This window comes from Rutidosis leptorrhynchoides, chromosome 10, assembly GCF_046630445.1.
Source record: "Rutidosis leptorrhynchoides isolate AG116_Rl617_1_P2 chromosome 10, CSIRO_AGI_Rlap_v1, whole genome shotgun sequence".
In the NCBI taxonomy this organism is placed as follows: Eukaryota; Viridiplantae; Streptophyta; class Magnoliopsida; order Asterales; family Asteraceae; genus Rutidosis; species Rutidosis leptorrhynchoides.
Genome location: NC_092342.1, coordinates 83,350,295 through 83,422,383, shown reverse-complemented (window position 1 = coordinate 83,422,383; position 72,089 = coordinate 83,350,295). Strand labels below are relative to the sequence as shown.

Sequence of the window (72,089 nt, the reverse complement as noted above, 5' to 3'; positions counted from 1 at the left end):
CACACGAAGTCTTTTTTCTTTAAACAATTCTTCAAAGTATTGAAGAATGGCAATTGTCGCTATGCGGCCTTCGACAAAAACCGCGTGATCGCCGCAAGCTTCCCGTTTAGACTCTGCACGTCTTTCTTTGTCTTCGGAGATGGTAAACTATCAATGGCTTCAATCTTTTTGGGATTTGCCTTGATTCCCTACGCTGTAACCACATGACCTAGAAACTTGCCTTCCTCTTCCCCAAAACTAAACTTGAGCGGGTTAAGCTTCATGTTTATCCTGCGTAGAGACGCAAACGTTTCTAGGATGTCCGTGAGCATTTCTTCTTCAGTGTTGCTCTTAAGTACCAGGTCGTCAACGTACGCTTCAAGATTCCTACCAATTTGGTGTTTGAACGCCGCATCAATTACGCGCTGATAGGTTGCACCTGTGTTTTTTAATCCGAAGGGCATCTTCGTATAACAGTAAATACCTTGCGGCGTATGGAAAGCAGTCTTGTCCTCATCATCCGCAGCCATTAAGATTTGGTGATAACCCTTGTACGCGTCTAGAAAACACTTGTACCTGAACCCTGACAGTGATTCCACCTTCCAATCTATTTCCGGGAGAGGGTAGTTGTCCTTAGGACACGCTTTATTAATGTCTTTAAAATCAAAACACATCCGCCAATTACCATCAGCCTTTTTGACTAACACAGGATTAGCAACACATGTCTGATACCGCACCTCCCGTAGGATGTTTGCTTTAACAAGATTATCTACTTCTGCGCATAGCCAATCACTGCGCTCAAGAGCCATATGACGCTTCTTTTGTCAAACGGGCGTGAGTGATGGGTTAACATTCAATTTATGTTCCGCAATGTCTCGCGGTACCTCGGTCATGTCTGATTCATGCCACACAAAAACATCTGCGTTAGCGATCAATATTCCGTGCAATTTGGACTTTGTTTCGGCTGACAAGCCTGCACCGATTTTAATCCGCTTATTCGAATGTAAACGGTTTGTTATGACCGTACTGCTTGCGAGTTGTTCTCCTACGCTGGGAATGTTTACAGGCACAACTGAACCACACAACTCGGTTGTTTGATGTGAAGCAATTGTGGCAACCCCTCCCTTCGTAGCAAACTTTATTAAACCATGCACCATCGACGGTATAATGTTAAAACGTCGTATGAAATTTCTCTCGAGCAACGCATTGTACCGTGAAGTTGAACGAACCAGGTAAAAGTCAACTAACTCGTGTCTAACCAATTGCGGATTCTTGTCATCCGTGAGTTCTATTATTAGCTCTATCCGGCCTAGCGGCCATGAGCTTTCCCCGGAGAACCCAGATAACGTAATACCGGACTGGCGTAGCTGCGTTTTAACTTCTGCAGGGAGGAAACAATAGCAATGCTCGTACATAATGTCCACGCCACTCCCGGTGTCAATATGCATGCGTTTAACTTGTACTCCGCAAGTAGGGATGCGACACTTGATGATAATGGGCTCGTTAACTGTGTCGATTGACATTACAGGAGGAAACGTGATTGGGAGAAGTTCCCAGTCATGGTGATCATTGTACTTTCTCCGCTGGCTAACTTTCTCTGCGTCGACCATATTAATGGTTAAGTCGGCGTTTTTTGTTTTATCAACTTTTTGCCATGCGAAAGTTTTTGCCTTCGACCCTTCTTCTGTGGATTTTCCCTTGTCCTTCTTAGGTGGTTTTAGGTGATCCAATTTACCTGCGCGTAGTGCCTCGAGCACTCGCTCCATCAAGTTTTTGCATCAATTAGTGTCATGCCCGTAATCGTCATGGAATTCACAATACTTTGTTTTATCCCGCTTACCGAATTCTGTAAGCGGAGTTGGAACCGCAAAGGTTGCGCACACTGGTTCGGTTGCCAAAATTTCTTTTGGCGTTTTAGACAAACTTTTAAGCAGCGCATAGTTCTGATTATTGATGTCGCGCTGATTATTGTTTCGATAATTGCCACTTGATTTCCCTTTATCATTCCTGATAGGACCTCCGCTAGGATACCTTCCGCCAGAGTTGTTGCCATGATTTTGATCACGCGAACGATCATCATCGTCTTTCCTCTCGTTGCGTGAACTAGCTGTTGGAATATCATTTCTTCACCACTCCGCATATAGTCATGGCATTCATTAAGCGCTTCCGCATAAGTTGTTGGGACCGTATGGCGCAGACGCCTTACCAGTGTTGGATGACGTTCTGAGTTGATACCATGTATGAGTCCGAAAATCTGTTGCTCTAGCTTGAGATCTGGTATGCGCAGACACTCATTAGTATATCTTGTGAGAAATTCACCCAAAGATTCCTTGGATTTCTGCACAATATCATGACATTCGATATGAGTGCATTTGCGTGGCCTCTGATTCTGATATTGCAGCAAGAATTTCGTTTGCATGTCCATAAACCCGGCTATACTACCCGCCGGCAGCTTATTAAACTATTCACGAGCAATACCCTGCAGTGTCATTGGAAATATCTGACACGCAACCGGATCCACCCAACCTTGAGTGCGCATTGTGCCTTCAAAATGCTGTAAGAAGTCATCTGGATTTGTTAAGCCATTGTAAGTACCCAACGTATGAGGTATCTTTGGCGCAGTTGGAAACGGATATGCAGTTATATGCAGAGGAAACTTATTGAAAGTAGTTGGTAGCTCAAAAGGTGGTTTAACAGGGTCACCTTTGAGCCCTGCGAAGAAACGCCTCATCATATCCTGAACAAAATCAGGTTGTGAAAATAGGTTGACCATGTCAGGAGGTACCGCCTGCATAAATTGGCTTGCGAGGTTTGTCTGCCCCTGAATATTTTGCCAGGGCTGCCCTGGCGTCTGCGGATACAACCAAGGCTGATTTGGAAAAGAAGGCAGGCTTGCCGACGCAGAGTATACAATTATCTGAAAAGGTGCCGAAACCTGTGGCGCAGATGCCTGCGAGACCTGAGGATATGCTGCTATAAGCCCAACTGTATGCGCAGCGCTTTGCTGTTCTGCGGTTATCGGCGTCCAATGAGAATTGGCATCCGGAATGACACCGAACCCCCAACTATTAAGTAATGCATGCGCATCCGCAGGAGTCAAAAACTATGAAATTGGACCTGGTGGTTGCCAAGGTTGCAACGTTGTAAACGATGAATTCTGCTGAACACTCTGTGTCTGCAGAGGGATTGAAACGATGGTACTATAAATAGGTACCTGGCCGCAGCATACTACGTGCGGGCCTACTGTTTCACCACTAGTGCCTACCAAGATGACCCTTGGATCCAATGCGGAAAAATCCAACCGCGTGGTGGTAACTGGCGAGTTTGCCCTTAGCGGTGTAATCCCATATGGATATATCGGCTTATACCTCTGAAAAGGCTCGCCGGATACAGGTGGAAGATATGGCGTGTATCCCGCCCCCGTAGTCATAGCCTGCGTATGCTGACTGCCAGATGGTGTGTTCTGATTATCCGTTTGAGTACGTTCCGACGAGTCCCCGGAAGTCATGATACTGTTAAAAGAAAAAATTCAAAAAATTTCGTGAACAATAAGCCTTATAATTCAAAACCTTTTAAAAGAGAAAGCAATTAAACAGTCTTGAACTAATTCGGCTCTCAATGAAAGCACCACTTGATCATGCATATTTTTACCATAGGGTTTAACATGCCTGCTCAATACGTTATTGGGGTTTAAGGATCTTAGAACGAGGCTCTCCGGTCCGGCTACCGTGAATAACCCTGGTCGACATGATGATGTCGGTGGGGTGGCCAAGTGATTAAGTCCACCTTCGATGACAGGTCGTCGATCTAAAGGCCCCTAGTAAGGTCGTAGGTGCTAGTTAATCAATAAACTAACCTGTTAACCTTGAGAAGATGCTATATGATGTTGGACACGTAAGACGTGTAGCAGGCGATGGTTACGTAACGTGATTGTCTCTAGAATGATAGTCAGGGTTTGTATATATAGGCCTACCCTAATTCTAGAACCATCAAAGATAAAGGCAATCCTTTCCATAACAAACTCTCCCGAATCACGGATGCAATTATGGAAAAGATATTTCCTTGATAGCCAAGTAATTGTTGTACCGGGAACAAAGGCATTAGGTACGAATCCGCATACCACATAACGCACATGAGCACACGCATATGCACCCTAGTGGGTGCCCGTATACATATTGGGTGCGCATGCGGGTTGCGGTATCATTACATGATTTAGTATAATATAATGACACTTGATCAACATGATTATATTACAGTAAGCCATGCTGAGTTTCTAATGGAACGTGATGATTCACAGACCATAACGTCATCATGTGCCATGTACACGACTCTTACATTCTACCTAATCTCTAAATAAATCAAGAGCATATTTTCTTGATATTCTATCTTTTCTCGTAACTTTTGGTAATTTAACCAATCAACATCGTGTTATTACACTTTCTTAAAACATTAGTTATGTTCATTCGAAACTCCATACCTATGAATTTTGGACCATTACTTGCTTTATTTAAAGTAGGGAAGAGAAAACAAATGCTCCACCTTCGAAATATAAGGGAGAATATTAAGCTCGATAACAACACATAAATTACAAACCGTGGATATCAATGTTTATCGCAACATAAAGACACAGGAGAATTAAAAATACTATAATCCCAAGAGCGAAGTAGAAGTAAACAGATTCCTCCGGTGGAAGTTGGAAAAGGATAATGATTGTTGCGATAGTCAGGATAAGGACAAGGATCAGAACTGGATTAAGCATTTTCACAATCTTTTGAATTCGGGAATTGAGTATAGGAGTGGCAAAAGTAATGGAACGGAAGAAGTTAATTTATAGTGAAATATCTGATAAAGAAATCAAGGTAGATCTCTGTATTTAATTAGAGAGATCCTAATTTCCTGAATTACCAAAGAATCAAATCTTATATAGATTCTAAGATTATCTTTAAATCCCTGGGATTCCGGAAATCAACCATGACTTCGTCAAAAGTTAAGACGAATCTCTATTTCTTTATTTCAAACTTTTGTGATAGCTTCGCTTATACTCTTCGAATAATCGAATTATCTTATCCATATTACTCAACAGTAATAAAACTCTATTTATCAGCTCATATTTGTTAGGAAAACATTCTTACTGTTAGCCATGACGATCTCGATCAAATTTAGAGACGAAATTTCTTTAAAGGGTAGGTACTGTGACGACCCGGAAATTTCTGATCAAATTTAAACTTAATTTTGTTTGGTTTCAACATGATAAGCAAAGTCTATTTAAATATATCTCAAAATTTTGAAATTTTTATTCAAGTAACCTTCGACCATTCCCGACGATTCACGAACAATGGTGTGTAGATAAAAATATATGTATATATATATATATATATATATATATATATATATATATATATATATATATATATGTAGGTATATATAATAATTGGAAATAATAAAATATAATTGAATCATTAGAATCAAATACGTAAAGTGTGATACAAAAATTAAACTGTTATTTAGAATGAATCTATGTATATTGTAATAAATAATCGAATATGTTATATGAATATTACATAATTAATAATATGTAATATATAAAATATAATTACAAGTTAAAAAAACTATAGTTATTATATTAATGAATATTACTTTCATTATTAATATTGATATCAGTATTATTAATATTATTAATTTAATAAATAATATATAGTTATGAGATTTGATAAGCATAATTTGTTATATCAATATTATTAGTATTACTCTCATTATTAGTATTAATATTAATATTAGTATTATTATTTGTATTATTAATATTATTAATTTTAATATAATAGGATATGTATAAGTTGTTATTAATATAATTATTATCATTAATAATATTAATATTATTATAAGTAGTGTTATTAATAAAATTAATAATAATATTATTGTTATCATTGTTAATATCATTATAACTGATAATAAAATTTTAATTTTAGTTATTATGATTAATAATAGTATTATTATTATTATTATTATTATTATTGTCATTATTATTAATAATTATTAGTATTATTATTATAAATTATTATTATTATTATTATTATTATTATTATTATTATTATTATTATTATTATTATTATTATTTTTGTTAATAGAAAATAATACATTTTATTATTATTAATATTAATAATAATATTATTATCATTTTTATTATTAGTAGTATCATTATTATTTATTATTACTATTAATATAATTATTATTATTATTTATATACTTAATAATTATTAATATTAATTATAAAACCTAATTTGGTACGAATTTGTTACCCGTTAACATCGGAACTGTTTGTGATTTTTATTTCTGTCTATTAATTGGTACGATCGATCACAATTAGTCTTATAATAAAACAAATTCAGTTATAATCAATATATAATTTATTCTTGTTTGTGTTTCATCTCTGTTTCTGATGGAACCAGTTGTCGAGCTTCTTGCTATATAATAATCCAATTACTCACGTTATTATACATAAACCAATACAATGTTTCATCATCTTTTATCAGTTATCAAATGTGGGTACTCAAAAATTCATTGATTTAAACTGAAACATTATCAAAACAGTCGATATCTCTGTATGTTCAACTTTTTAGCCAACACGCAATTTCGAATGAAATTTCAAAATGTAATAATGCAAACTTGTTTGAAATCTTTCACTTAATCTATCTGGAAAAGCTCAGGTATCAATTTTATCTATCGAGTACAAATTTTCGAGTCAAAGATAAATTCTAAAAAGTCAAACGATCTGTTCTTCATTAAATTCGAATTCATTTTTGCATTTATGAAGCAATTGATGATTGAGAAAGTTTTTAGGATTGATTTAGAACTAATTTCATTCAAGAAACGTGAGCTGAAACGCTTTAAAAATTCGAATTTGATTTCCAGTGGTTACGTGTTCTTTAGTGTCTATTAAGCACAAAAATTTTCTTTTATATATATATATATATATATATATATATATATATATATATATATATATATATATATATATATATATATGTGTGTGTGTGTGTGTGTTATTAAATTCAATTCAGTCATGATACAAGTTGTTTTGGTTTCGTTTGTTAATCCTAAAAACACATAATTAAATTATTGATTTAATGATTTGGATGCCTGATCGAATTAAAGGATGAAGAGGATGAAGAAGAATAGAATAGAAAATAATTCAGGGTTAAATACAAACGGTTTTGGTAATAATACAGAAAAGGGGCTACAGCCCAACGGTTTAGAGTGTTGACGAGTATTCGAGAGGTCACAGATTCGAGTCCGGTCGTATGCATTTCTTTTTAGAAACCCTTTTTAAAGGTAGTTTTCATTTTTAAATTTATTATTATTATTATTATTGTTATTATAATTATTGTTAGTATTACAAGTATTTTAATTGTTATTATTATGATTATTACTATTAAAATAAGTATTAGTTATCATTTATTATTAGTATTATGATTGTAGTCATAATTATGAATAATAATATTATTATTATGATTACTAATTTATCATTTTAGTACCATTATTATTATTATTATTATTATTATGATTAGGATTATTATTATTATTGTTATTATAAAAATAATACAAGTTATTATTATTTTGACTAATATTAATATCATTTTTGTAATTATTATTATTATTATTATTATTATTATTATTATTATTATTATTATTATTATTATTATTATTATTATTATTATTATTATTAACATATGTATTATTTTTAACAATATTAATATTATTATTAGTATTATCATTATCAAGAAAGTATTATTATTAAGTAAATCATTATTATCAAAATTATCATATTTTTTTTAGATAAATATTTTGTACCTAAAATATACTTACTACATATACTATAATTATATTAATAGTTTATATACCTATATATCAAACATATTAACATTATTTATATAAATACATATATATAACAAACTAATGATTTTTAAATACTAATTATATATATAGAAATACTAATATAACTAAATATATAAATATTAATCATTTTAAAAATATATACAAAATAAATATATATAACATATAATTTAAGATATAATATAATTATACGTTTTTAAATGGAATTTATTATAAAATTTCATATAACTACAAATATATAAATATTATATATTAATGAATAAAATTATGTGATTATACGATTATATGTATTAATAGTTATACAACTGATATAGGTTCGTGAATCCGAGGCCAAACCCTGTATTGTTCAGTTCACATGTACTTTTTGTCTACTTTTTTCCTACTTTCTAGTTTTACCCATTACTTTTTACCTATACTTTTATCTTAATTAAATAAAGCTAAGGGTATGCAAGTACCTTAATCAATTATTCTTTTCCATTTATAGAAGTGAACTACTAATTTGGGACGGACGAAAAAGGAAATGTGGACTATTATTATGGGACGGAGGGAGTATGCAAGAAATTTTTTTTTTAGGTAATGGGAATTCACCTGCTAAATGAGTATGCAAGAAATATAGTCACCTATAAAAAACTGACACGTATCACCTTGATCCATTTCAACAATAACAATCCAATGTACACTAAACTCCTTTTAATATTTAATAAAGCACTAAAAAGGATGTAAAAATGCATCAGATGTGTTGCATGTCAACCTAATTTTGACACCTTCGCTGGCCAATCAGTGAGAAGAAATTGAGCTGAAAGCAACCACAAGTTAATTTATAACTTTGTAGCCAATAAGAAGTCGACAACACAACAGATGTAAACCAACTAGTTTTTAAAAACCACCTGGTTTTTAAGTGCGTCATCAATTCCCAAAGACTCTGTGACCAGTAGCACATTTTTCTTGATTTTTTCCATGTGCATGATTTTCATGAACCTAGGTATAAAACTTTCAGCCAATAGATAATAACAGTATCTCAATTTTTGAAATTGTGTTCTAAATTCTTTTGATATATTTTGACATAAAAAGTACTCAGACTGCTAATATCAATGGCCGCCGAAGGGCCGCCGTTGCTTTAGCGCCAATGCTAGCAACCGCCCTCGGCGGCGTCGATCAACCACCGTCGGCCAAAATGCTATCCAACGACTTCTTCTTTCACGCGGAAAAAAAAAAAAAAAAAATTGTGCTGGAAATTCCATTTGACCGTTGAACTAGCCGTTGGGTATTTTTTATTTTTATTTTTTTTCCTATAAATACTATACCATTCACTCATAAATTTCATACTACAAATACAAATAAAACAACTAAAAAAACTCAATCTTCTTTAAATTTTTGAGAATGGATCGAGATCGAGAAGACGAAATTTACGAAGAGGCGGTGGCAATTGGGTAGCATCGATTGTATGCATTGGGGTTGGAGAAATTGTCCCGTTGCTTGGAAAGGGCAATATACACGTGGTGATCATGGTTACTCAACAATTATGTTAGAAGCCGTTGCCTCGTATGATACATGGATTTGGCATGCGTATTTTGGTCCCGCGGGTTCAAACAACGACATTAACGTTTTAAATCAATCGGATGAAGAAGTTGATGAAGAAGATGAAGAAGAAGATGATGAAGAAGACGAGGATGAAGATTGCGACTAAGAGTAGTTTATGATTCGAATGTAATGTTATTTATTTTTCAATGTAGTGCTTTTTATTTTTAATGTAATGCTTTTAATTTTTAATGTAATATTTTTTAGTTTGAATGTAATCTTATTTTGAAACAGCACTTTTATTCAACACACAAACGGTTACATTTTTTAAACTCGAAACAAATTAAACTAAAATACAACACAAAATATTAATCATCTGCGAAGTAGCGTTCACCAGTCATTTCACCTTCTGTGAGGTACTCTGGAGACGTCAGTATTTCTCTTGCTGCTTCAGCTGATTCATCGAGGTAACGATAACCCAACGTCTCTTCATCTTCAAGAACCACATACAGAGAAATGCGTTTACCACGATCTTCAATGGTATCTTTTATAAAGTACCATTGATCATCGGTACAGAGAAAACTTGCCCTACAATCCGCATCATAATCGTCTTTATAAAAGAACACAGCCGTGAATTCACACGGAACTTTTTCCTTCAGAAAGGATAGCAAGTCTTATAAACCAACATCACGAATGTCGATATCTTCAAACGAAATTGTATTGCCCCACTTGTATTCCTTCATTTGATTACGGAAATCACCTCCGTAATGAACATCGAATGAAACAATCATTGGGGGAAGTGTTAACATTTTTACTGGTTGGAAATGTTTTGATTTTGATTTTGAGTTGAGAAGTGTGTGAAATGAGTTGAGTTAGAGGGTGTATTTATAGGTGAAAAAATAGCCGTTTTTTAGAAATAAATAAAAATAAAAAAGAAAAACTAGCCGTTTTTTTAAAATTTGAAATTTCAAAATTTAAATTTAATAATATTAATAATAATATTAATAAAGAAATAAAAAAATAATTATTGAATAAAATATTGATGTGGGGTCAATGTGGTTGGTGGCATTGATGTTAGTGAATATGGTTGGGAATATGCTTGGAAGAAGCTGCTGAGGTGGCGCTGAGGTGGCGCAGCTTTTTTGAGTTTTGAGTGGCATTGATAAGAGTGGTCTCACACGAAAAAGAAATAAAATAACTTATACTGTAGTAAGTAAACATTTTTTTTTAAACTAGTGAAATGACTCATGGAATTACGGGTTTATTTAAACGAAACAGTTTAATGGTATGTTTTAAGTACTAAGTGAACGTAAATGATAAAGTCATATAGTTTAATGACCCATGGAACCACTGAGTCCGACTAAGAAACTCGTCAGCCGAACATTTCATCAAACACCTAAAATGCATATCAAATAATCCACATCCAATCATAAGAGATAATATTGGTTGTCATTTTATTTTAAAAGAGTAAATTAAAATATAAATTTAGAATTGGTTTCCTTCTGCCTAGCTTTTTTTTACCTTTTCGTACTCAATTCAAAATAATTAATTAAAATAATTCAAAATTATTTAATTTTAATAATTAAATAATTATTAATAAGGTTTAATAATAATAATTAATTTTAATTCAAAATTATTTAGATTAATGACATCATCCACCATACTTAGATTTTTTTCTTTTGTTTTTATGTTTTTTTTAGCAAGGGAATTAGCCTAATAATGACATTATCATTATAGAATTTTAATAGAAAATATAGATATACGACTTAAAAACTTTAAGAATTTTAATTTTGACGCTTCCTCTTGACGTCAAATATATAATCGTCAGTATTTTTTTAACGCTTAATGAAGTAAAGAAACAATTAATATTTTTGATGTTTAATAGCATGAAAAAGCAATGGCGACTCTAAAGCATACCATGTGGGGTCCTATGACACTACTATTTTTTAAATTTCTGATAAAATTACTCTTAAATTTTATAGGACACCACAAAATTTAACTATAAAATTCCATATATTTTTTAAATTTATAACTTTTTGGATGTAAACAATCACTAAAGTACCCTTAATATAAAATTAGCTTTGAAATTTTTTAAGACACCACTGAATTCTCATCATGGATCCGCCACTATTAAGAAAAAGTATCTCACTTTATAACCATTAAAGTGTTAAATAAGGCATCTTACTTTTTGACACTTGTAAGTGTTAAGAAGTGTTAAGAAAGCACCTGAGTGTTAAAACATGCATATAATCATTACATAAAACTAACTTCTGAATATATATATATATATATATATATATATATATATATATATATATATATATATATATATATATAAAAGTCAAAAACACATTTTTCTAAGTTTTAAATTTTTTAAAATCATAAGACTACTATTGTTGATTAGTCCTTAGGAGCATGGTTGAGAGCTCCACTGAAGGATGTCGATACTAGCAAGCTTCTTTAGAGCTTCCTTCAAAGACGTGGTGGTATATGTTGTTATATGGCATATTGAAGGACGGAGCTGTTCGCTTAATTTGTTTATACCATATGCATTATAACTTATACATTGTATTAATTAAATAATTTATGTGGGTTCATTAGATGGTAAAAAGGTATGTCATGAATACTAGTGTAAGTGATGGATTAGTGATAGGAAAAAGTGTTGAAGTGTTGTTGATGTGACAAAATGGGGTTGTTTGACGAGTGTTATGGATAAGAGTAGTCTAAGAACCAATAACATACTAAGTCTACACCAAAGTAGATGTATAACAACCACAAATCCCCTATATATATATATATATATATATATATATATATATATATATATATATATATATATATATATATATATATATATATATATATATTTTACAAATACATAATGTCAAACTATACTTTTATTTTCCGAATTCAATACAAGCATAATATATAGAACAAAACAACTCATTTCAACTAACAATCCAATTACATCTCCAAACAAATGCTAATATAATAAAACCAATCTAAACTAGAACATCTCATCTGTAATAAATTTCATTAATAAACAACTTAACTAAATTGCATCTTTATAAACTATATTTATCATATAAACGTCTTTGTTAAACTACAACTCCCTGCATTAACTAAAAGAAATATTAAAAATATTCAAACAAACCATATACAATACGCAATCTAACACTACAGCAAACAGGCCCATTTGAGGTGCACAATCTCGCCGCAATTAGTTGTACGGCTCGCCGCTAAAGACCATTTGCGGCGATGTATCGCCGCAATAAGAACGACTCCAAAGGTTCACCGTAATAGGTCTTTAGCGTCAGTTAGTTGCGACGATTTTGAGTGGGACCCACCTTTGTTTAAAGAAAATCCAAAAGAAAAAAGGAAATTTATTTGCGGCAATGCTTTTGCGGCGAGTTAACAGTGGGCCCACATCATTGTTTCTAGTAAAGGCTAATTGCGACGAATAATTGCGACGAATCCTCTCCGCATTACTGGATTCTGCTGAAAGAAATTGTACCACTATTTGCGACGACACATTGCCGCTAATGCTCCAGTAGCTGAACTGGATTCAGCTGTTTTTGCAGTTTCCCAGCGGGTAATTCGGGCATTTTTTAGCAACCTGATTGTGACCAATTTTCCAGCATACATAACAACAATAATAAATAAAAATACGTTTAAACGACAAATACGGAAAATTTAACAATTCAAGTTATTACATAACATCCTACGAATTTAAGTTTTAGTTATTACATAAACGTTAACAAATTATTTTGATTACATTGTCATGTCGTTATCCGAATCAAAGTTTGATCCTCCTCCTCCTAACTACTTTGCATTTCCACCGGAACCTTTTCTTTTCCCTTTCCGCAGCCAAAACCCAAGTTGTTCATGAAGAAATCATGCATAGTTTTTTTAATAGTTTTTTACATCGATTTCGTGACTTCATTCGTCACTTCGAGTTTTAACCTTTCCCGGTACACGGCCCACCTACGATTATATTCATCATCCGTGAACATTCGTTGACTTGTTTGTGTGGAAGTACACGAATCAACTGACCTTCGTGCAAAACTTGGACTAACACCACGTTCCCATCCATATCGACGACCTAAGACATCCCGCATGATTTTCCGTTCACTCATTGGATTTTGTGCCCCAACTTGCTCGTTACACATCCGCACCATATCATTCTTCATAGTTAAAACACAAGAATAATCACCATTAAAAACTTGAAAATGATATGTGTTTATTATACAAATTAACGAGCTAGACATATCGTCATAATCTTCATCATCATCATCGTCATCCTCGTCATCGTAAATTAAGCCGTTATCATCATCGTCACATATAACCGTCATCATCATCATCATCATCATCATCATCGTCACATATCACCGTCATCATCATCATCATCATCATCGTCATCATCATCATTATCTTAATATTTATTCATTAAATTAAATATTTTATTTTGTTATATATATATATATATATATATATATATATATATATATATATATATATATATATTTATATGTTTCATCATCATCATCGTCATCCTCGTCATCGTTAAATTAAGCCGTTATCATCATCGTCACATATCACCGTCATCATCATCATCATCATCTTAATATTTATTCATTAATTTAAATATTTTATTTTGTTATATAAATATGTAAATAAGTATATATATATATATATATATATATATATATATATATATATATATATATATATATATATATATATATATATATATATATATCATCTTCTAGACATATCGTCATCATCATCCTCGTCATCGTTAAATTAAGCCATTATCATCATCGTCAACATCATCATTATCATCGTCACATATGACATCAAATCTTCGGCGGGAAACAATTGGTGGGAAATTTTGGGCAGGAAAACGGATGATGGCTTTTTGTGTGGAAAAATTTTTCTATATAACTGCCCCACTAATCACAGCACTAGATGACTGCAACAATATGGATGATAATTACCATTATGGTCCAGTGGAAACTTTAGCTGTGAAATTTTGTCGAACTTGTGGTTCAAAGATCGATCTCCAAACTTGCTTGACTGATCATTACTAGTACGATCGATGATATTATGGTTGTGGTGGTAGGTTCGGCACCTTGATGTCTGAACTTTGTAGAAAGCGACAAATTTGGATTGATCCGCTCTGTTCTGATAGGGCACTTGAAGTGATACCAGAATTGTTAAGGTCCAAAAGAACTCCAGAACGTTCAACCAAAACCACAAAACGTCAAGCAAAAATGTTGAAACTGATGTTAATTTGTACTTTTGTAGCAATTGTGTTTTATTTCATTTTCAAGTAACTGATGTAATTCCCTTTGGAAGTATTGTGTTGTAGTTTGTAGTTTCAGAATTAATTTCGGTTTCTAGTAACTCATGTATTGTCGTTTGAAGTAACTGATGTATTTTCTTTTGAAAATAGTTTATAGTTAACAATTATGTGTTATATTATACGCCATAAACACTAAACACTATTTAAACCCTATTAATTATACCCTGAAGCCTAAACTCTAATTGAACCCTAATTCACATTCTTTGTATAATATTCGATTCATATACTACACTAACATCCGATAGAGACATTACATATCATCTAATTGGGCGATAAATGATGTGAACTCGCTTAGAAACCTCAAAACGTTAATGATGTTAATGAAATTAGGAGAACCGATAACAGTTCCATAGTAGACTTCATCATAGGCTGCAGACAATGTGAACTCGCTTAGAAACCTCAAAATATTATTGATGTTAATGAAATTAGGGGAACCGATAATAGTACCCTAGTAGACTTCATCATAGGCTGTAGATGATGTGAACTCGCTTAGAAACCTCAAAACGTTAATGATGTTAATGAAATTAGGGGAACCGATAACAGTACCATAGTAGACTTCATCAGAGGCTGTAGACGATGTGAACTAGCTTACAAACCTCAAAACATTAATGATGTTAATGAAATTAGGGAAACCAATAGCAGTACCATAGTAGACTTCATCAGAGGCTGTAGACGATGTGAACTCGCTTAGAAACCTCAAAACGTTAATGATGTTAATGAAATTAGGGGAACCGATAACAGTACCATAGTAGACTTCATCACTAATGATGTGAATTTTATTTGTGGATATAAAGAACATTAAATGTAACGTTATAAATATATATACACAGCCAATTCTAACAATGATTATTTTTATTTTGTTCTCAATATTTTACTACTCCGTAATAAATGTTTGTCGGATGTTCGAGCAGCATTGAGCTCAGGTATTTTTATAATATATTGTTCTCAATTTTTACTACTCCGTAATAAATAAAAATAAATGTATTGTTTAATTCACAATATTTTACTACTCAATAATAAATGTATTGTTTATAACATTCGATTAAATGTTTGTCGTCTGTAGTGTTTTAATTATACTAAATTGGAAAAAGAAAATGATAACTTTTATTTAACATAACTAATAAAAACGATACAATTAATAACAAAATAAAAAAATACAATTAATACTAAAATAAAAACGATACAATTAACACCAAAATAAAAACGATACAATTAATACTAAAATAAAAACGATACAATTAACACCAAAATAAAAACGATACAATTAATACCAAACTTAACTAAACTTAACAGTTTAGTTGACGGAAATTAAAACAAGTTTATTCATCTTTCAAAACTAAATAAAGAGAAATGCGATTAGAACGCCAACTCGGGGTTTCTTTTATATGGTTCCACTAATCCTGTGTTTGGAGATATGTAGCGGACAATTCCGGAACACGGTCATCTTCGTAATACAAGACGTCCATGTGTTCGAACGGAACCATTTCTTTCAAAAAGTATAAAAGGTCCTCTAAACCTACGTCACGAACATCAATTTCTTCGAACGTAGATTTCGAACTACTCGTATAATCGTAATCTCTCATTTAATTACGGAATCTACTTCCGTAATACACTTCCAAAGAGACAATCATCGACGGAATGATTACCATTTTTGATGTATTTGATGTGTGTATGAGGTTAAAAATATATGTAATGTTAGTTATATATTTATGTTCTTTATTTATAGAATCTGTATCAGGCCTTTTGCGGCGCTCAGTTATTGCAGGAGACAGAATCTAGCGGGAAGTAGTACAAAGGGAAAAATTTAGCGCCAAAAACTATTGCGACCCTTATTTGTGGCGCACCTTTTGCAGCGACAAGCATTCGGGCCTACAGTACAACCTTTGACAAGAATTTTCCAGATAAGAAAAATGAAAAATGAAAATACCATAAACTTATTTCCGGCGACGTCCCACAAAGCATCGCCGCAATTGCACGTAGGTCCCATTGGCTTGTCAAAAGACTGAATTTTTTTTCATTTAGTGGTGCATTTGCGGCGAGTTCAGAGCGCCGCAAAAGGGCTTCGTCGCCCGTCCTCTTTTTTCTAGTAGTGAAATATAAACTCGGAAATAATACTCCGTAGTAATTAAAAAAACAAACACATAAACGATTTGTGTTGACCAGGATAAACTACTTACCTCTTGCAAATGATTGATGTGGAAAATTCTTACACAATGCACACAACTAGTGTTGTAAAATCAATATGAAAGAAATTGAAATTGAAAGCTAAATTGTACTCGTTTATTACTTGATTGAATGAAATACATTTACAACTGAATGAATTGAACTCAAAACAGAAACTAGGGCTCATATACCCAATTCCAGACACTAACCGATATCTAACAGAAATATTACAACTATGACCCCTGCACTATTAGACAAGTTACCAACCGATCCCTGTATTATTACGACTTTGACAATAACCAGCTAATCTCTATTTACAGTCCCCCACCTTTATTGCAAAGTCTTCATAAGTAATGAATTAACCATTCCTAACTTTGAGAATCTCCAAACAATGATCAAACTTAGCTTTAGGCAATGAAACACTTGGTTTCTGGATAAACACGAAGCACTTTGATCATCACAATAAACCAAAACTTTTCCCACATTAACACCAAGCTCTACCAGTAAGCCTTTTATCCAAAATTAACTCTTTGATTGCTTTAGTCAGCTCCATTTACTCAGCTTTTGTAGTTGATAAAGCCACTACACGCTGCAAACTTGCTTTCAGCTTACTGTACACCCTTCACTGCAGTGGTTAACCCATAAAATGCAGTCACATTCAAGTATCTAAGCATCCATTTAACTACTTCCTAGTGTAGTTTTCCTGGATTGGCCAAATACCTACTAACCAAACTTGCAGCATAACCAAGATCTGGTCTAGTACAAACCATCAGATACATAAGGCTACCCACTGCACTTGAATATGGAACCTTTGAGATTTCATTAATTCCCACTTCTGTAGAAGGTGAATCTTTAGCTGACAGCTTGAAATGTTGACCAATAAGATATTCGTGTAACCGGTCAATTAAAGTCAAATAATTACTTTAGAAAAGTGATACTTCGTACCACGATGTAGTGAGATGTCGATTATTTTACCCTACATGAATAATTAAAAACCTCCAACACTTAATAGATCAGTTGCAATGTGATGGGCATAGTTGTCACTTGTGTCTTGTATAACAAAATGCAATGAAGAAAATATTGCTCGTAAATAGTAAGATTTTTTTTGTGAAAAAAAACTATATTAAAAATGAGCACTTCATCAATAAGATGAAAGCCCAAATGAAATACAACCGAAGTCAAAGAACAATGAAGAACCAAACAACTAAATTCGATAAAATAAAACAAAGGTCGAGTCATGCACTTCCTGAAAACACTAATCTAAACAAACCCGAGCACACACCTGTCAACCATCAAATCAAAAAGAACGAAAATAATTTAGACTCAAAGAAAGCCTTTTTTTTTCCTCCCTAAAACGTATTATTTTCAAAACTCGAGTTATAATAAAAATCTTATACTCCCATAAATTAATCACACAAACTCATTCTTAACATAAATGAGTCTAGAAAAAAGGTTTAATAATCCATCACTTATGATATGTACACATTTATTTATTTATACATATACTAAAAACTGTGAGAATGGATAGTTTTGATTGGTTATCTAAGTCGGTTACAATTCATCTAAAACACAACAGAAAAACTCGCAAGCCAACATAAAAAAGAAGCACATTGCAACTAGTAAGTGATGTGTATATCATGACTTCCAAATTATTCTTTCATATTTGAGTTATTGTAAGTGATGAAAATGTCACCATGGTGTGACAAAAATTCGTACTCACGACTCAGGTATCACAATTGTGTTTTGCTAATGTTAACAATAAGAGGTCTTCATATGCACGTTCGCCAAGTGTTTTGGCGGACGTTAAAGAAGCCATGAAGATAGCGACCGCATCCGTTAAACTAATGCTAGCCAAAGCTTTGAAGAAACTTGAATGAGAGATTGTGGGACCAACTGCTTTTTTTAAACGTACATCATGCTTAATAAATTGTACATATTTTATTTAAGAGTATAACTATTAGTAGTATTTAATGTAAGATATGGAGGATTTAGTTAAAAGAAGGGCAAATGGTCCGAAAAGGTAATATAAGTTACCAAATTTGACAATTAAGGTAACCCCAAATCGCATAAGCCCGAAAAGAATTTTAAATTTTATTTTTGCTCAAGAAAATGATTGTGTGTTGAAATTTTTTTAATTTGAGATAATATTTGTCAATTTCATGAGTGAAAATACAAAATTCGTACCTGAAGTTTCAAAAAGATTTCATCCATCATCCTCTTCATTATCTTCATCACCATCTTCAAGCTTCAAAAATTCAAATTCTTATTTTATGATTTTCTACAGCAATTGATTACATAAATATATTTCTAATTACATTCCTAATCTTCGTACATCATCATATCAGATTCACATCAACAGAATCATCTCAATTCGATTCAAGTTCATCGTTCTTTATAAAATCGAGCTGTTTTGGTCTCCGGATCAATCTGAAAAGTTTTAGCAAAAAGTAAAAGTACTATTGTGTTCTAAATCCACTCGTTCATCTACATCAAATCTCATATCCAAACTCGATTAATTGAGCTCTAATTTCAAAAGTCAAAGTTCGTTCATCTTCGGTCAACAATTCGATTAGAACGATTCGTGTTATTTCAAGTTGGTTTGATGTATGTCGAGTGTTAAGGTGATCATATGGAATGTTTTTCATGAAGGATTCATCTCCTAAAACGCAACGAATTTCTATTTTAATTTTCAAGTGTTCATGAACTTTTTGCAAGTGTTCATGGATTTTTCCAGGGATTTGAAGTTGTTATGGACCATGATTCTTCAATAACGCATAAAAATTGATACGCAGATGAATCTAACGAACCGATTTTAATGAATTCTGTCTTCAACGATTACAATATGATGATCGCTATTTATAGCCATGAAACCCCATAAAATAGGAACTGGAATTTATAAATATACTAATTCCCGTAAAAAAAAAAAAAAACCAACACCGCTACAGTATAACAGTAACATGCACAGTATAACAGTACCCTCCCTTTCTCCCCTTCCACTTACTTCTGGAGGCTTCTGGCACAATAGAAAAAGGAAACTAATTAAATAATAAGTAGGAATGTAACTATACCCTAATTGTATCAGATACGGATTTCTATAAATCTCAACATAATGTTGTTAATCGCTACTTCAGAAACATTTGTTGTTAATATCAAGCTTCAATTCATTCGAATTGATATTATGCAAAAATCTCATTTTTTTTTATTTTTTTATTTTTTGCAAAAAATCTCAGTTAATAGCAAAAAGATGAAGATAGTGATGAAGATAATGAAAGAGGATGATGGGTGAATTTTTTTTGAAGCTTCAGAGACCAATTTTGTATTTTTTACTAATGAAATTGACGAATATTACGTCAATTTTAAAATTTTTTAACACGCAATCCTTTTCTTGAGCAAAAATAAAATTGAAATCCTTTTCAGGCTTATGCGATTTCGGGGTTAACTTGTTGTCAAATTGGATAACTTATATTACCTTTTCGGGCCATTTGCCCTTAAAAGAATGTTAAAGTTTTTGATATTAATGTGACGTTGATGTAAAGTAGAAATTTAGCTAAAAAAAGACTACAATATGAGATGACCTAACTAAATCAAAATTTTTAGTTTATTCATATGTATAAAGTGTTAATACTTTAGATATATGACCGATGTGTATTCATTATCAATGTAAACTTTGCTGAATAGAATGCTAAGCCTAAAGGAGAACCAACATGAACTTACCTACCCATGGACCATGGTAACAAAAATATGAACAAATGTAACATCAACAAAACTAACCATGTAAATTAAACCCCCCCCCCCCCCCACACACACACACACACACACACACACACACACACACACACACACACACATATATATATATATATATATATATATATATATATATATATATATATATATATATATATATATATATATATATATATATATATATATATATATTGGTAGGATCAAGAGGGAAGTAACCAATCGGGGGGAAGTGGGGGGAAGCAAAAACTTTTTTTTTCATTTTTTGAAAAAACTTTGTTCACGAACATTATAGATGAGATGAAAATATGAACATTTAGTAGAGACACTTTGTGATAAATGTTTTTATTTTGACGGGAAAGTGCTCGAAGAAGTAATATATAACAATTATCGTGTTTTTCGAGCGTATGTTGAGGTTTTAGCTATTGGGGTTTAGATATTAGGGTTTAGATATTAGGGTTTATAGGGTTTAGATATTAGGGTTTAGAAATTTAGGGTTCAGGGTTTAGATTTAAGGTTTATATTTAGGATTTAGATTGAGTTTTTAACACGAACGATTTAGAGTTTAGGGTTTAGGTTTTATGGTTTGGTGTTTTGGGTTTATGGAATAAACCCCAAACCCTAAACCCTAAACCCTATACCCCTAAACCCTAAACTCTAAATCGGGCTAAATTTTACTTCACAAAACATGAAAAAAAAAACGTTCATATTCTTCACGAACAATATTATCTTGAATGTTATTTTTGTCGATCGTTTTCCCGCCTAAATAATAACATTCATCACGAAGTGTCTCTTCTAAATGTTCATATTTTCATGTGATCTTGATGCCGGGAAAAAAAATTTTGCTTCCCCCGCTTCCCCCCGATTGGTTACTTCCCCATTGATCCTGACCCTATATATATATATATATATATATATATATATATATATATATATATATATATATATATATATATATATATATATATATATATATATATATATATATATATATATAGTGGTAGGATCAAGAGGGAAGTAACCAATCAGGGGGAAGCGGGGGGAAGCAAAAACTTTTTTTTTTCGTTTTTTGAAAAAACTTTGTTCACGAACATTATAGATGAGATGAAAATATGAACATTTAATAAAGACACTTTGTGATAAATGTTTTTATTTTGGCGGGAAAACGCTCGAAGAAGTAATATATAACAATTATCGTATTTTTCGAGCGTATGTTGAAGTTTTAGCTATTAGGGTTTAGATATTAGGGTTTATAGGGTTTAGATATTAGGGTTTAGAAATTTAAGATTTAGGGTTTAGATTTAGAATTTATATTAAGTTTTTAACTCGAACGGTTTAGAGTTTAGGGTCTAGGGTTTAGGGTTTAGGGTTTGGTGTTTTGGGTTTATGGAATAAACCCAAAACACCAAACCCTAAACCCTAAACTCTAAATAGGGCTAAATTTTAATTCACAAAACATGGAAAAAAAAATGTTCATATTCTTCACGAACAATATTATCTTGAATTTTGTTTTTGTCGATCGTTTTTTCGCCTAAATAATAACATTCATCACGAAGTGTCTTTTCTAAATGTTCATATTTTCGTGTGATCTTGATGCCGGAAAAAAAAATTCCAAAAAAAAAACGAAAAGAAAAAAAAAATTGCTTCCCCCGATCGGTTACTTCCTCATTGATCCTTCCCATATATATATATATATATATATATATATATATATATATATATATATATATATATATGTATATATATATATATATGTATATATATATATATATATATATATATATATATATATATATATATATATATATATATATATATATCCAATTGAATCTTTGTTAATTGTGTCACACCTCCTTATAGCTCTCAAGTTATAGCCAATTTTGTTGCAAAAAATAAAAAGAGTTTGGTTTCAAATACATTAACCGGTCCATGCCACTCATTTTCAACACGTACGTGTGAGGTAAATTTAGCTGACCTGAGACAACATTGTTTTAAAACGGTCTTCAAAGTAAACCTGGGCTGTTTTGTTTATTTCTTAGGCTACACATCCAGTGGCAAGAATAACTAATTTTGTGCAAGGGTAAACATGTCTTTTTGTGAGCTTTCTATCATCGAAGTAGTACATACATTGTTGTAGTAAGAAACAAGCAAATTGCTTGTATTAGGCATATTAAAACTGCCCAACAAAAGTGGGAGGGCTTGATGTCAAGTTAATAATTTGTTCCCCTTTTTGATGAAACATGAAATTTAAGGGTGTTTGAAGTTGATTATAAGAAAAAGGAAGGGTTGAGTGAAGCACAAAAGTAACCCTACTACCTTACTAGTTAATTTAGGAATAATACAACAACTACAAATTCACACCTTTCCTTTTCTAGCCAAGAGTATCTTCAGTTTCTGGATTTGGTTTGGTTGTTTAGTTTTATTTCTGAAAAAAAGAGAGATAAGAAATGGGAAGAGGTAAGGTACAACTCAAGAGGATAGAAAACAAGATAAACAGGCAAGTTACCTTCTCAAAAAGGAGAGGTGGTTTATTGAAGAAAGCACATGAAATTTCTGTTCTTTGTGATGCTGAAGTTGCTTTAATTGTCTTCTCCAACAAAGGAAAGCTCTTTGAATTTTCAACTGACTCTTGGTACAATTTTCTTTCCTCTTTAATCTTTATATATTTCCAAATCTGTAACAAATAATTTTGATTTCTCTAGGTTTATTACCAAAAAACGCACACTCATCATACAAACCTAAAAATTCATACATACCTAAAAAATTCATACAAACCTAAAAAATTCTAACATATTATGTTACTTTTTTGTTGTATTAGATGTTAGATGAACCAGTCAATTCAGATCTAGCTAGCTAGATAAAATAAAATATGGAGTATTTTTTTAATATACTTTTTTGTACGTCATCTTTTTTTTCATTCTCAAAATTTGATCCAACAGTGATCTCGTGGATAATCCGATGTAACAGTGGGAATTATGTAAAACCCTCAGTTTTTCATCTGATTTATATTTTTTTATTCTTTTGATTATTTTAATTACTCCGATCCAATTCCTGGTTAAAAGTTGAAGATCTGAAATTTTTTCCGAAGAATCATCTTTGATTAATTAAATTTTAAACGATGGTTTCAGGTTGGTTTTTAGTTATGTTAACTGAAACTTTGTTGATAACTATATTAAATTAATTTTTTTTTTTCGAAAAAAAAAAAAAAAAAAAAAAAAAAACTGCTACTAGAGTAAATTATTTACTAACTTCTTGAAAGTTGTTTGAGAATCCGTAGTACTTATCAGATATCTGTAGGTCTGCTTTGACTTTGGTCTTTATGGTCATCTTTATAATTTTGTGTGTTTCAAAGTTTAAAAGATGGATATATTATATAATAAATAGAATATAAATATACATATACATATACATATACATATTTTATATAATTATATGATATGATGATGATGATATGATATGATATGATATGATATGATATGATTGTGTGCGTTCATATAGTTTGGGTATTAGCTCGATCAAAGGGTGTTACCTGAACCGATCTTCCGAAATTAACCTTGTTCTTGCATATCATCAATTTTCTGTCCATTTTTTTGGTTAAATTCAGACAACAGAATAATGATCAATCACATCTCGACTGTAGTATATAGAATCTAATAATTGAATTATAAAATCCACGTCGTTAATTAATACTTTTAGAATCTATGTACATAAGAGTACATTATCTTGGCCGTATCTTGGCTGCATATATTTCTTTGCTCATTAAACTCAACTAAAGGTTTAATCTATAATCTATAATCAATTTAATTAGTAAACCTAAATTAATTAGTTTAATGTTTTCACTATTAATGGGATTTAAGATTTCTGTTTAATTAAGCATTTTGTAAGTGTGTTTAATTTTCTGCTTTGCATACATACATGTTTTTAAATATGCAATCTGTAGATATTAGATTTAACATTTAACATAATAACATATTAATATATACAAAACAAATGATAGATGAGATTAACCAACACATTAGTAACTTATTGTTGTGAGTTCAACTAGAAATCAATAAGTTTTAATTTATATGTAGAAGATGAGATAAAATGGGTTGTTAGGATTTACTCCATATTTTTTATTTATCATAATTTCGATTTAGCTGCATATTTTTTATTTACTCCATATCTAAACAAGATCATTCATCAAGGTCATCTCTTAAGTTGTTGACTAATTGAGAACTTGAATACAATTAGTACTACTGTTGCACCTTGTCTTCATCTAGTCTTCCTTCTTAGTTCCATATCATCCTAAGCTTTTTGTATTTTAATGTGGAAAATACAAAGAGGAAGATTATATAAGAAAGTGGACCCACCACAAATCTTTATCTAGCTTAATGTTTTCAGGTTAAGCTTATTCATGTGTCAGTGTATCTCCTAACTTATTCTGGGACCCATCCCCTTCTAATAAAATGGTTTTCCAGATCCTTAATTATTGTAACTTTTTAAGGAGTATGTATTTAGGATTTTATAGCAACCCAAACGGCCTTTCTTCTTCATACTATGATTTAAATTTATTGATTCGATCGTTGGTGGAATCCAGGGATCGGTCTACGGAATGCAGTCGCCTTTCTTTCGCCTCAAATTCGGTTCATCTTGACGTGTTTTCGCTCGCCTTTCTTTCCTTTCGTTCCACCGGTTTTGTCTTGTTCTGATTACTATAAGACGTACGTATCCGCCTTTCATTAGGTGTATGTGACCTCTCTAGACATGCATTAGTTATTCTTCTTATGTTCACTACTCTTCAATGAAGAAGTTTCGTTACCATTTGTTCTATGTATATAGACAAATAAGAAGACTAAAGAAGATACATGCACTCAATACAACATTAGGTCTTAGAAGCCACTACAAAAAAAAAAAAAAAAAAAAAAGGTTTCACTTTTGAAGTTTTTATTATTTCTGACACTTTAAGACGTGACTAACTTAAAAAGTTTTTGACTTTTACAAGTGTTACAAAATATTTGACACCATTGCCAAAGAAAAAAAAATTGACACTTAAAAATATCAAAAAAAAAAAAAATCAATAACACCTAAAAGTGTCAAAAACATCAAAAAAGAAAATTCAATAACACCTAAAAATGTCAAAAAGTTAATAACACAGTTACTTATAAATAATGACAGTTACTTATAAATAATGACTTGTAGCACAATTATATTCTTTATCTTCCCATAAAATTGGAGCATAATGATCAACTTATTAAACATGAATAGAGTTTTGCACTTTGTTGGGAGATTTGGTCATTAAATTTTGGCAACCGAAAGAATACACAACTTGAATATTGACTACAACATAGGTGTCACCTCATACTTCTTTCAAGAATTGAATGTGAATTGAACCCTTTGAAAGGATCGATAACCTAATAATATGTTCTACACTATAATAAGCCTAAGGGTCTCTTCTTTTCAAAAATCAATTGGTAGTAGACGAAGTTCCTTTTATATTTATATACATACATTTGTTTTGTCTCATGACATATGTGAAACTTTGGTTTGAACCCTTACACCGTTGTCATCCATAACGTAAACATAACACACTTCATCAAAACAACTGACGCTCACTATATTATTTAATTTCAACAAATATTTCGTCTTAAAATGAAAATACTTTCATTAATTTATATAGGACTAAATTAAATTTAAACTAAAACTTACATTAAATAAATACTTTAATACATAATATAGTTCAAAAACGAGAAATTTAAATAAATGATACAACTAGTCTTCTTCGATGGACAAATCTCGTAACTTCCAGAGCATATCGGCATTTGATTTTCTCAATCTTTCAACATCATTATATATTCATCGGGAGACAAGTCACTGATAGCGATTTGGAGAGAATCTTGAAGACTTCATACATCATACGCATACTAGCAAGTTATGTCCGTCTCAATTTCCTCGTATAACTTATTCGCAGTTCTTTGGTTAGCTATTATGGAATTAACAAGCTTTTGTTGAGCTTCCTCAACCGACAAAAATGAGGCTGCATTAGACGAACCAAATTATCTTATAACACGACGAAAATGAGGGCGGGGAAGAGTGGTTGGTCAAAAGCGGGTTGCTGCCAACGACGCTCTCATAAAATATTATGAGTGCGACCACAGAAGTGAGTGGTTTAAGTCTTCCAACAAGTATCTTCTAACACCCCATTCGAATTAGGAAATGTAACGTCGTAAATACTAATTAGGGTTAAGACTACTTAGTAGCTATATTTTTTTTTTTTGTTCCAATGTAGGCTATATACCTAGAAAAATACCAGTGTAGTCCATAAACTTTGAAAAAATGTGTTAATGTAAACCAACTTAGCTTGTTGACCTGTAAGGTAGTTCGTTTGACTTTTTTTCCGAAACTTTGACTTCAAAAATCGGATTCATTTCTTCGATTTAAGATCTGTAATTTTACAGATAGTTTCACGAAGAGACTTCGATCACATCTGTATTTTTACATTTCGCTATAACCTCTCAGATTGATCCGGAGCTCAAATCGGGCACGGTTTCGGTGAATGATGAATTCGAGATCAAACTCTATGAATTTGTTGTTGATTATCAATTCTGATGATGTAGGAAACTTTGTTTAATGTTATGATTCACTAAGCTGAAGTCAATTTGTTGAGAGAATCATCCTTGATCGATTTTGTAGATTGAGCTTTAAAAAAAGTATATATATATTTTTTTTGTTTCAAAGTAGACAATACCCAAAAAAATACTAGTGTAGGTCACATACTTTCAAAAGTGTATCGATGTAAATAAAAGGTAACATCTTTAGCCGGTAACAAGTTACCTTTTATTTACATCGATATATTTTTTGAAAGTATGTGACCTATATTATTATTATTTTTTAGTATATAGCCTATTTTGAAAAAATAAAAATTATGACTATTAAAAAGCTTAAACCCTACTAATAAATTTCATAATAAATCGTTTGACAATGATAATAAACTATAAGCCAATCCAAGCTTGTAAATGTCTCCCAAAGCTAGTTCCAAGCCACCCTTTTTTGATTATATATATAAAATTAGTATATAAGGATATAAGGATTAATAAATGATGTCTAATACCACCATAACTGTCATCTTCAATATTAACTTAAAATCTTAAACCTTAAAAATATGTCCACTTAGGGAAACTCCATGTCTTGTTTCATACTCATCTGATTCATGTAGCCGAAGAAGAAATTATTGCTAAACTAATCGTTCAGAGTGTTTGGATGTTAACTGAAAAAAACAATATTTACAAATTACAATGTCAAATGAATGATGAAACATTAAAATTTCAGATGAAGTGACGAAGTGTTCAGTTGATTTATACCGAGTAACCTACAAAACAAAGTATCCAAAATGCACAACAACTCTAGTGCAAAATAATATCATACCTTGCAGTATATACCACAAAAATACATTGGTCATGACTTCATGTGATTCCTTAAAATATTAGGTGTGAATTTCACTACGTTACATAACTGTACTACGTAAATCATATCATAACCTAGAAGCATCTATGAGTCCATCTAATAATCCAAAGGTTCACTATAGAGCATAAGCATATAATATCACAACTTAACGTAGGGACGTCGTGGACTAATCCCACCACCATCAACTACAACACACCTAATCCCACGGGAAATGAAGAGAGGTAAAGTGGTGTCTCGTGCAACTACTGGACCTAAAGTAGATCCTCCCCTGTGTGAGCGCATAGTTAAAACATAAGTCATCCACAAACCATATCATGCCTACCATGCATATGGAACTTAATAATACAAATATTCTGCCCAACAAGTTCTCCCAAAGTTTCCACAATTCATCAAATCTCAGAATAGTTTATCTCAAATGAAGGAATCAGACAATGCAAGTACTCTCTCAGTCCCATAATAATTTTTTTCTGACAAAAAATGCACAATATAAAAAATATGTTGTTATTAAACTAATTTTTTGTTTACTTCTAATTTTACCTCTTCCTTTTTACTCATCTTTTTGTCTTACGTGCTAAAAGTAATGATATAATGAAACTTTATTTAATACCAGACAATTTACTAGAGAGGAAGACTGGAAGAGAGTATATAACAAGGAATATTAAAACAATCGCAAGGTGTGTGTGGGTGATGTTGCGAATTGAGTTTCCTCCTAACGTGTGTGTAGGTGACATATGATAGCGAAGGTGTTTAAGTCTCCTCTGAGTGATGTCGTTATCGACGTTCAAAAAAAAAGTTTATTAAAGGATCTTTGGTCTAGGGGTATCAAGGAGTTCCTCTAACTCTGAGGTCATTGGTTCAAGTACTACTTAAGACATTTTCAGTATAAACTTACTATTTGTGCACGAGACACTATATATTCTTCTAAAATTACCGCTTGTGCACGAGTAAGTCGCAAGTGATGTAAAAAATATATATATAAAAATCCATTTAGCATAGATTCTTGAATATCAATGTATTGCATGTATACCAGGGTAACCCATTATTCAAAAAATATTAATGTACTAATTTTCATTCTCTCAATCAATATTCCAAAAGCCATTTCTAATAAAGTATTTTATACAGTAATAACATCTCTTTAAACACTTATATATATATATATATATATATATATATATATATATATATATATATATATATATATATAGTAGAGGGATCAAATGAGAACTTTTTTGTGTGAGAACCCTGAGAACTCAAAAATACACTGAAATTCGAACAAAAATGAAAAATTCGAGCAAAAAACTCCATATTCTAGCAAAAAATAGGACACAGACGAGCAAAAAACCTGATAGTCGAGCAAAAATGGAGAAAGTCGAACAAAAAAAAGAAGGACGAACAAAAATTTGATATTCGAACAAAAAATGTGTTCTACATTTTTTAAATTCGAACGCAAAAATGTAGAACATATAGGTAGTCGAACAAAAATTTTGATATTCGAAAAAAAAATGGTTCTACATTTTTTTTCGAAAAAAAAATTTTTTTTTTGCTCGACTATAAAATTTTTGTTCGTTCGTGTTTTGTATTTTTGCTCGAATTTAAGTGTATTTAGGTGTTTTTTGGAGTTCCTAGAGTTCTCACACTAAAAAATTCTCACTGGATCCTCTATATATATATATATATATATATATATATATATATATATATATATATAACTCATGCGTATAACTTACAAAATTATATAATTATAAATTAATAAATTTAGGCCCCTTTTTCAAATTTAAATTGTTTACTTTATTATTTATAAGAGTTAACGGTCAATAATGCAAATTTTGTACCGTATCAAGTTTAGGGGTTGACACGTATATATCACTTTCTGCTTACTAAATCTGTAAATTCACATATAGTCTAAGGGTTGAATCTGTAACTTTACTAAATATCATCTTCTTCCTCATGCTACTACGTACTGATCATGTAGTTCTATTTAATTTCAAAACACTTAATTTCAAAAGGTTGTGATATTAATTCGAGTATCTCAACTTCCGATCCGGAGCAATCCGGGACGTAAAATTAGACGACGAAGGCGATCAAGAAAAATTTGGTTGAAGGCGCGGACAGGGGTGTCTTCGGTGCATGTGCGAAGTGTGCAGCCGCACAGGGCCCCAAATTTTTAAGGGGCACAAAATTTTGAAAAACCTATGTAATAATTCATTTATTCGTACATCGTAACGGAATATCTTACTTGCATTTTATTATCTAACAAGAAAGACTTAATAGATTGACGTTTATAGGTATTAAAAACATATAATGGGAGTATTGACTATAAAGAGTTGACCAATTACTTCGTTACCAAAAATGTTTGGATTACGGTTTTATATAAACAATAGTGTAACTATAACGAGTTGACAACTATTTGAGAATAACACTTTGTAACGGTTGTTTTGAACTTTTTAATTCTATTGATTACGCTATCATAGTATTATATATTATATGTATTGAAAAAATTAACATTTATAGGGGCCCTTTTTAAGTTTCGAACAGGGCCTCCGAAATTAGCGAGACGGCCCTGGGCGCGGAAATGGAGGCCTTTAGACGTTTTTATTAAAGACGCTTGAGTTTTAGACAAGAGTAGATGGTTTTTAATCATCTGTCCCGTTGGTTAGATTGATTCTCATCTCCAATTTTATGTTTTTAGCTAGTTTCTTATTTTTTAGGATTGTTTCGATTTGCAGTGGTAGTTGTAAGAGTTGTTTGATTGTCGTTTTTTAGTTTGCTCGGTAGTTCGGGTTTAAAATTTTTAGGAGGTTTTATCTTTTCATAAATTTTCTTTTGTTATAAAAGTTTATTTTTTTCTGGAGAAGAATTTACTGAACATATAAGTATAATTTTTAGATTTCCCATTTGCTAGCGTCTACTTGATTACGACCTGTTCTCCGTTATCTAGGTTTTAAGTATATTTACGGAGTATTTTGTTATAAATCCGGAGATATTGCTTAGTTCATTACTTTAGTTCTGCCAATGATCACATAGCTCAATAACAATAACTTGCAAATGGTTGAAACTGCGCTCTTTCACTTGTCTTTATTAAGTAGGTAACATCTGCTCCTTTCCTCATCCTAAAACCAAAATTCAAATTTAAAACTACACTAAAAACCAAAATGTCATGGCTCCTTTTGATCGGCTAATAGCCAAGTTAATAGTATCTACCAGTTTTTTTCTCTTTTTACATATTTGAAAAAGATATTACCTCCCGCCACAACGTGCGAGCTTCCTATATACCTCGTTAGCCCAAGAATTATATATCCATATAGTGTAATGTCCTCCAAAGTTATAGTAATGGACTAATTGAATATCTTCAAGTTTCAAACAAACATCATTGCGGAATTTTTTAATATTTATGTGGAATGAATTGTTACAAACTCCTCTATGTACACTTTGATGCCCACGTCGAACCAAAACATAATTAATACCCAATATCCATACACACGTGATGGTTTTATAGAAGTTAGAGTGGGATCAAATATTAAGTGGCAAAAGATAAGGGTTTAAGTGGCGACGTAGATGGTTTCTCAAATCTTAAATGTATTGTGTTAATATAAAGACGGTCAAAGACAAGAAGAAGGCGATGGAAGATGGGGAGTTTGCTTTGCAGGATGAAGACGAAGAAAGTGGGTCATATGGTAACGAGGTTGGTTTTTTCCATGGGTTGGTGAAACGCGGTCTATTGCCTCTCATTCGTTGGCAACACTAGTTAATATTATGTCTTTGAAAGTGTTATCTTATTCTTTCAACTCGCGTTCGGGGAAGAAACTTTACCGCGAAACAATAAATGGCAAATTGGAACATTCTTGTCCTAAGGACTGAAAAGTATTCTCCTCGATCGATTACTTTTTCTCTTCATTCTCGTTTCATTGTTCGGTTTTGCGCATTGTTTGGTGCTTTTTGTTGGTTGTTTTAGTTTTGGTCGTGGTTTCATATAGGGTCGCTTGTAGATAGAGTTTGCTAGGTGTTTTTGGGAGTTTGGTTTCTACTTCCGAGTCTATACGTTTTATATTGTTCCGATTTTTTGTTTCTTTCATTCATTGATGAAAGGACTTTTGTTCTAAAGCTTTCGTTATTCTTTAAAAAAAAAAAAAATAGATGTATGAGTCGTGTGTCCCTCACCCCAAGAGGCTATAAGTCTCGTATCATATGTAACACCCTCGAATTTAAAGCAATGGACTAACTTGATACTTTAGGCTTAAACTAAAATTCATGGTGAAAATACTAGTTACACACAACTTTTAGCTTCACTGATGTCCGGCAGGTTGTTCTTAGATTTCTTATGTTGTGCGGAATGTTCTTTGGAACCCATGTCGGTTTGATTTCTTGATGTTTGAGTAAAAGCACCATTGTTCATCGTAGATTTTACTGGAGTTAGCTTCTTAGTCTTCAGTGTTATACTTGAAATCCGCTTTGAATACTTCGATCTCATGGAAAACTTAAACCTCGATATAGTTGATGGAACAATAACTTGCTTAACTACAGTTTAGGTTCGTGGGAAGCACCAAGTAAGATAGTGTCAGGTAAAGTCACGTTTGGTCCAAGGGATGCTTGTACACCGACGGACTATTTAGGTATTGAGGTGTTAGTAGCAACCTTTATTCATAATCCGGGAGATAAAGATCATATTCAAGTTTCGTAGAGTTGGTGTAAAAACAGTTGAAACTTGATTCTCTTTACATGTAGAATATTTGAGTTGTAAATCAATATTGGCTTTTTCAAGTACATCTACATGTTTTGTAGATTGTGTGTTTGCATTTTAAGTTTGCAAATTGACTCATCCTCCGGAATAATGGTGGAAGTATGAATGTTGGGTATTGTGTCAGGTATATCAGCAGTAAGTCTGATTGACACCATTTAGGATTTTAAATGGTGTTCTTTTCCTTTTAAGGTAATTAGTCGTTGTTGTAATACCTCGATGGTTTTAAATGTGTCACTAAAAAACACTTTCACTTTGTTAAAGACGTCAGATTTTGTTTGCAACTCATTTTCAAGACGCGAGATCTTGATTTTTTAAGGTAATTCTGATTCTGATGATCGTACTTGCAAACAAATTATGTTGTAGCTTGTTTTTATTTGTTAGATTGTCAATTTGGTTCAAAAACTCTTTTTGTTGACATAGTAATTATGAAGTCTTAGAATTTCAAATCCTTAATGATCTTAAGCAAAGTTAACTTTTCTTGTTCAAAAATCTGTGTGTGTGAAGTCAAAGCAATTTTTCTCCTTTTTTTTTTTACAAGCATTTGCTAGTTAATTTGTTAGAGATCGTTTTTGAAATTAGAGTAGCTAAGGTATTGATTTTAACAAGCAATATGCTATTTTAGGCAGGCAATGAGTTAATAGTTTTAGTAGCTACCTCATGTTCAACGTTTAAATGACTTTAAAGCTTCTGAAGTCTCGTGCGTTCTTCTTCAAAAGAATCGTCCTGACGTTGCACCAGTGAGCCAACCTTTGTCATCCTGAGATTAAATCCTTTTAGTTTCATTTAGGTGCTGTTTGTTTTTTAAGATGTTTTTGTCTGAATATCTGCGAACCATGTCTGTAAAGAAGATGTGGTCTGAAGGTCTGTAGGCTGAATAATGAAGACTGTTTGTTTTTATGTCTACAACATAACTTATTTCTGTCCGCAGCACTTAGAAGCACATTTCTAAGTCTGCGAGGCTGTAAACATAATAAGACATAATTTTATCTTATGTCTTCAGAAAAACAAACTGTCTGCGGTAAAAACGCCTGCGGGCGCGCAGACATAAGACATAATAAGGTCTGTAGACAGGAAAACAAACAACACCTTAACCTTTTTTGTCTTATTCTTCAAAAAGAAATGACGATCGGAGTCTTACGTTTTTATCAATTCATACAAATGTCTTGTAAGTTGATGCGAATGTCTTCAACACGTACGTTAGTCTCCAACTTAGTGTGAATGTTAAGTTTTAATTCGAGCGTGGTTCGTTACACATTTACATATTTCAAATTTTGGTACGAAAGTACGATACGAATGTCTCTTCAACTTCGTACAGGAGTGATCTAGTTCATGCAGAAATGCTTTGAATTCCGTACGAGAGTCATGTAATTCGTGCGAATTGTGTTGTAACATAATTTTTCGGTGAGTATGAATTTTCCGATGAAGATTTCAGTGAACAATTCTGATCAATCAAACTCGACTTAAACTGAAGCCAAAACTGATACTCGAAGGTTTCAACACTACTATAGATCTTATATGAATAAAATTCAGGTTCCAAAACACTCATTAATTCACGAATATGCAGAAATCAAAGACCTGCCAAGTTGTGTTTAAAATTAGGAATTGGATTAATCATGTTGTTCGGATGAAATTAATGAATTATATAGTTCCACTAGATCAATTATAACCGACCTGCACTTTTACAATTTGTTTTAACAACCTGGAACGATCTGAGGATCTCAACAACTTTGGTTTTCACTTTCCAACTAATACTGTCAAATTTCAGTCGAAATAACTATCTGTTTTAATGGATGAATTAACACAAATTTGATTGATTTTGATCGTGTAGATGATCTACTTTCGCTCTAATAACAAATTTAATTCCTAGAAATAAAGCCATTCGTGTTTATATGTATGCATGGTGATGTAACAATATGTATCCATCTGTATGCGTAAATATGTATCTGTATATGATATGAAGATTAAGGTGCTTTGATGATGATAATAAAAAGCAGAAACAATAAGTAGAATGCAATCACACAATCATATTGCTCTACTATCTTAACGTGAATTACATTCCACAGCTTTCTCAACTAGTCTAAAATCTAGGTCTCACAATATGTTTGTGAAAGCTTTTGGCTATGGTGTGTATTGTAATATCTATGTGAAAGTGAGAAATGGAAAAACTCATATAGCCTCATATCATTACCACTTACAATCCCTAAATTACATCTTCAACCCACTCTATTTTATGCTCTAATAAGCCTACTCGACATTAGAGAGACTCATTTTCTTTAGGTTAGACTGGATCAGATAAAATAAGCTTTTGAAATGGAACCCTTAAACTACCTCAACTAGTGAATGGTAGCTTGCATTTTTACATCTTCCGAAGCATAAACAAGGTTATTCAAATTTTGAACTATCATATGAATATCGAGTCGAGTCATGGTCCAATACGATAAGAGACTAATTACTAAACCTCAGTAAAAGATAGGATCCTCCAAAGGAGTCCCCTTAGTTGAGGACTATTGTTAGTGCATAATTTGTAATCCCTAGTTCCATGAATGTTAATGTATTATTCGATCATGTAATAACCTGTAATATTGTTAAACGTTGATTGTCGATTGCTACTTTATATATATGTAAACGTTTAAATGTAATGTGTAATGTTACTCGACAGTCGGCCGACTGACATAGTCAATTGACCTACTGTCAACCACAGTCGACCGACATAAGATCTGGGATATTTAAGCCAAGTTAATCTCCACTAATTTGGTTAATCACTTAATTAATTTTACACACACAAACAGTTCCAGGTCCGGTCTCTCTCAAACCTTCATGTCCAAATACCACAGAATGTCAGTCTAGGCTTCGTGTTTATCAAGATCTAATCTTGGTTTGACTCGTACGAACCCGAAAACCCATAGATATTCGTTTAAGCTCGTTCTAGTGTTATTCCGCCTCTAGATCGTGTTAGGTTGATTCTAAGGTCCCTTTTCAGCGTCTACAACTATAAGAGGCATGACCTGTCTACTAAACCTACGTTCACTCAGATTGAGACTCGTTTGACTGAGACTCATTTAAATTCACAATTTGGATTACTCAACACAACTAGTCTAATTTCATTTTAAACTTTGTCTCGTCATTTTAAAGATTCACAAGCATGTACACAATCTTTTCAAAATGCAAGCTATCTTTGTTCTAATTTTAACTTCTAAGTTCCGAAAAATTGTATTTACCCTCTGCAACGTACATTCTTGTTGTTAGTTTGAAATCAGAAATCAGAAATCAGAAATATATTAGATAACTAAACAAATATTCAGCAAATGCTTCAATAGTTTGTTGTGATATCATTGAAAATTGATTAATGCCAATATAAACTCTCGATCGTAGTAGCTTATCATCCCGTGCTTTCGGATTTTATTTTAACTGCTTTGATTCGATGAGAGATAATAATAATGTAATATAATTATACTTCCACAGTTTATTTTAATATAATGCTTTTGTAATGAAATGTCACAGTATGGAAAGCATCCTGGAGCGATATGAGCGATATTCTTACACTGAGAGACAACTAGTTGCAACAGATGCTACACCGGTACAACAATTTGGATTTGAATGTAACCATTTGTTTCTCATTCATGATAATTATTAATTATTGATACTGAAAATGTATATATCTACAGAGAAGCTGGACCCTGGAGTACAACAAGCTTAAATCTAGGGCTGAGCTTCTACAGAGAAATCACAGGTTGGATCAAGCCTTTTCATTTGATAACAAAAAGGAGTTATTTCATACTTAGTATAGGAAAAAAAATTTAATTATAAAAATTTGCATTTAATACACGCATAAATATAGTTACCATTATATGCTTTTGTTTCATGAAGGTTTTAAGCCTTGCCTCCGTTTGTAATCTTAATTATTCATCTATTGATGAATAGCTTTTCGTTATTACATTCAGTATTTTGCCGGAAAAAAATTAGATTGAATTAAATGTGTATTAAATGTGAATTCTGATATTTAAAGAAATTTCAATTTTACTTGCGTCTTAATGTATCCCATGAAGGCATATGTTAGCAAAACCCTTAAGTAAAAGGACGTTTTTTTAATGTGATTCTCCCTTTATCAATTTGTTAGGCACTATATGGGTGAAGATATAGAGTCATTGACATTGAAAGAAATCCAAAACTTGGAGCAACAACTTGATACTGGTCTCAAGAACATTCGCACAAGAAAGGTAAGCATGCATTCATGTATAATAATAATAAAATAAAAATTAATAATATATTTTTGGATCATGGATTAAAAGGTATATGTAATATATGATTTTGTACTGTAGAATCAACTGCTTCATGAATCCATTTCTGAGCTTCAGAAAAAAGTGAGCATTTTCTATCCTATTCCTTTGCCAAATAAACTGAATTATAACCCCATTATTTGAGCTCAAATTTATATTCAATTTCGTAGCTTGTGATGTTATTTGCGAATTCTCTTCGATTTCTAACTTATAATGACCTAACAGGGAAAGGCCATACAGGAGCAGAACACTAGTTTGTCAAAGAAAGTAAGTTAATTGTGGTTTTTATCTTATTTATATTCAAGAAACAGAGTTGATGTTAAGGAGTATAATTTCTTATATTGATCTTCATACATGTACCTTTTTCGTTAAGCTTTTATTATTTTCATAATTAGATCAAGGAGAAGGAGAAAGACAATACAATAATACCACATAACGCTCAATGGGAACATCATAACTATGTTGACGATACAACCTATCTTATGCCACCACCTCCAGCTCTCAACATGGGGTAATCATCCATCTTTTCGATAATCGTTCGTCCTTTCAATTCTATTCTTTACGTCTTTTGCGAAAACCTAAATAAATATCATTAGAAGTACCAATAACCATATCCCAAAATATACTAGTGGTTATATTTTTTTTATTTATTTACTTGGGTATCCGACTCGTTTTATGAGCCAACTAATTACAGGGTCACTACTAGCAAAAGCGACCAGCCCAATATCATCTCGATGAACCTCCATGGCCACAAGAGGTTTTTTGTTGCTTAGTAGATTCAAGCTGTGAACCTCCCGGAGCTTAAATTAACCTTATTTGAGAGACCAAGTCAACCACTCCGCTCCCATCCTCTGGTTGGGGCTTGATATTCTCACAAGAGGTTATAGATTCAAATCCCACTTGTAGGTGGCCAGAGGGTGGAAACGGTCATGGTAACCTGGTTTAGGCCGAGTAAAAATATTCGCTTCCCATGTAACATCCTGGGTAGTTTGAATAGGGAAAAATCGTATTCGTCCACCCTTTTGAATACGTATACATCAATCACTAGTATTAATAGCCCGAGTAGGATTTGTGTTATCCTCTGGATTTTCATGCATATCCATCTCTTTGAATCTTAATTATGTTGTGCTATGTTTTGTAGAGGAAATTACAACCAAGGTGGTGGTAGTGATCAAGGAGGTGATGGGAGGACTAATGAGCTTGACCTGAGTCTCCAGCCAATATATTCATGCCACATGAGGTGCTTTCCTTCTTAAGCTCAATCTGATTGATCATCGTAGCATCAATTATTATTAATGCTTTTATTGATTAATATCAAATATTACTAATAATGTAGATCGAGATTATAATCGAACAATCAACGATCTACTATGTGTTGTATGCTTAAGACAATCCAGCTCTAGCTTGTAAACTCATGTTAAACGTACGATGTACTTATGCGTGATCGACAACTTTCATTTAATGGAAGTAATATAAAACGAGAACTACCAAAAGTCTCGATATATATTAGTTTGTGTTCTATATATGTGACTATTTTCTATTTACATATGCTAAATCTTTTCGATCATTTGGTTCTTTAATTTTTATTTTTTTTTTTATTAAGATAACTCCCACGCACATTAACATTTATTAACCCACAAATATATACAATTGTCTTATTCCAAAATTTAAACTCTTAACCTTGTAAGCTTGATTTATTATTATTATTATAATTAAATTAAATCTTTTGTTACTGTTATTTTGTTATTATTTACTGTATGTTGGGAATTCATGCTTACACAAGCACTTTCATCAACTAACAAATCTAAATAGTTGATTATATATATATATATATATATATATATATATATATATATATATATATATATATATATATATATATATATATATATATATATATATATATATATATATATATATATATATATATATATAGTGGTAGGATCAAGAGGGAAGTAACCAATCGGGGGGAAGCAAATTTTTTTTTTTTTTTCGTTTCTTGAAAAAACTTTGTTCACGGACATTATAGATGGGATGAAAATATGAACATTTAGTAGAGACACTTTGTGATAAATATTTTTATTTTGGCGGGAAAATGCTCGAAGAAGTAATATATAACAATTATCGTGTTTTTCGAGCGTATGTTGAGGTTTTAGCTATTGGGGTTTAGATATTAGGGTTTATAGGGTTTAGATATTAGGGTTTAGAAATTTAGGGTTTAGGGTTTAGATTTAGGGTTTAGATTTAGGATTTAGATTGAGTTTTTTAACACGAACGGTTTAGAGTTTAGGGTTTGAGGTTTTGGGTTTGGTGTTTTGGGTTTATGGAATAAACCCAAAACACCAAACCCTAAACCCTAAACTCTAAATCGGGCTAAATTTTACTTCACAAAACATAAAAAAAAAACATTCATATTCTTCACGAACAATATTATCTTGAATATTATTTTTGTCGATCGTTTTCTCGCCTAAATAATAACATTCATCACGAAGTGTCTCTTCTAAATGTTCATATTTTCGTATGATCTTGATGCCGGAAAAAAAAACGAAAAAAAAAACGAAAAAAAAATTGCTTCCACCCGATTGGTTACTTCCTCATTGATCCTGCCCCTATATATATATATATATATATATATATATATATATATATATATGGTGGTAGGATCAAGAGAGAAGTAACCAATCGGGGGGAAGCAAAATTTTATTTTTATTTTTTGTTTTTTGAAAAAACTTTGTTCACGAACATTATTGATTGGATGAAAATATGAACATTTAATAAAGACACATTATGATAAATGCTTTTATTTTGGCGGGAAAACGCTCGAAGAAATAATATATAACAATTATCGTGTTTTTCGAGCGTATGTTGAGGTTTAAGGTATTAGGGTTTAGATATTAGGGTTTAGATATTAGGGTTTATAGGGTTTAGATATTAGGGTTTAGAAATTTAGGGTTTAGGGTTTAGATTTAGGATTTAGATTGATTTTTTAACAAGAATGGTTTAGAGTTTAGGGTTTAGGATTTTGGGTTTTGGGTTTGGTGTTTTGGGTTTATGGCATAAACCCAAAACAACAAACCCTAAACCCTAAACTCTAAACTCTAAATCGGGCTAAAGTTTACTTCACAAAACATAATAAAAATGTTCACATTGTTCACGAACAATATTATCTTGAATGTTATTTTTGTCGATCATTTTCCCGCCTAAATAATAACATTCATCACGAAGTGTCTTTTCTAAATGTTCATATTTTCGTGTGATCTTGATGCCGGAAAAAAAATTCCAAAAAAAACGAAAAAAAAATATGCTTCCCCCCGATTGGTTACTTCCCCATTGATCATGCCCCTATATATATATATATATATATATATATATATATATATATATATATATATATATATATATATATATATATATATATATATATATATATATATATATATATATATATATATATATATATATGGTGGTAGGATCAAGAGGGAAGTAACCAATCGGGGGGAAGCGGGGGGAAGCAAAATTTTATTTTTATTTTTTGTTTTTTGAAAAAACTTTGTTCACGAACATTATTGATTGGATGAAAATATGAACATTTAATAAAGACACATTGTGATAAATGCTTTTATTTTGGCGGGAAAACGCTCGAAGAAATAATATATAACAATTATCGTGTTTTTCGAGCGTATGTTGAGGTTTAAGGTATTAGGGTTTAGATATTAGGGTTTAGATATTAGGGTTTATAGGGTTTAGATATTAGGGTTTAGAAATTTAGGGTTTAGGGTTTAGATTTAGGATTTAGATTGATTTTTTAACAAGAATGGTTTAGAGTTTAGGGTTTTGGGTTTTGGGTTTTGGGTTTGGTGTTTTGGGTTTATGACATAAACCCAAAACACCAAACCCTAAACCCTAAACTCTAAACTCTAAATCGGGCTAAAGTTTTCTTCACAAAACATAATAAAAATGTTCACATTGTTCACGAACAATAGTATCTTGAATGTTATTTTTGTCGATCATTTTCCCGCCTAAATAATAACATTCATCACGAAGTGTCTTTTCTAAATGTTCATATTTTCGTGTGATCTTGATGCCGGAAAAAAAATTCCAAAAAAAAACGAAAAAAAAAATATGCTTCCCCCCGATTGGTTACTTCCCCATTGATCATGCCCCTATATATATATATATATATATATATATATATATATATATATATATATATATAGTTGTAGGATCAAGGGGGAAGTAATCAATCGGGGAAAGCAAAAAAAAAAATTTCGTTTTTTGAAAAAACTTTTTCACGAACATTATATATTGGATGAAAATATGAACATTTAATAAAGACACTTTGTGATAAATGTTTTTATTTTGGTGAAAAAACGTTCAAAGAAATAATATATAACAATTATTGTGTTTTTCGAGCGTATGTTGAGGTTTAGATATTAGGGTTTAGATACTAGGGTATAGATATTAGGGTTTATAGGGTTTAGATATTAGGGTTTGGAAATTTAGGGTTTAGGGTTTAGATTTATGAAACGACTCCAAACCGTTTAATTAAAAACCAATTAAATTTTTTTTTATACCCAAAAGCGGCGCTTCTATAGGCAAAAGCGGCCAAAAAGACTACAAACTGCTGTCCAAGAGCGGCGCTTTTGACCTCAGGAGCGGTGCTTTTGGACCTGAACTGATGCAAACTCGAATTTTACTAAGTGTTCAACCAACCCATCAAACCACAATGCAATTTACAACCCCAAGACTCAAACATAAGTTTAATATGACTCAAAATACACTTGTTCATGATTTAAGTACCCCATAACCATAACGATTCATTAGTTTGTAACAAAACGACCCGTTACATTTAAACACAACAAAAGACCGAGCATGGAGATTGGGATTGCACTACCCAATACTAAGTCTAATCCAAAAGCAAAGTCTTCTAGAGCAACCCGCAATAGTCCACTAATCCCCGCACTTACCCTTGCCACCACTTCCACGCGAATCTATAAAAATGTAAACAACGAGAGGGTAAGCTAACGCTTAGTGAGGATAAACATACTATATACATACATATGCATAAAATGAATACGTAACACCAACACAATTAGTAAACACATACCGCAATCCAAGTATAACTAAGCAAAGTTATACGTAACGTACCACCGAGGCAAATCCGCAAGATTAGCTACAACATATAATAAGTATATATACGCATATACAATAGATAACCAAGACACCAAGGTTAACCCCTTAACCTCATACATATGAAGGTTGTCCGAACTACCCGGACCTTAGTGAATTCGCACCACTCGAGATTCACTTCTTTCACCGCTTCAACAACCGAGGTTGGCCGAACTACCCGAGCCTTAGTGAATTCGCACTACCCGAGATTCACCACCTCATTACTAAGATGACCGAACTACCCGGGTCATCATGAATCCGCACTACCCCCAGATTTATCTCCTCAACATCATCAACAACGACGGGGTTGGCCCGACATGCCAACGTGAATCCATATACGCTAAAGATTCACTACCCCAAGGGTGGTAACCCAAAACGCATAAGTGTACAACATGGACTCAAACTCTAAGAATCCATTCTCCCAACACATGTAGAGTGAATCCGAGCAAGGATTACTCTACCACCCTGATATCGGCTAAAAAGTCACGTTTTCACCCCGGTATTAAGGCCCAAAATCAAGAAAGATTCGAACTTTATCGGCAAAAATACCCACTTCGTCGGTTAGAATTGAAGAACAAGTAATTACGAAGGCGGTGCAAAAAGAATCAAGAGAATCGGAGCTAAAACGAAGATTCTAGAGCAAAAATGGTGAAAGACAAGAAATCAAGTTACGATCCAGGGAATCAAAGCTGACCAGCACACCATACGGCTTGCCATACGTCCTGCCATACGGCATGCCAGTATGAAAACGTCCTGCTAGATACTTGCCAAAAAACAGCCCACCATGCGGTCTGCCAGCCATACGGCCTGCCAAATACGCCCTGCCATACGCCCTGCCATACGTCCTGCCATGCGGCCTGCCAGGCGTATGCTGGCAATGTACAAGTCTATTTAAAGGGTCTTTGTTATTCATTCCAACACACACTTCAATTCACTTCTTTCTCTCTCTTGTACAATATTAGTCATACTCTCAAGGCCTTCGACTCCGTGCGGGAAACCTAGTACCCGGAGAAGAACACTGAAGATTGTATTAGGAGCGGTCTGGAGTCTTGAAGTTGTCACTTTTGTATTCGGAACTCGTTTAATCTACTGGTACTTCTATCCTTTATCTTATATAATGTTTTATGATATTATTGCCATTTTTAGCGAGTAGTTATCTTTAGTGTATGCTATGATGTAAGCAGTTATAATGCCGAAATAATATTATGGTTTGTGTATGCTGTCGAAATGCTTTTCGATTATGCTTTAAACTCAATCGCTTTTCCAACTAATAGAACGTAGTTATAGGCTCTGTTATTGGGAAGTCGCGAACCCCGATCCAGAGTACACTATCTGTGTCACCCCTTGGTAAGAGAAGTCTATCGGATACAACGTAAGATCGACCGAGGCACACCGGTTGTAGTAAGTCTATTGAGCTTTGGATTCCGACTGAAGACTCTTTCGTAGTGAAACATCTGACTAGACCCTTAGTACATTGTCGGTCCTAGACCATGCTAGTGTAGTCACCAAGCATATAAACTTCGTACGTGCACGCTGAAGCACAGCGGTTGTTGTAAGTTGTACCTCTACTAAGTAAGGCCATGGAACACGGTTAGTGTTGACCAGTACACTGCACCATAACGCGGTCTCAAGCATTGCACCCCGCTTGAGGGATTCTTAGTTAATTAAGGAAATGTTTGTTTAGACACATAAAGGATTGGACCGTTAGGATAACCGAACGTGTTCATGGAAGTCGACTTGAATTGGCCATGGTGTTCTTTATGGTTGAACTCTTTTTAAGGGCCTAACTGTAGTGACCCGAACTTTTCCATGTTTATATATATTAATTGAGATTGATATTTACATGATTAAATGTTTCCAACATGTTAAGCAATCAAACTTGTTAAGACTTGATTAATTGAAATATGTTTCATATAGACAATTGACCACCCAAGTTGACCGGCGATTCACGAACGTTAAAACTTGTAAAAATGACATGACGATATATATATATGGATATACATATGGTTAACATGAGATTATGATAAGTAAGTATCTCCATAAGTATATTAACAATAAGTTATATACATATAAACAAGACTACTAACTTAAGGATTTCGAAACGAGACATATATGTAACGATTATCGTTGTAACGACATTTAAATGTATATATATCATATTAAGATATATTAATATATCATAATATCATGATAATATAATAATTTAACATCTCATTAGATATAATAAACAATGGGTTAACAACATTAATTGAGATCGTTAACTTAAAGGTTTCAAAACAACACTTACATGTAACGACTAACGATGACTTAACGACTCAGTTAAAATGTATATACATGTAGTGTATTTAGATGTATTAAAATACTTTTGGAAGACTTCAAGACATATATCAAAACACTCATACTTAACGAAAATGGTTACAGTTACTTTCCCATTCTTTTCTTTCATCAAGAATTCTAGTCGTATTCTTACCCGTATTATACACAGCTTCAAAACGTACTTACTATGGGTATATACCAATAGGAACTAGCATGGGATTCCACTCTTGATTATATCATGTATGAATAATCAATTTTAACTTCTACCATGAGCTAGTCAACTAACTAGAACTCCTTTTAACCCCACTCACCACTCACCAATTACCACTCATCATTCACTCCATTTCACTTCCAATTCTCTTTCTAATTCTCTCTCAACACACACACACTACTATGATCGTATTTTTCCAGTAGTTAATCATCATCTTCATCAAAAATCACTTCAAGAATCAAGCTATAATCATCATAGGAAGAACACTTCAAGAACACTTCAAAAATCCCTTCAAGTTTACTAATTTACTTCCAAGCTTTCTAATCCATTCCAAGTAATCATATAAGATCAAGAAACCTTTGTTATATACAGTAGGTTATCTTTCTTATTCAAGGTAATATTCATATTCAAACTTTGATTCAATTTCTATAACTATAAACTATCTTAATTCGAGTAAAAATCTTACTTGAACTTGTTTTTGTGTCATGATCCTACTTCAAGAACTTTCAAGCCATCCAAGATCCTTTGAAGCTAGATCATTTCTTGTCACTTCCAGTAGGTTTACCTACTAAACTTGAGGTAGTAATGATGTTCATAACATCATTCGATTCATATATATAAAACTATCTTATTCGAAGGTTTAAACTCGTAATCACTAGAACATAGTTTAGTTAATTCTAAACTTGTTCGCAAACAAAAGTTAATCCTTCTAACTTGACTTTTAAAATTAACTAAACACATGTTCTATATCTATATGATATGCTAACTTAATGATTTAAAACCTGGAAACACGAAAAACACCGTAAAACCGGATTTACGCCGTCGTAGTAACACCGCGGGCTGTTTTGGGTTAGTTAATTAAAAACTATGATAAACTTTGATTTAAAAGTTGTTATTCTGAGAAAATGATTTTTATTATGAACATGAAACTATATCCAAAAATTATGGTTAAACTCAAAGTGGAAGTATGTTTTCTAAAATGGTCATCTAGACGTCGTTCTTTCGACTGAAATGACAACCTTTACAAAAACGACTTGTAACTTATTTTTCCGACAATAAACCTATACTTTTTCTGTTTAGATTCATAAAATAGAGTTCAATATGAAACCATAGCAATTTGATTCACTCAAAACGGATTTAAAATGAAGAAGTTATGGGTAAAACAAGATTGGATAATTTTTCTCATTTTAGCTACGTGAAAATTGGTAACAAATATATTCCAACCATAACTTAATCAACTTGTATTGTATATTATGTAATCTTGAGATACCATAGACACGTATACAATGTTTCGACCTATCATGTCGACACATCTATATATATTTCGGAACAACCATAGACACTCTATATGTGAATGTTGGAGTTAGCTATACAGGGTTGAGGTTGATTCCAAAATATGTATAGTTTGAGTTGTGATCAATACTGAGATACGTATACACTGGGTCGTGGATTGATTCAAGATAATATTTATCGATTTATTTCTGTATATCTAACTGTGGACAACTAGTTGTAGGTTACTAACGAGGACAGCTGACTTAATAAACTTAAAACATCAAAATATATTAAAAGTGTTGTAAATATATTTTGAACATACTTTGATATATATGTATATATTGTTATAGGTTCGTGAATCAACCAGTGGCCAAGTCTTACTTCCCAACGAAGTAAAAATCTGTGAAAGTGAGTTATAGTCCCACTTTTAAAATCTAATATTTTTGGGATGAGAATACATGCAGGTTTTATAAATGATTTACAAAATAGACACAAGTACGTGAAACTACATTCTATGGTTGAATTATCGAAATCGAATATGCCCCTTTTTATTAAGTCTGGTAATCTAAGAATTAGGGAACAGACACCCTAATTGACGCGAATCCTAAAGATAGATCTATTGGGCCTAACAAACCCCATCCAAAGTACCGGATGCTTTAGTACTTCGAAATTTATATCATATCCGAAGGGTGTCCCGGAATGATGGGGATATTCTTATATATATGCATCTTGTTAATGCCGGTTACCAGGTGTTCACCATATGAATGATTTTTATCTCTATGTATGGGATGTGTATTGAAATATGAAATCTTGTGGTCTATTGTTACGATTTGATATATATAGGTTAAACCTATAACTCACCAACATTTTTGTTGACGTTTTAAGCATGTTTATTCTCAGGTGATTATTAAGAGCTTCCGCTGTCGCATACTTAAATAAGGACGAGATTTGGAGTCCATGCTTGTATGATATTGTGTAAAAACTGCATTCAAGAAACTTATTTTGTTGTAACATATTTGTATTGTAAACCATTATGTAATGGTCGTGTGTAAACAGGATATTTTAGATTATCATTATTTGATAATCTACGTAAAGCTTTTTAAACCTTTATTGATGAAATAAAGGTTATGGTTTGTTTTAAAATGAATGCAGTCTTTGAAAAACGTCTCATATAGAGGTCAAAACCTCGCAACGAAATCAATTAATATGGAACGTTTTTAATCAATAAGAACGGGACATTTCAGTTGGTATCCGAGCGTTGGTCTTAGAGAACCAGAATTTTGCATTAGTGTGTCTTATCTAGTTTGTTAGGATGCATTAGTGAGTCTGGACTTCGATCGTGTTTACTTGAAAAATGATTGCTTAACAAATTTTGTTGGAAACTATATATTTTTAACATGTGAATATTATGTGATATATTAATCTCTTAACGCGTTTGATATTATGTGATAGATGCGTTTGATATTATGTGATAGATGTCTACCTCTAGAACAAGTCCCATTGACTCACCTAATAATAATGAAGAGTCAAATGTAAATTGGAATGATTCGTGGACTGATTCACAAGTTCCCGAAGAGGAACCGGAAGAAGAGTCGGAACCGAAAGAAGAATCGGAACCGGAAGAAGAATCGGAACCGGGTGAAGAAATAGAACCGGTGGGGGAAATAATAAAATGATTAAGTAAAAGAAAATCCTCAACCAACCGACCAAGGTTAATTATGGTCAATGGTGTTTCCGCCAAGGAAGCAAAATATTGGGAGGATTACCAATTCTCCGATGAATCGGATTCCGACGAGAATTCCGATGATGTTATAGAAATTACCTCAACTGAATTTAAAAAGGCAAAAGAAAATAATAAGGGAAATGGCATAAAAATAGAGAAATCTAATTCCAACCCCGATGAACTTTATATGTATCGTCAACCCCCGAAGTCCTTAAGTTGTAACAATGACCCGGGAACCTCTAAACCACCAGGTTTTTCTAAACCAATGTGGATAACGACGGCTCGTATTAGGGGAACATCATATATCCCTAGAAACTTGGCAAAACGAACCAAAACCGAAGAAGAAGAAACAAGCGAGTCGGAATAAGATAGTTGTATTCGTGTGGTGTAATATAAGTAATATAGTGTGCTTATGCTTTATGATATATGTAAAAATTGCTTGTATTAATAAGTATTTTTTTTATGAATCTAACTCTTGTCTATTTTACAGTATAAAAACACAAAAAGGATAGACAACCCAATATTTTAAGAGACCTACCCGGAGACATGATTGATGAAATCTTGTCTAGAGTCGGTCAGAATTCTTCGGCACAACTATTTAAGGCGAGATCAGTTTGTAAGACATCCGAAGAACGTTCCAAGAATGCCTTGGTTTATAAAAGGCTTTCGTTCGAAAGATGGGAGATATCACATTGGGAAATCCATAAGTTACGATGTGTTTACTTTGACGCATATATTGCGGGGAACCCAAATGCTATTTTACGCAATGGGTTAAGAAATTATTTTGACTCAATATATCCGAATATTGGACTTCGTGATTTAGAAAAAGCGGCTAACATGCAACATAAAGAAGCATGTTATGCTTACGGATTAGTAATGTTCGCTTCTCACCAAAGTGAGAACAAGAACATCGGGCTACAACTATTAAACAAAAAGTTCCCACAAGTGACGGAGTCGGTAATTGGGGTAAGAAATGAGGTTTTTAGGTTATTACGAGACTGTTGGTCATTACGTAACCCTCGTCCCTTTGACGACGTTACAACACGCTGTCTTATCAACGGCCATAACGGTTATGTTCCACAAGACCAAGGATGGGAAGTAGTCCTAGTAAAACCAGAATGCATGACTTGTTTCTGGACGTATGAATTACGTGTCTTTATTGCCTTTGCTGAACGACTTGTGTACTAGCTAGAATTATCTTCACAACTATCTTGTATCAAAGTTATTGTGTGCTATATTTCATGCTTTATGTAAAATAAGCGGTATTGTAAGTTTGTAAAATATTGTATAAAAGTTTGAACGCGAAATATTATTACAATCAGTTTTTCATATAGAATTGTAGTAGTTGAATTGTATATTAGCTACTAAGTATGAACTTAACGGGTAGGTACTACCCGAATTTAAACTTATAAAACGCTAATATGAAGAAAAAGCTTTTATAAATGAGTTCATATTATGCTACGAAATACTATTAACTACTCTTAATATTCTGTATGATTAACTTGTTCCATTTGACTATTTTAAAGGAAATGGCACCGACTACTCGACACACCGTGAATATGAATGAAGAGGAATTTCGTACTTTTCTAACTTCAAACATAGCCGCAGTACAGGCTGCGCTACATACCAACAATAACCTTGGATCTGGCAGTACAGGAAATCGTGTAGGATGCACCTACAAAGAATTCACTGCCTGCAAACCTTTGGAATTTGATGGAACCGAAGGACCGATCGGATTGAAACGGTGGACCGAGAAGGTCGAATCGGTGTTTGCTATAAGTAAGTGTACTGAAGAGGACAAAGTGAAGTACGCTACGCATACCTTCACAGGTTCTGCGTTAACATGGTGGAATACCTATCTAGAGCAAGTGGGACAAGATGATGCGTACGCACTACCGTGGTCAGCATTCAAGCACTTGATGAACGAGAAGTACCGTCCCAGAACCGAGGTCAATAAGCTCAAGACAGAACTTAGAGGGTTACGAACCCAAGGATTTGATATTACCACGTACGAAAGACGATTCACAGAATTGTGCTTATTGTGTTCGGGAGCATTCGAAGATGAGGAAGAGAAGATCGACGCGTTTGTGAAAGGATTACCGGAAAGAATCCAAGAAGATATAAGTTCACACGAGCCCGCCTCCATACAACAGGCATGTAGAATGGCTCACAAACTAGTGAACCAGATTGAAGAAAGAATTAAAGAACAGACTGCTGAAGAGGCCAATGTGAAGCAAGTCAAAAGAAAGTGGGAGGAAAACGGTGATAAGAATCACCAATACAACAACAACAGCAATTACAACAATAATCGCAACAATTATCCCAACAATCGCAACATCAATCGCAACTACAACAAATGGCCCAACAACAACAACAACAACAACAACAGCAACTACAACAATCATCCCAACAACAATAATAACTGCAACAACAACAACAATCAGAAGCAGCTATGCCAAAGGTGTGAAAAGTATCACTCGGGGTTCTGCACCAAATTTTGCAACAAGTGTAAAATAAATGGTCATAGCGCGGCGAAGTGTGAGGTCTATGGACCAGGGGTTAATAGAACGAAAGGAACAAATGGTGTCGGAACGAGTAATGGCGGAGCAAGTAGTGTCGGAGCAAGTTATGCCAATGTAGTTTGTTATAAATGTGGAAAACCGGGCCACATTATTAGAAATTGCCCGAACCAGGAGAACACGAATGGACAAGGCCGCGGAAGAGTTTTCAATATTAATGCGGCAGAGGCACAGGAAGACCCGGAGCTTGTTACGGGTACGTTTCTTATTGACAATAAATCTGCTTATGTTTTATTTGATTCGGGTGCGGATAGAAGCTATATGAGTAGAGATTTTTGTGCTAAATTAAGTTGTCCATTGACGCCTTTAGATAGTAAATTTTTACTCGAATTAGCAAATGGTAAATTAATTTCAGCAGATAATATATGTCGGAATCGAGAAATTAAACTGGTTAGCGAAACATTTAAGATTGACTTGATACCAGTAGAGTTAGGGAGTTTTGATGTGATAATTGGTATGGACTGGTTGAAAGAAGTGAAAGCAGAGATCGTTTGTTACAAAAATGCAATTTGCATTATACGAGAAAAAGGAAAACCCTTAATGGTGTACGGAGAAAAGGGCAACACGAAGCTACATCTTATTAGTAATTTGAAGGCACAAAAACTAATAAGAAAAGGTTGCTATGCTGTTCTAGCACACGTCGAAAAAGTACAAACTGAAGAAAAGAGCATCAATGATGTTCCCATTGCAAAAGAATTTCCCGATGTATTTCTGAAAGAATTACCGGGATTACCCCCACATCGATCCGTTGAATTTCAAATAGATCTTGTACCAGGAGCTGCACCAATAGCTCGTGCTCCTTACAGACTCGCACCCAGCGAGATGAAAGAACTGCAAAGCCAATTACAAGAACTTTTAGAACATGGTTTCATTCGACCAAGCACATCACCGTGGGGAGCTCCTGTTTTGTTTGTCAAGAAGAAAGATGGTACATTCAGGTTGTGTATCGACTACCGAGAGTTGAACAAACTTACCATCAAGAAACGCTACCCACTACCGAGAATCGACGACTTATTTGATCAACTACAAGGCTCGTCTGTTTATTCAAAGATTGACTTACGTTCCGGGTATCATCAAATGCGGGTGAAAGAAGATGATATTCCAAAGACTGCTTTCAGAACACGTTACGGTCATTACGAGTTTATGGTCATGCCATTTGGTTTAACTAATGCACCAGCTGTGTTCATGGACCTTATGAACCGAGTGTGTGGACCATACCTTGACAAGTTTGTCATTGTTTTCATTGATGACATACTTATTTACTCAAAGAATGACCAAGAACACGGTGAACATTTGAGAAAGGTGTTAGAAGTATTGAGGAAGGAAGAATTGTACGCTAAGTTTTCAAAGTGTGCATTTTGGTTGGAAGAAGTTCAATTCCTCGGTCACATAGTGAACAAAGAAGGTATTAAGGTGGATCCGGCAAAGATAGAAACTGTTGAAAAGTGGGTAACCCCGAAAACTCCGAAACACATACGCCAGTTTTTAGGACTAGCTGGTTACTACAGAAGGTTCATCCAAGACTTTTCCAGAATAGCAAAACCCTTGACTGCATTAACGCATAAAGGGAAGAAATTTGAATGGAATGATGAACAAGAGAAAGCGTTTCAGTTATTGAAGAAAAAGCTAACTACGGCACCTATATTGTCATTGCCTGAAGGGAATGATGATTTTGTGATTTATTGTGACGCATCAAAGCAAGGTCTCGGTTGTGTATTAATGCAACGAACGAAGGTGATTGCTTATGCGTCTAGACAATTGAAGATTCATGAACAAAATTATACGACGCATGATTTGGAATTAGGCGCGGTTGTTTTTGCATTAAAGACTTGAAGGCACTACTTATATGGGGTCAAAAGTATTATATATACCGACCACAAAAGTCTTCAACACATATTTAATCAGAAACAACTGAATATGAGGCAGCGTAGGTGGATTGAATTATTGAATGATTACGACTTTGAGATTCGTTACCACCCGGGGAAGGCAAATGTGGTAGCCGATGCCTTGAGCAGGAAGGACAGAGAACCCATTCGAGTAAAATCTATGAATATAATGATTCATAATAACCTTACTACTCAAATAAAGGAGGCGCAACAAGGAGTTTTAAAAGAGGGAAATTTAAAGGATGAAATACCCAAAGGATCGGAGAAACATCTTAATATTCGGGAAGACGGAACCCGGTATAGGGCTGAAAGGATTTGGGTACCAAAATTTGGAGATATGAGAGAAATGGTACTTAGAGAAGCTCATAAAACCAGATACTCAATACATCCTGGAACGGGGAAGATGTACAAGGATCTCAGAAAATATTTTTGGTGGCCGGGTATGAAAGCCGATGTTGCTAAATACGTAGGAGAATGTTTGACGTGTTCTAAGGTCAAAGCTGAGCATCAGAAACCATCAGGTCTACTTCAACAACCCGAAATCCCGGAATGGAAATGGGAAAACATTACCATGGATTTCATCACTAAATTGCCAAGGACTGCAAGTGGTTTTGATACTATTTGGGTAATAGTTGATCGTCTCACCAAATCAGCACATTTCTTGCCAATAAGAGAAGATGACAAGATGTAGAAGTTAGCACGACTGTATTTGAAGGAAGTCATCTCCAGACATGGAATACCAATCTCTATTATCTCTGATAGGGATGGCAGATTTATTTCAAGATTCTGGCAGACATTACAGCAAGCATTAGGAACTCGTCTAGACATGAGTACTGCCTATCATTCACAAACTGATGGGCAGAGCGAAAGGACGATACAAACGCTTGAAGACATGCTACGAGCATGTGTTATTGATTTCAGAAACAGTTGGGATCGACATCTACCATTAGCAGAATTTTCCTACAACAACAGCTACCATTCAAGCATTGAGATGGCGCCGTTTGAAGCACTTTATGGTAGAAAGTGCAGGTCTCCGATTTGTTGGAGTGAAGTGGGGGATAGACAGATTACGGGTCCGGAGATTATACAAGAAACTACCGAGAAGATCATCCAAATTCAACAACGGTTGAAAACCGCCCAAAGTCGACAAAAGAGCTACGCTGACATTAAAAGAAAATATATAGAATTTGAAATTGGAGAGATGGTCATGCTTAAAGTTGAACCTTGGAAAGGCGTTGTTCGATTTGGTAAACGAGGGAAATTAAATCCAAGGTATATTGGACCATTCAAGATTATTGATCGTGTCGGACCAGTAGCTTACCGACTTGAGTTACCTCAACAACTCGCGGCTATACATAACACTTTCCACGTCTCGAATTTGAAGAAATGTTTTGCTAAAGAAGATCTCACTATTCCGTTAGATGAAATCCAAATCAACGAAAAACTCCAATTCATCGAAGAACCCGTCGAAATAATGGATCGTGAGGTTAAAAGACTTAAGCAAAACAAGATACCAATTGTTAAGGTTCGATGGAATGCTCGTAGAGGACCCGAGTTCACCTGGGAGTGTGAAGATCAGATGAAGAAGAAATACCCGCATCTATTTCCAGAAGATTCGTCAACACCTTCAACAGCTTAAAATTTCGGGACGAAATTTATTTAACGGGTAGGTACTGTTGTGACCCGAACTTTTCCATGTTTATATATATTAATTGAGATTGATATTTACATGATTAAATGTTTCCAACATGTTAAGCAATCAAACTTGTTAAGACTTGATTAATTGAAATATGTTTCATATAGACAATTGACCACCCAAGTTGACCGGCGATTCACGAACGTTAAAACTTGTAAAAATGACATGACGATATATATATGGATATACATATGGTTAACATGAGATTATGATAAGTAAGTATCTCCATAAGTATATTAACAATAAGTTATATACATATAAACAAGACTACTAACTTAAGGATTTCGAAACGAGACATATATGTAACGATTATCGTTGTAACGACATTTAAATGTATATATATCATATTAAGATATATTAATATATCATAATATCATGATAATATAATAATTTAACATCTCATTAGATATAATAAACAATGGGTTAACAACATTAATTGAGATCGTTAACTTAAAGGTTTCAAAACAACACTTACATGTAACGACTAACGATGACTTAACGACTCAGTTAAAATGTATATACATGTAGTGTATTTAGATGTATTAAAATACTTTTGGAAGACTTCAAGACATATATCAAAACACTCATACTTAACGAAAATGGTTACAGTTACTTTCCCATTCTTTTCTTTCATCAAGAATTCTAGTCGTATTCTTACCCGTATTATACACAGCTTCAAAACGTACTTACTATGGGTATATACCAATAGGAACTAGCATGGGATTCCACTCTTGATTATATCATGTATGACTAATCAATTTTAACTTCTACCATGAGCTAGTCAACTAACTAGAACTCCTTTTAACCCCACTCACCACTCACCAATTACCACTCATCATTCACTCCATTTCACTTCCAATTCTCTTTCTAATTCTCTCTCCACACACACACACTACTATGAACGTATTTTTCCAGTAGTTAATCATCATCTTCATCAAAAATCACTTCAAGAATCAAGCTATAATCATCATAGGAAGAACACTTCAAGAACACTTCAAAAATCCCTTCAAGTTTACTAATTTACTTCCAAGCTTTCTAATCCATTCCAAGTAATCATCTAAGATCAAGAAACCTTTGTTATATACAGTAGGTTATCTTTCTTATTCAAGGTAATATTCATATTCAAACTTTGATTCAATTTCTATAACTATAAACTATCTTAATTCGAGTAAAAATCTTACTTGAACTTGTTTTTGTGTCATGATCCTACTTCAAGAACTTTCAAGCCATCCAAGATCCTTTGAAGCTAGATCATTTTTTGTCACTTCCAGTAGGTTTACCTACTAAACTTGAGGTAGTAATGATGTTCATAACATCATTCGATTCATATATATAAAACTATCTTATTCGAAGGTTTAAACTCGTAATCACTAGAACATAGTTTAGTTAATTCTAAACTTGTTCGCAAACAAAAGTTAATCCTTCTAAATTGACTTTTAAAATTAACTAAACACATGTTCTATATCTATATGATATGCTAACTTAATGATTTAAAACCTGGAAACACGAAAAACACCGTAAAACCGGATTTACGCCGTCGTAGTAACACCGCGGGCTGTTTTGGGTTAGTTAATTAAAAACTATGATAAAATTTGATTTAAAAGTTGTTATTCTGAGAAAATGATTTTTATTATGAACATGAAACTATATCCAAAAATTATGGTTAAACTCAAAGTGGAAGTATGTTTTCTAAAATGGTCATCTAGACGTCGTTCTTTCGACTGAAATGACTACCTTTACAAAAATGACTTGTAACTTATTTTTCCGACAATAAACCTATACTTTTTCTGTTTGATTCATAAAATATAGTTCAATATGAAACCATAGCAATTTTATTCACTCAAAACGGATTTAAAATGAAGAAGTTATGGGTAAAACAAGATTGGATAATTTTTCTCATTTTAGCTACGTGAAAATTGGTAACAAATATATTCCAACCATAACTTAATCAACTTGTATTGTATATTATGTAATCTTGAGATACCATAGACACGTATACAATGTTTCGACCTATCATGTCGACACATCTATATATATTTCGGAACAACCATAGACACTCTATATGTGAATGTTGGAGTTAGCTATACAGGGTTGAGGTTGATTCCAAAATATGTATAGTTTGAGTTGTGATCAATACTGAAATACGTATACACTGGGTCGTGGATTGATTCAAGATAATATTTATCGATTTATTTCTGTATATCTAACTGTGGACAACTAGTTGTAGGTTACTAACGAGGACAGCTGACTTACTAAACTTAAAACATCAAAATATATTAAAAGTGTTGTAAATATATTTTGAACATACTTTGATATATATGTATATATTGATATAGGTTCGTGAATCAACCAGTGGCCAAGTCTTACTTCCCGACGAAGTAAAAATCTGTGAAAGTGAGTTATAGTCCCACTTTTAAAATCTAATATTTTTGGGATGAGAATACATGCAGGTTTTATAAATGATTTACAAAATAGACACAAGTACGTGAAACTACATTCTATGGTTGAATTATCGAAATCGAATATGCCCCTTTTTATTAAGTCTGGTAATCTAAGAATTAGGGAATAGACACCCTAATTGACGCGAATCCTAAAGATAGATCTATTGGGCCTAACAAACCCCATCCAAAGTACCGGATGCTTTAGTACTTCGAAATTTATATCATATCCGAAGGGTGTCCCGGAATGATGGGGATATTCTTATATATATGCATCTTGTTAATGTCGGTTACCAGGTGTTCACCATATGAATGATTTTTATCTCTATGTATGTGATGTGTATTGAAATATGAAATCTTGTGGTCTATTGTTACGATTTGATATATATAGGTTAAACCTATAACTCACCAACATTTTTGTTGACGTTTTAAGCATGTTTATTCTCAGGTGATTATTAAGAGCTTCCGCTGTCGCATACTTAAATAAGGACGAGATTTGGAGTCCATGCTTGTATGATATTGTGTAAAAACTGCATTCAAGAAACTTATTTTGTTGTAACATATTTGTATTGTAAACCATTATGTAATGGTCGTGTGTAAACAGGATATTTTAGATTATCATTATTTGATAATCTACGTAAAGCTTTTTAAACCTTTATTGATGAAATAAAGGTTATGGTTTATTTTAAAATGAATGCAGTCTTTGAAAAACGTCTCATATAGAGGTCAAAACCTCGCAACAAAATCAATTAATATGGAACGTTTTTAATCAATAAGAACGGGACATTTCACTAACTATCTTTTACCAATTATTAACGAAAGCATTGAGGCACATCATGGCTCTCGGATATGGTAAACCATGTATTCTATTATGCTTAAGAAAGTTTAAACCATTTTGGAATGTTAATACGTCACCTAATCGAGTCGCTCAATTGGATGAGCCGTCTGAACGTGTATGCCTGTAGTCAGACTGCACGGGCGTCGGGGGTAAGGGACGTTGCAGTCTATTAAGAATCTTCAAGCCTAACGCAGTACCCAGTGACATGTCTTATGACAGGGGCGTTTAGGACCAGTGTAATGAATACAGGGCCTCTGCCTATTCATGAGCCAGCATTCCATAATCTCGGCAACATAACTGACGAAATCATAGTATGCACTTACTTTAACCTTATCTGAGTTACAAATTTTATCGCATTTACTTTATCTGTCTTATTAAATTAGAAAATCCTAAAAATAAATATCCACTACTCCCTAACTATCTTAGGCTAAAATATAGGTTCGATGTTACTGATATCTCAAAAATACGACTCTAGGTCATACTTACCTTACTTATAAGGAGTAGTAAGATTTAGGCCCCGCTAAATATAAATTTAAAACAGTACCCTCTCCCACGAGTGGCTGATCCTGGCGAGCCGCGGCCTAACGACACCGTGCAATAAAAACCGTCTGTTTCGGCCATATCAAGAGAGAGACTATAGTTTTTGGCGACGCTGCCGGGGAACTAGTATCAGGCAATACTGCTCTCTATCAAACTTATTCACAAGCATTTAGTGGTGTCTAAGAAAGACAATTATACACGGACTTGGTTATTGGATTTTCCGAACAGTCGCCAATTATATTAGGACCAAAAGGATCCTGCCTCTCCGTAATTGGCCAGGCCACTTGGTTTGTTGAATAGTTCGTGCGGAGCTCTGATACCGAAATACCAGGAAATCAGTAGCCAGAACCAAAAACATATTCCACCGTAGGATAGTTAGTTAATTAGTTAAAGAACTTTAGATTACTTTAGACTACCTTAGATTAGATTACCTTAGATTACCTTAGATTAAATTAGATTACCTTAGAATTAAATTAGATTAGTTTAGTTTAGCTTATTATAATTTTTGTTTATTTGTAAAAAATTAAAAACAAAAAGGCATACCTAGTGTATGACCCAAACCCGATCTAGACCAGGATCGTTGTTATTCGTACCTGGTCCAGACGCAATAATCTCTAAAGCACGCAAGGAAGCACGAATCAGAAACCAAATGGCGTTACACGTTACTTTAGCAGAAAATACCAAACCCTCGATTGAAGGTCGAGGAGGACCAATCAGATATCCAGAGATTCAAGGACACTCATTCGAGTTAAAACATCACATCATCCAGCTCATTCAGAATAGTTGTCAGTTTCATGGATTACCGAATGACGATCCTAATTCTCACCTTGATAAATTCATATCTCTTTCGAACTCCTATAAACAGCCAGGGATAGGACAAGATATAGTCCGGCTATACTTGTTCCCCTATTCTCTCACTCATCATGCTCAAACTTGGTTTGAAGGATTGGAAAAAGATTCCATCACATCATGGACGGAGATGGTTACTAAATTCCTAACCAAATATTTCCCCCTTCTAAACAAACCAAACTAAAGAATGACATCATTAACTTCAAACAAAGTTATGATGAATCTCTTTACACCGCATGGGAGCGATTCAAAACCCTGCTGAAGAAATGCCCTAATCACCAGCTAGAACGGTCAGCCCAAATCTGTACCTTCTACAATGGTCTTACGGTAAATCATAGGACGACGATCGATGCAGCAGCTCAAGGGAATCTGATGAACCAAACCGCAGACGAAGCATGGGAATTGCTCGAAAACATGACGATGCATCATCATGATTGGAACAGTGGTGAAACAACTTCATCATCTGCCCCACTCTCTGCACTTAACAATCAAACGGAGGCCATCAAATCCCTCAAGGACAAGATGGAATCTCTTGCTAAACAACTCGGAGAATTGAAGATGCAGTCGCAGCAGGTTAACCAAGCTCATGCTTGTGTTAATTGTACCAACCCGCAACCTACTGAAGATTATCAAGTTGAGTACGAAAACCCTGACGGTTCAGTCTGTTACGTCCAATACCCAGCTCGTCCACCAAATCCCGGATTCAATCAACCACCTAGGGTTAATCAATTTCAGCGAAGCAATCAACCTTTCCACTATCGCTATCCACCTTACCCAGCCCAACAATCTCAATTGACCTACGATCAAACACTTCCACTCACTAGTCCCCCAGTTGAGTAAAATTCCCCTACCACCCAGATTACAAAGCAGCTAACCCCACTCTCGGAGCTGATGATCAGTTAACTCAGTTCATCCAAGGACAACAACAGCTAAATCAGAGAACTGCAACCAGACAAGATCAGACAGAGATACTAATGAGAAATCAATTGGATCTGCTCAAAAGTTTGGAAACGCAGCTCGGACAGTTATCACAACGCCTTAAAACCCTACCATAGGGAAGATTGCCAAGTAATACTATCCAGAATCCCCACATAGAAGAGGCAAAGCAAATGGATTCCGTAATCCCAGAGGAAGAACCAAGGAGAAGATCAACTAGGCTCAAGAACAAATCGACATATACTCAGAAGCTGACCCCTGAAACTCCAGTTCGCGTACCTTATCCTGGAAGGCTACAAGAAGAACCATCCAAGCTTGATTCCTTCAAACTAGACGGAAGATTCTTGGACAACATGTCCAAAGTTCCCAACCAGAAGAGATACATCCGAAGACTTCTTTCTATAAAGGAGAGGATACCAGACTCTAACAAAATTCCACTGAGTGAAGAATGCTCTGCATTACTCAGAAACTCTCTACCACCAAAGCTAGGAGATAAGGCCGATTCGTTTTCCCGTGTTCAATCTACCAATCTGGAACCATTCATGCGCTAGCAGATTTAGGAGCAAGTATCAACCTAATTCCCCACTCTCTCTACAAGAGATTAGAGTTAGGAGACTTGTCACCAACCAAAATGACAATCCAACTTTCTGATCATACAATTCGGTATCCTAAGGGCATAGTTGAGAACGTCTTGGTGAAAGTCGACAAATTCTTGTATCCTACGGATTTCGTAGTGATGGATATTAAGGAAGACCTACACACCCAAATAGTGTTAGGGATACCTTTCATGAATACGGTTAGGACTGTCATTGATGTGTACAATCAAACCTTGATCTTACGATCACATGAGGAGAGCGTTACCTTCAAAATTGACCGACCAACCGATCTTTCTGGACAGGCAGAGATGTTTGTTATTTCCACCAGACGAATCACTTCCGATGACGAGTCACCACCAGCCGATGATATCGAAATGGGTGTCGAATCACAGTCTGTAAATGACCCAGAAATAGAAGAAGAGGATCCCAGCGAAGAAATAGAGGAAGAAGAGGAATCTGAGGAGGAAGAGGAAATGGAAGACGTAAAAGAAACTGCGACAGTACCCGTTCCAAGCACTGAGCATCATGAAGAAATAATGAGGCTTGAGACGGAAGATCACAGTTTAATCATTCGCTTCAAGAAGAAGACCAACAAGGCTGAGGTTAAGGATATAGAAATTGATCCTGTAAGTATCAAAGTGGAGAATCAGAATACTGAAAAAACCCGTTCATCAGACGCATCCTCAGAGGAACCAGATATCGATGATGATAAGGAAGAGCATCATGAAGACATTCTGACTAACTCACACTCTCTAACCGAACCAGATCAAGGGGAGCCAGACTCTTCTTCAGATCAAATTCCGGTTATATCCACACATGCAGACATGATCACCTTCATCAATGATACCGATGAATTTGAAGACATTCTCGAAGCCATCTGGAAGTCAACCATTGACTTTTCGCTAGGCTTAACAGAACGAATTATGGCTATCAGAGAAGAACACCACCTCTATCTCCGAAGAGAAGACAATGATGTTGAAATCCTAGAAGAACGCATTCAAGACTTTATCAATTCTCTTCACGATCATATCTATCACGAAGAAAGGCAACGAGAGCATAATTCAGTGGTTCGCACTATTCTTGAAACAAGATTCTGTCGAGATCAGAAGATCATTTACTCTAGGGTTTACAACGCCTTAGCCGGATCTGCACTTCCGTTCTCAGGAAACCAACGAGAACTACTGACTCTCATCCGGAAGCATATGGATCTTTCCACCGGACGCCCGACTTATCACTCTGATTTGCAAATGATCGAGGATATTCACAGCTTTTTTGCCCTTCTGGATAGAGATAATTTCGAAAGCACACCAGACAGACTAGTGATTTACGTAACAATTGATCACCACACTGATCTGATTATCAAAGAGTTACAAGACGCTGTTATGGAGGAAGCAAGGCGAAACAATCCGTTCTCTCATCTTGAACCAGATCGAGTCAACATTGCCACCTATGTTACGAAGCAGCTATCACGTATCTTCCACGAGTCCACAGATCCTAGTTTAACATTTAAAGCTGGATGTCGGGAGATATACTCAAAGACGGTGAAATTAATACTCGGATCAGGATTGCTGTTCACTTCTTTCCAGCTTCGTCTCTTAACTAATCTGTGCAAAGCAACCGACTCCTACTGTGGAGATCACCGTTCCGAAGATTTCGAGATTCTAAAGATACAGTTTCTAACATTGTTTGAAGACCTCCGAAATGAGCATCCCATCAGAGAAATCATCAACACCAACACTGCTTCTATGATTGACATTCATGGGTCAACCAGCAGGGTTGTGGATCATATTCTCATCGGACTTCAAGACTTCTCAAGAGCTGAAACTGCGCACTACTTATTTTTCAGAAGATCTTCAAGAGAAGTACTGGACTTGTTACCACTATTGGTCCGACACTTTCTCAGGACTTATCCACCAAGACTTACATTCCCTCGAGAAGACCAAGATCACAACCATCAGCGAGGAATGTTTGCTTTTTGAAGCATCACTACGGTCGAGCCAACGACCTTAAACAAAAGCGCTTCTCGGGAGGCAACCCGTGCAATAAAGTAGAGTAGAAGAATAAAGGATGACAAATGAGCCGATAAAGAAGCAAGGAAGCCAGCCGCATCTGCTAGGGGTATTTCTTTCTTTTCGCTACTAGCTCAAGATTCAAAATATGCCACATCCTAGCTTTTCACTAAGTGTGGGATAACATCCAATAAAAACACTAGACAAATACTCCCAAATCTTCAACTCCTAAGTGTGATACACTAGGAACATTGAGGACAATGTTCGTCTAAGTATCGGATGTTGGTATCTTTTTATGCTGTATTATAATAAACCATTACGAAGATTCCAAGTCCTTAAGTCAAATTTCAAAAATTTTGCAAAAGAAACCCTTTTCGAAAGAGTATTTTTGAAAACCTAAAATGTTTGTCAATAAAAATAAGGCTTAAGTAAGGTGGAATTCTTGTTAGATTGAAATCTCTAATAGAGCATTGCATGACTAAGGCATTATCGACCTAAATTGATTATGGTGAGGCACCCCAAATAAGACCAGCATTCATCATTAATGCTTCACTATTTTCGGTTAAGAGTGCCGATGTCTGTGCTCAGAATCAGAACTTGCTTTAGATCTACATCTCCAAGCAGCAAAACGTGATTCGGTTGTAAATACCTAGCCATTTGTCAAACATAAACCTTCCGCACCTCCACTTCTTCTACTCCACCACCACATCCATATCACCTTTACCATCTCTCGAAAAATCTAGAAAATGAGATTCCTTCCGAAAACCCGATGTTATAAACCTCTCAAGTATCATGGAAAAGGTCTTGAAAAAGTTTACTGGCAAAAAGTTTCTCGAGATGAAGTATCCTTAAAAAAAAAAATGATGAAGTTCTGAAAAAAGGAGCATAACTAAATAAGAGAAATGCCGAAGAGAACTTGACCGAAAATGATTATCAAATGAAGAAAAAGTTCAAAAGTGCTTCTCAAAATACTTTAGCACTCCTATCTATCGGAATAAAAGTCTGTATAAAGACTACACTACCCTTTTCTCATCCTTCAAAAACAACTTTACTACCACTCCAAAATTCCTTTCCCATCATTGACAAATGACCTATTAAACTGAGATTACTACCGTTCTCACGTTAGCAGCAAGGATTTGAGTCTTTATCAAGCCTATGACGATGGGTGCAGCATGACTGGCTATGAGAGTACTTCATTTCTTAGATCTATAGGGAACCCTAAACACCTGAGTGATTTGAGTGACCCGTGAAAGCTAGCCTATGTCATGTAACCTCCTCGCATGCTTGCAGAGATAATTTCAATCCTAACATAGATGACTCACCTTATCTTTTTGCTGTTATAATAAAAGCAAACCGCTTAGGCTACTAGAAAAGTAACACCGAAAAGATTCTTAAAAAAATGAGATTTTGCTTGAGGACAAGCAAAGTCTAAGTGTGGGATATTTGATATCGGCTAAAAAGTCACGTTTTCACCCCAGTATTAAGGCCCAAAAACAAGAAAGATTCGAACTTTATCGACAAAAATACCTACTTCGTCGGTTAGAATTGAAGAACAAGTAATTAAGAAGGCGGTGTGTGTATATATATATATATATATATATATATATATATATATATATATATATATATATATATATATATATATATATATATATATATATATATATATATATATATTATTTGCAAAAAGAATCAAGAGAATCGGAACTAAAACGAAGATACTAGAGCAAAAACGGTGAAAGACAAGAAAAAATCAAGTTACGATCCAGGGAATAAAGGCTGACCAGCACACCATACGGCTTGCCATACGGCCTGCCATATGGCATGCCAGTATGGAAACGGCCTGCCAGATACGTGCCAACAAACGGCCCACCATGCGGTCTGCCAGCCATACGGCCTGCCAAATACGCCCTGCCATACGCCCTGCCATGCGGCCTGCCAGGCGTATGCTGGCAATTTCCAAGTCTATTTAAAGGGTATTTGTCATTCATTCCAACACACACTTCAATTCACTTCTTTCTCTCTCTTGTACAATATTAGTCATACTCTCAAGGCCTTCGACTCCGTGCGGGAAACCTAGTACCCGGAGAAGAATGCTGAAGATTGTATTAGGGGCGGTCTGGAGTCTTCAAGTTGTCACTTTTGTATTCGGAACTCGTTTAATCTACTGGTACTTCTATCCTTTATCTTATATAATGTTTTATAATATTATTGCCATGATTAGCGAGTAGTTATCTTTAGTGTATGCTATGATGTAAGCAGTTATAATGCCGAAATAATATTTTGGTTTGTGTATGCTGTCGAAATACTTTTCGATTATACTTTAAACTCAATCGTTTTTCTAACTAATAGAACGTAGTTATAGGCTCTGTTATTGGGAAGTCGCGAACCCCGATCCAGAGTACACTATCTATGTCACCCCTTGGTAAGAGAAGTCTATCGGATACAACGTAAGATCGACCGAGGCACACCGGTTGTAGTAAGTCTATCGAGCTTTGAATTCCGACTGAGGACTCTTTCGTAGTGAAACAACTGACTAGACCCTTAGTACATTGTCGGTCCTAGACCATGCTAGTGTAGTCACCAAGCATATAAACTTCGTACGTGCACGCTGAAGCACAGCGGTTGTTGTAAGCTGTACCTCTGCTAAGTAAGGCCATGGAACACGGTTAGTGTTGACCAGTACACTGCACCATAACGCGGTCTCAAGCATTGCACCCCACTTGAGGGATTCTTAGTTAATTAAGGAAATGTTTGTTTAGACACATAAAGGATTGGACCGCTAGGATAACCGAACGTGTTCATGAAATTCGACTTGACTTGGCCATGGTGTTCTTTATGGTTGAACTCTTTTTAAGGGCCTAACTATCTTTTACCAATCATTAATGAAAGCATTGAGGCACATCACGTCTCTCGGATATGGTAAACCATGTATTCTATTATGCTTAAGAAAGTTTAGACCATTTTGCACTTACTTTAACCTTATCTGAATTACAAATTTTATCGCATTTACTTTATCTGTCTTATTAAATTAGAAAATCCTAAAAATAAATATCCACTACTCCCTAACTATCTTAGGCTAAAATATAGGTTCGATGTTACTGATATCTCAAAAATACGACTCTAGGTCATACTTCCCTTACTTATAAGGAGTAGTAAGATTTAGGCCCCGCTAAATATAAATTTAAAACAGTACCCTCTCCCACGAGTGGCTGATCCTGGCGAGCCGCGGCCTAACGACACCGCGCAATAAAAACCGTCTGTTTCGGCCATATCAAGAGAGAGACTATAGTTTTTGGCACCGCTGCTGGGGAACTAGTATCAGGCAATACTGCTCTCTATCAAACTTATTTATAAGCATTTAGTGGTGTCTAAGAAAGACAATTATACACGAACTTGGTTATTGGATTTTCCAAACAGTCGCCAATTATATTGGGACTAAAAGGATCCTGCCTCTCCGTAGTCGGCCTGGCCACTTGGTTTGTTGAATAGTTCGTGCGGAGCTCTGTTACCGAAATACCAGGGAATCAGTAGCCAGAACCAAAAACATATTCCACCGTAGGATAGTTAGTTAATTAGTTAAAGAACTTTAGATTACTTTAGACTACCTTAGATTAGATTAACTTAGATTACCTTAGATTAAATTATATTACCTTAGAATTAGATTAGATTAGTTTAGTTTAGCTTATTATAATTTTAGTTTATTTGCGATAAGAATGATCAATGGATCAGTTTTAATGGCTCAAAATCGACGCCAAGTGAAAAGACTCAATTACCCCTCATTTAACTCTTTAAAATTTCCAACAGCACCCAATCAGGACCAAAAGCGGGCTCTTAGACCAAGAGCGGTGCTCCTAGAGCCTTTCAGCTCAACACTAGAAATTAAAAACGTACGGGCTTGAATTACGGTCGTCTGGGCAATCCGAGTTCGTATGAGAAAGTTATGACCAAATTGATGAAAATGCGCACAACCTCTCCTTACACGCTCCATTCTCCATGTTTCCAACACCTGAAACCTCAAACATTATATTATTAATAAAATTATATACTTCATCGTTTAGACACCTCTCGGAACATTTGCGCTACAAAAAACGGGGTGTTACAATTTAGGATTTAGATTGAGTTTTTAACACGAACGGTTTAGAGTTTAGGGTTTAGGGTTTTGGGTTTAGGGACTAAACCCAAAACACCAAACCCTAAACCCTAAACCCTAAACCCTAAACTCTAAATTTGGCTAAATTTTACTTCACAAAACATGAAGAAAAAAAAACGTTAACATTTTTCACGATCAATATTATCTTGAATGTTATTTTTGTCGATCATTTTCCCGCCTAAATAATAACATTCATCACGAAGTGTCTTTTTTAAATGTTCATATTTTCGTGTGAACTTGATGCCTGAAAAAAAACTCCAAAAAAATGAATTTTTTTTTTTGCTTCCCCCGATTGGTTACTTCCCCATTGATCCTGCCCATATATATATATATATATATATATATATATATATATATATATATATATATATATATATATATATAAACATCACATGATACACTGTGGTAATATAAAATCTCCAATCACAGGAGGTTACGGGGCTTATTTATAGTTAAACGCCATACACAAAGACTTTAGATTTTATAATGAGTTTCTTAGCAAAAACATAAACTTGCCAGAAATCGAAATGGGGATATACAAGTGGTTATTTAAGTTATAAAATGTATAAACTATATCTTGACTTAACGTATAACATCCAAGTAAAATTATAAAAATTTGTATATAGGTGTTTCATTTTAATCATGTGCATAATTACACATTCGCATATTATGTGCATGTAACTCTACATCAGCACATGGTAAAAGTATATCAATCAATATATCTAGCGTCTAAGCCACGTGTCATTTAAGCACAATGGTATTCTAGAAGTCAAACCATGTCAACTGGAAGTAGAAGGACAATTTGTACTAATTAGAAAGTGAAGTACAGGGAACGGTTCAGAGTATTCAGATGTTGAGGGACCTGTTTTGTAAATATATTTAAATATTTTGTTATGCGCTCCTAGTATCTATTATTTTCTGTTATTTAGAGTCCACGCTCACATTTAGGTATATATGTAATAATTTTCATCTAACATTTAAGTTAGTGAAATGGAATTAAGCTTATTCGTAAACGTTTGTTCATTTCAATTTTATTGTTATCATCCAATTTGAATGGTATCAGAGCGATAATGGAGAAATTCTGAATCCGTTAACAATTCTGTATGCTCATAAGCTTCGTGAATTGTGGATTTAATTGTTAAGGTGTTCTTTTTTTTCTATTCGCTTCCACAACTTAATCGTTAATCAATTTCTCAATTCAATTCGATATCCTATGAATAAGCTGATTTTCAAAGTCCATTATTTCTGCATCCATCTAAAGGTCCTGGATCTTTTCCATTACAATAAAATCATATTGGAGCACAAAACTATCGTTCATGGAGACGTACAGTCGAGATTGTTATTTCCACCCGGCGCAAAACATGTTATATCAATAATTCAATTTCAAAATCGGTGGATGATGACAGACAAGCTGAACTATGTGATACCCGTAACAATTGGTGATCACTTGGTTGTTGAGTTCTGTTTCTAAGTCTATTACTCAGTCAGATATGTTCGTTGACACTTCTATTGAGATTCAAAAACAGTTTGAAAAACGTTTTGCAATTAGTAAGGATCAACAAAATACAAGCTTCATAGATAAACCTATTCTATGGAGCAGCAAGGAATGCTCACTATTTCAAAATTTGGGAAGAAATAGATTCTTTGAGTCAATTGCCTAGAATTGAAGTTGTTTCTCCTGATGTTACTGCTTTTGTCAATGCTTTTCATTAATAAAAAGAGGAACAACATCTTTTCCAGTTTTTTTTTGCGAAATATTAATGTGTATATATATATATATATACACACATATATATAAGGTTCAAAGAACCGGTGCACAACATTGCAGATCCTGCAGATCTATAGTGGGATTACAACATTGACACTCGCTTTGTGTGTTCGATACTACCTAGACGACCAAATTGAAAGCAGAGCGAGTACAATTGAAATTGTGAAAAGAAAATATAACAACCACCAGACAAAAAGCTAAAATACACATATAAACTCGATCCCGTATCCAATCCCAAGTCTTCTACTCCTCGAGAACCGCACATCCGAAAGGATCACCGGAAAATTCGAGAACACCTAACCGAGGCATGCAAACCAAGAAAAACTCTCGTATCCAAAAAATCCAAACAGGTTCATCGAGTATGTACCAATTACCGTACGGGCAGACAATAGGACCCGAGAGAAACCCCTGTAAACTTTCGTTTTTTGATGTCAGCCAAATCAACAACGCTGGCAACTGCACCGAGCCCACCCGAATAGACTCAGCGACGATTAAATGAAGTGAACGAACCAGACGAGCAACATCTAACAGAACAAAACCCACAATCGCACCTTAAAGGAACCAGTCATCCCCGCCAATTTTCAGAGAACATTTACAAACCCGCAAATTCTGACGGTCAAAACAGCAATCGGCATTTGGGGTATCCACCAACCCGAACCGCCATCGACCATTGGCAGCCTCCTTTGGCCACCATGAGCCACCAAAAGTTCTAGGTTTCCGCCGGCAGCCACGGACCACAACAAACTACGAGTTTCAACGTATAAAAACACCACAACCACCAGTCCAACAAATCAAATCTTCAACCCAAGTACCGAAACTAGACCTAAATGGGTATAAAGCTCCTGCCGGAATGTAATACCCCGGTTCTCAATACCCTGTGAAGCCACGCCGCGAGCCGAAGAGTTGCGCCGCGCGTATACACTAGACCTGATGGTGATTTTTGTTGGAAGATTCTGTCACGGGTTTGCACTAGGGGGCACGTTGCGGTCCTAGGAGCCGCACCGCGCCCCAACGCGTGATTTGATGGAAAATTTTATCGGATGTTTAGTTGCCAAATTGTGCTTAGGGCCGCGCCGCGCCTCTTAACGTGAGTTGAAGGATTGGTATTGTGGCGTGTACTAGTGCCGAAATACACTATGAGCCGCGCTGCGGGCCTGGGAGCCGCGACGCGCCTCTCTGCGGGGCAGGATGATGAAATTGGTTTCAAAAGGGTTTTAAGTGGGGGCAAATTGGTCTTTTCACACATGAACGATCATATAGCTGGTGAATCAGTTTTAGTTCCACTTTAATTTCATCTTCCACACACACAAACCCTATCAAACCTTTTAGAGTGAGAAACCGACTTCTAGTGAGAGAAAGTTTGATTTGAGAAATAAGGAGGTTGAATCTCTCCAAAGTTAAGAGTTATCCTTGTTCATATTGTTCCTAGCTGTAGTGACCCGAACTTTTCCATGTTTATATATATTAATTGAGATTGATATTTACATGATTAAATGTTTCCAACATGTTAAGCAATCAAACTTGTTAAGACTTGATTAATTGAAATATGTTTCATATAGACAATTGACCACCCAAGTTGATCGGTGATTCACGAACGTTAAAACTTGTAAAAACTATATGATGACATATATATGGATATATATATATATAGTTAACATGATACTATGATAATAAAACATATCATAAAGTATATTAACAATGAACTACATATGTAAAAACAAGACTACTAACTTAATGATTTTTAAACGAGACATATATGTAACGATTATCGTTGTAAAGACATTTAATGTATATATATCATATTAAGAGATATTCATACATGATAATATCATGATAATATAATAATTTAAAATCTCATTTGATATTATAAACATTGGGTTAACAACATTTAACAAGATCGTTAACCTAAAGGTTTCAAAACAACACTTACATGTAACGACTAACGATGACTTAACGACTCAGTTAAAATGTATATACATGTAGTGTTTTAATATGTATTTATACACTTTTGAAAGACTTCAATACACTTATCAAAATACTTCTACTTAACAAAAATGCTTACAATTACATCCTCGTTCAGTTTCATCAACAATTCTACTCGTATGCACCCGTATTCGTACTCGTACAATACACAGCTTTTAGATGTATGTACTATTGGTATATACACTCCAATGATCAGCTCTTATCAGCCCATGTGAGTCACCTAACACATGTGGGAACCATCATTTGGCAACTAGCATGAAATATCTCATAAAATTACAAAAATATGAGTAATCATTCATGACTTATTTACATGAAAACAAAATTACATATCCTTTATATCTAATCCATACACCAACGACCAAAAACACCTACAAACACTTTCATTCTTCAATTTTCTTCATCTAATTGATCTCTCTCAAGTTCTATCTTCAAGTTCTAAGTGTTCTTCATAAATTCCAAAAGTTCTAGTTTCATAAAATCAAGAATACTTTCAAGTTTGCTAGCTCACTTCCAATCTTGTAAGGTGATCATCCAACCTCAAGAAATCTTTGTTTCTTACAGTAGGTTATCATTCTAATACAAGGTAATAATCATATTCAAACTTTGGTTCAATTTCTATAACTATAACAATCTTATTTCAAGTGATGATCTTACTTGAACTTGTTTTCGTGTCATGATTCTGCTTCAAGAACTTCGAGCCATCCAAGGATCCATTGAAGCTAGACCCATTTTTCTCTTTTCCAGTAGGTTTATCCAAGGAAATTAAGGTAGTAATGATGTTCATAACATCATTCGATTCATACATATAAAGCTATCTTATTCGAAGGTTTAAACTTGTAATCACTAGAACATAGTTTAGTTAATTCTAAACTTGTTCGCAAACAAAAGTTAATCCTTATAACTTGACTTTTAAAATCAACTAAACACATGTTCTATATCTATATGATATGCTAACTTAATGATTTAAAACCTGGAAACACGAAAAACACCGTAAAACCGGATTTACGCCGTCGTAGTAACACCGCGGGCTGTTTTGGGTTAGTTAATTAAAAACTATGATAAACTTTGATTTAAAAGTTGTTATTCTGAGAAAATGATTTTTATTATGAACATGAAACTATATCCAAAAATTATGGTTAAACTCAAAGTGGAAGTATGTTTTCTAAAATGGTCATCTAGACGTCGTTCTTTCGACTGAAATGACTACCTTTACAAAAACGACTTGTAACTTATTTTTTCGACTATAAACCTATACTTTTTCTGTTTAGATTCATAAAATAGAGTTCAATATGAAATCATAGCAATTTGATTCACTCAAAACGGATTTAAAATGAAGAAGTTATGGGTAAAACAAGATTGGATAATTTTTCTCATTTTAGCTACGTGAAAATTGGTAACAAATCTATTCCAACCATAACTTAATCAACTTGTATTGTATATTATGTAATCTTGAGATACCATAGACACGTATACAATGTTTCGACCTATCATGTCGACACATCTATATATATTTCGGAACAACCATAGACACTCTATATGTGAATGTTGGAGTTAGCTATACAGGGTTGAGGTTGATTCCAAAATATATATAGTTTGAGTTGTGATCAATACTGAGATACGTATACACTGGGTCGTGGATTGATTCAAGATAATATTTATCGATTTATTTCTGTACATCTAACTGTGGACAACTAGTTATAGGTTACTAACGAGGACAGCTGACTTAATAAACTTAAAATATCAAAATATATTAAAAGTGTTGTAAATATATTTTGAACATACTTTAATATATATGTATATATTGTTATAGGTTCGTGAATCAACAGTGGCCAAGTCTTACTTCCCGACGAAGTAAAAATCTGTGAAAGTGAGTTATAGTCCCACTTTTAAAATCTAATATTTTTGGGATGAGAATACATGCAAGTTTTATAAATGATTTACAAAATAGACACAAGTACGTGAAATTACATTCTATGGTTGAATTATCAAAATCGAATATGCCCCTTTTTA

General features: G+C 33.9%; 1 protein-coding gene across 1 annotated transcript; it reads left to right on the top strand.

Annotated features, from left to right (window-relative positions):
* The first annotated feature begins 23,106 nt into the window (after nucleotides 1–23,106).
* LOC139871635 (agamous-like MADS-box protein AP1) lies at nucleotides 23,107–38,373 on the top strand. The gene is made up of 8 exons (XM_071859353.1): nucleotides 23,107–23,291; nucleotides 36,342–36,417; nucleotides 36,506–36,570; nucleotides 36,958–37,057; nucleotides 37,160–37,201; nucleotides 37,343–37,384; nucleotides 37,513–37,628; nucleotides 38,259–38,373. Exons 1-8 carry the CDS (start codon nucleotides 23,107–23,109, stop codon nucleotides 38,371–38,373), a joined length of 741 nt encoding a protein of 246 aa, XP_071715454.1.
* The last annotated feature ends 33,716 nt before the right edge of the window (nucleotides 38,374–72,089 follow it).

Excerpts from the sequence above, each read along its gene's own strand:
- LOC139871635 (XM_071859353.1), top strand. The coding sequence starts at position 23,107 with ATGGGAAGAGGTAAGGTACAACTCAAGAGGATAGAAAACAAGATAAAC. Across the intron at positions 37,058-37,159 it reads AGAACATTCGCACAAGAAAG|AATCAACTGCTTCATGAATC; the intron begins GTAAGCATGCAT and ends TTTGTACTGTAG. Across the intron at positions 37,385-37,512 it reads ACACTAGTTTGTCAAAGAAA|ATCAAGGAGAAGGAGAAAGA; the intron begins GTAAGTTAATTG and ends TTTCATAATTAG.